We start from the raw sequence: 72089 nt of genomic DNA, 5'->3' as shown, positions 1-72089 counted from the left end.
TCAAGGAACGCAGACTTGAATGGATATGGCAAAAAACTGGTTTAGCCATTCACTGCCAGATCTGGGTGGACCACATAAAGCACTATCGGGTCCTGCTCTTGTCTGGCAACACTGCTCACTATTCCAGGATCATCCTGGAATACAAAGATAACCCCCGGCTTCTTTTCTCTACTGCAAACCATCATATTAAACCCCTCTCCCCGTCTCCACCACCCTCCCCTCCAACAACAAGTATGAGGAGTTCATGAACTTCTTTGTCTCTAAGATTGAGACCATCCGTTCAGCTGCCTCTGCCACTTCCCTCCCTTTCCCTAGCCCACTGGGCCAAATTTCCTCTAAGTTTCCCCACGCCCTAGCCCTGAACTCACATCTTTCTCTAGTTTCTCTCCTATCTCCCCTCATGCCCTCTCCGAGCTTATCTCGTCCATGAGACCCACTCCCTGCTCCCTCGACCTTAGCCCTACTAAACTGCTGACCACACAACTTCCCTTCCTGGCACCTATGTTAGCTGATATTGTTAACCGTTCTCTCTCCTCAGGTACTGTCCTCCTCTCCTTTAAATCTGCCGTCATCCCCCCTCTCCTCAAAATACCAACCCTTGACCCCTCCGTCCTTGTAAACTACCACCCCATCTCTAACCTCCCTTTCCTCTCTAATCCTTGAATGTGTTGTCACCTCCCAAATCCGTGCACATCCTTCCTGGAACTCCATATTTGAATTCCCTCCAATCAGCTTTCCGCCCCGCCACAGTACTGAAACGGCTCTTCGCAAAGTCACAAACGACATCTTATGTGACTATGGCAATGGTAAACTATCCCTCCTCGTCCTTTTCGACCTGTCTGCAGCCTTTGACATGTTTGACCACACCTTCCTCCTCCAACACCTCTCCACCATCATCCAGCTGGGTGGAACTGCACTCGCCTGGTTCCATTCTTATCTATCTAATCGTAACCAGAGAATTACCTGCAATGGTTTCTCTTCCCGCTCCTGTATCGTTACCTCTGGTGTCCCCCAAAGATCTATCCTTAGCCCCCTCCTATTTCTCATCTACATGCTGCTCCTCAGCGACATCATCCGAAAACACAGCGTCAGTTTTCACATGTACGCTGATGGCACTCAGCTCTACCTCACCACCACCTATTTCGACTCCTCCACTGTCACTAAATTGTCAGACTGCTCCAGTACTGGATGAGCAGAAATTTCCTCCAACTAAATATTGGCAAGACCAAAGCCATTGTCTTTGGTCCCCACCACAAACTCCGTTCCCTAGCCACCTACTCCATCCCTTTCCCTGGCAACTGTCTGAGGCTGAACCAGACTGTTCGCAACCTTGGTGTCATATTTGATCTTGAAATAAGCTTCTCACCACATATCCGCGCCATCACTAATACTACCTATTTCCACCTCCGGAACATCGTCTGACTGCCCCTGCCTCAGCTCATCTGCTGCTAAAACCCTCATCTGTGCCTTTATTATCTCTAGACTTGACTACTCCAACACACTCTTGGCCGGTCTCCCACGTTCTACCCTCCGTAAACTTGAGGTCATCCAAAACTCTGCTGCCCATGTCCTAACTCACACCAAGTCCCGTTCACCCATCACCCCTGTGCTCTCTGACCTACATTGGCTCCTGGTTAAGCAATGCCTCGATTTTAAAATTCTCATCCTTGTTTTCAAATCCCTCCATGGCCTCGCCCCTCCCTATCTCTGTAATCTCCTCCAGCCCCACAACCCCCCCCCCCGCCCCCCACGAGATATCTGCACTCCTCTAATTCTGGTCTCTTGAGCATCCCCATTTTTAATCGCTCCACCATTGGCAGCCGTGCCTTCAGCTGTCCAGGCCCTAAGCTCTGGAATTCCCTCCCTAAACCTCTCTGCCTCACTACTTCTCTTTCCTCCTTTAAGACGCTCCTTAAATCCTACCTATTAGGCCAAGCATTTGGTCATCTGCCCTAATATCTCCTTATGTGGCTCGGTGTCAAATTTTATTTTATTACGCTCCTGTGAAGTGCCTTGGGAACGTTTTACTATGTTAAAGGCGCTATATAAATACAAGTTGTTGTTGAAAGCTGTAAGAAATGAAGCCCCAGAACACAAGTGATGAACCTTGCAGCAAGGTTTACATGAAAAAAATACTCCCAGCAAGTATTCACAATCAAAGTTAGAACAATTACAGAAGCCTCTGAGGGTTTTCATTCAAACCACTTCCTCCTGTCAGGACCTGCCTAGCAACACTGAACATGTTATATCCCAGCACTCTTAGTGATGAGCAAGCCAGAGGTGGCACTCAAGGGAAAATGGATGTCTGACGTGACACCAGTATTTAATTATCTGAAGGGGCTGCTCCTCGATTTTTGTCTGCACTTCAGTCCTACGCTCCTGATCTTTGGTCACATGGTGCGGAGGCGAATGGGCAGGTCGGGGGAACTCCTCGTGGGGCTGCTCCTGGGCCTGGCCAAAGTGGCCATTAACTGGTCCAGACAGTGGGCGGTCGAGGGGGTCGTTCGGCCCAACTGTAACATGTGGGAAATCAGGGACGCTTCCTGTGTCCCTGACGACTATGTGTGCGGGAAGTGTGTCCAGCTGCAGCTCATGTGGGACCGCATGACGGCCCTTGAGCTGCAGATGGACTCACTTTGGAGCATCCACGATTCTGAGAGGGGTGTGGATAGCACATTTAGTGAGTTGGTCACACCGCAGGTTAAGGCCAGCGTAGACAGTACATGGGTGACCAAAAGGCAGAGCAAGGGCAGGAAGGTAGTGCAGAAATCCCCTGGGGTTGTCTCCCTTAGCAACAGGTTCACCGCCTTAGGTACTGTTGTCGGGGGGGGTGACACATCGGGGGAAGGCACCAGCAGCCAGGCTCATGGCACCATGACTGGCTCTGTTGCAAAGAAGGGAGGGAAAAAGAGTGGCAGGGCTATAGTAATAGGGGATTCGATTGTAAGGGGAATAGATAGGGGTTTCTGTGGTCGCGACCGAGACTCCAGGATGGTATGTTGCCTCCCTGGTGCAAGGGTCAAGGATGTCTCGGCGCGGGTGCAGAACATTCTGGAGGGGGAGGGGGAACAGCCAGTTGTCGTGATACATGTTGGTACCAACGACGTAGCTAAAAAAAGGGAAGAGGTCCTACAAGTAGAATTTAGGGAGTTAGGAGCCAAGCTAAAAAGTAGGACCTCGAAGGTAGTAATCTCTGGATTACTACCAGTGCCACGTGCTAGTAAGAGTACAGAGAACAGGATAGTTAGGCTAAATACGTGGCTTGAGCAGTGGTGTAAGAGGGAGGGTTTTAAATTTTTGAGGCATTGGAACCAGTTTTGTGGTAGGTGTGACCTATACAAAAGGGACGGTCTACACCTGTGCAGAGATGGAACTGATGTTCTCGGGGTAATTTTTGATAAAGCAGTTCGGGAGCATTTAAACTAGTATGGCAGGGGGCTAGAAACCTATGTAGTGAAATAGAGGAAAGTGAAAGGCAGACAGAAATAAATGGTAAAAGGGTGAGGAACAAAAAACAAAGGGCCAAACTAATTCATAAAAAATGTGAGCATAAAAAAAGCCTGAGGGTTTTATACCTTAATGCGAGAAGCATCAGGAACAAGGTAGATGAATTAGCTGTGGAAATAGAGGTTAATAATTATGATCTAATTGGGATTACGGAAACATGGTTGCAGGGTGAGCAGGGCTGGGAGCTTAACATACAGGGGTATTCAGTATTTAGGAAGGATCGACAAAAAAGAAAGGGAGGAGGGGTAGCATTGCTAGTAAAAAAGGGGATAAATGCAATTGAAAGGAAGGATATTAACTCAGTTAATACAGAATCTATATGGGTGGAGCTAAGAAATAGCGAGGGGCGAAAAACATTAATAGGAGTGGTATATAGGCCTCCAAATAGTAAAATAGAGGTTAGGGAGGGCATCACGAGGGAAATTAGAGAAGCGTGCAATAAGAGCACAGCTGTCATCATAGGTGACTTTAACTTACATATAGATTGGACTAGCCTAATCAGTAAAAATAATGAGGAGGAGGAATTCCTTGAGTGTTTAAGGGATGGTTATCTGGATCAATATGTCGAGGAACCAACTCGGGAACAGGCTATATTGGACTGGGTACTGTGCAATGAGAAGGGACTAATCAGTAATCTTGTTGTACGGGGACCCTTGGGTCAGAGCGATCATAACATGATCGATTTCTCACTCGAAATGGAGAGCGAAGAAATTGACTCAGAGACTAAGGTCCTGAATTTAAACAAGGGGAATTATGATGCCATGAGACGGGAACTGAGTAGGTCTGATTGGACAACGTTCCTGGGAGGACTGGAGGTAGATAAACAATGGCAAACATTTAAAGATAGAATGACAAAATTGCAAAAATTGTTTATACCAATCTGGCATAAAAGGAAATCTAAAAAGGTGACTCAACCGTGGATAACAGGGGAAATTAGAGACAGCATAAAATCCAAAGATAGGGCGTATAAAATAGCCAAAAAAAGCGCCAGAGCGGAAGATTGGGAACAGTTTAAGATAGAGCAAAGGAGGGCAAAGGGCATAATCAAGAGGGGCAAAATAGCTTACGAAAACAAGCTGGCGGAAAATATAAAAACTAACTCCAAAAGCTTTTATAAGTATATCAAAAGGAAAAGACTGGTGAAAACCAAAGTTGGTCCATTGCAGTCAGATACGGGGGAATATATAATGGGAAATAAGGAAATGGCAGATCAACTAAATGCATACTTTGGGTCAGTCTTTACGAAGGAAGACACAAAAAACCTCCCTGGGATATCGGGAAAAATAGGGACATTGGCAAAGGAGGAACTGACGCAAATCAATATCTCTAAGGATATGGTGTTAAGGAAGCTAAAGGGATTGAAGGTGGACAAATCCCCAGGGCCTGATAACATGCATCCTAGGGTACTGAAGGAGGTGGCCCTAGAGATAGCGGATGCACTAAGGATGATTTTTCAGAATTCATTAGACTCGGGAACAGTGCCCATGGATTGGAGGGTAGCTAACGTTACCCCACTATTCAAAAAGGGGGGTAGGGAAAAAGCAGGTAATTACAGACCTGTAAGCCTTACATCAGTTGTGGGCAAAATGCTGGAGTCCATCATTAAGGATGAAATAGCGGAGCACTTAGCAAATGGGGACAGGATAGGACAGAGTCAACATGGATTTACAAAGGGTAAATCGTGCTTGACTAATCTATTGGAATTTTTTGAGGGAGTAACTGGTAGAATAGATGGGGGAGAGCCAGTAGATGTGGTGTACCTGGACTTCCAAAAGGCCTTCGATAAGGTCCCACATAAAAGATTAGCATGGAAAATTGAGGCTCATGGGATAAAGGGGAAAGTATTGGCGTGGATAGGGAACTGGCTGTCAGATAGAAAACAGAGAGTTGGAATAAACGGCTCATTTTCTGAATGGCAGGCAGTAACAAGTGGGGTACCACAGGGATCTGTCCTGGGCCCCCAGCTGTTCACAATTTACATTAATGACCTGGATCAGGGAGTCGGATGCAGCATTTCCAAATTTGCAGACGACACTAAACTAGGAGGGGGGGTGGGCTCAGAGGAAGAGACCAGGAAGCTCCAGAGCAATTTGGACAGACTGGGCGATTGGGCGGATAAATGGCAGATGCACTATAATGTGGACAAGTGCGAAGTTATCCACCTTGGGTGCAGGAACGGGAGGGCAAATTATTATTTAAATGGCAATAGATTGGGAGAGGGGGAAGTACAGAGAGACCTGGGTGTTCTTGTACACCAGTCACTGAAGGCGAGCATGCAGGTGCAACAGGCGGTCAAGAAGGCAAACGGTATGCTGGCCTTCATAGCAAAAGGGTTAGAATACAGGAACAGGGATACCTTGCTGCAGCTGTACAGGGCACTGGTGAGACCACACCTCGAGTACTGTGTACAGTTTTGGTCGCCTCATCTGAGGAAGGATGTTCTTGCCATGGAGGGGGTGCAGCGGCGATTCACCAGGCTGATACCAGGAATGGCGGGAATGACCTATGAGGAGAGACTATGTAGTTTAGGGATGTACACACTGGAGTTTAGAAGATTGAGAGGGGACCTCATAGAAGTGTATAAAATTCTGACAGGTCTAGACAGACTGGATGCAGAAGGAATGTTTCCCTTGGCGGGTGAGAACAGAACTAGAGGACATAATTTAAGGATAAGGGCTAAACCATTTAGGACAGAGATGAGGGGGAATTTCTTCACTCAGAGAGTGGTGAACCTGTGGAACTCATTGCCACAGAGGGCAGTGTACGCCAGCTCATTAAATATATTTAAGAGGGAATTAGATATATTTCTACGGGCAAAAGGGGTTAAGGGTTACGGAGAGAAGGCGGGGACGGGATACTGAATTAAAGGATCAGCCATGATCTCATTGAATGGCGGAGCAGGCACGAAGGGCCGAATGGCCTACTCCTGCTCCTATCTTCTATGTATCTATGTATCTATGTAACTGCCTGCCTCTCTTCCGCGGTCACGTTCGAGGCCTTCTGCGGCCGGTGGGCACTGCAGGGACTGGAGTGCATTATCACGCCCGGGAATACAATTTTAATTTAAGTTGTTAAGGTTCTTTTAATGTTTTAAGTTAAGTTACAGTTTTATTGTTTTAACCAGAAGAGTACACTCATCTGAGACCTCATTCTCAGCATTGCCCGCTCCCTTCCGCACCATTTGACCGAAGATCAGGAGAGTGGGACTGAAGTGCACTCAAAAATCGTGGAGCAGCCTCTTCAGATAATTAAATACTGGTGTCATGTCCATTTTCCCTCGAGTGCCACCTGTGGCTTGCTCATCACTAAGCACTTCTCTGGGGAGAAGGAAGCGGAGGAGACTGAGACAACAACCACCACCACCACCACTATTGCTGCTACTGAGGTGCCTAGAGAGAGAGGAGAGAGGACACCAGTATTTAAATTTTATTTGCATATGATGGGCAGAATCTCTCTCTTGGGGGAAAATGTTCATTGGGCATTGGTAGGGAAAGCACTTTGGCAGAATACCTCACTGACCCAAATCCCTTTTCTGAATCTGCCCAAAAATGGGTAGTAAAACAAGAAAATCTAGGCTCAGGTGTCACATTTTTAAGAAGAAAAAAAAAAAAAAAAATTGCATTTATATATTGCCTTTCACAACATCCCAAAGTGCTTTGCAGTCAATTAAGTACTTTTTACAGTGTACTAACTATTGTAATTTAGGGAAATGCTGCAGCCAATTTGCAACAGCATAATCCGTCAAGCAACAATGTGATAATGACCAGATAATCAATTTTAGTGATGTTGGTTGAGGGATAAATATCAGCCAGGACACCAAGGAGAACTCCCCTGCTCTTCTTTGAAATAGTGCCATGGGATCGTTTATGTCCACCTGAGAGGGCAGATGGGGGCCTCAGTTTACTATCTCATCCAAAGGACGGCACCTCTGACAGTGCAGCATTCCCTCGGTATTGAGTGTTCGCTTAGATTTTGTGCTCAAGTCTCTGGAGAGGAACTTGAAACCAGAACCTCTAACTCAGAAGCCAGCGTGCTACCACTGAGCCACAGATAACACAAGAAAAAGAAAGCCAGTCTGACCTCGAATGACTTGATGATTTGCCTAAGTGCAATTAGCTTTCAATTGACCTGAGGAAGGCACCTCGTAACGTTAAAGAGACACACCAAGCTGCACGTCAGTAGCGGAATGATACGTAATAGTGCTACATGCTATAATATTCCTTTCTTTATAAAACAGCATAATCCTCTGATTTGCTGTAAGCAGCATCATGGGAAGCTCACTAGTATATTGTAGTATAATGTCAGTATAACATAATATATATTACATAACATACTCAGTATGTATGATAAGTAATAGCCTATAAATATATAATAGCACATTCAGTATCATAAATAATAAGCTCATTTTCTTTGGCATTCTTTGCAGTCAAAATTGTTTTTAAAAATTGTATTTCTCTTTTCCTATTCACTCAAAATTATATATATATTAGAAAATAAATGTATAACTTTCAAGGGCAAATCTATTCTACTTAAAATCAATCTTTTTTCAACATAGTTGAAGTGTAGCAATACTTTTCTAGCCCATGAATTATATTCTCAAAAGTTGATCAAAAAATAATGTATAAATAACTTGCTTAATTTCGAACTTCAAGTAACAAGATGGTATATTGTGTCATTTACTAACCTGTTGCACTGGATGTTTTTTAGTTGCAGAATATGTCCTGTTCTACCAAGTACAATGTTAACATACACACTGGAAGTCAAAACTTAACAATAGCACCTGTGCTGCCACACCGCCCCTCTGAATCTGCTACCATTTTCATTGGCTAACTGACGTGTGACATTTACATCCTTCTGTCCATTTTGGTCAGTTTCAAAAAAATATATATTTCTATTTAAAGTGAGTGCTTTTGACATAATTGAAAGTAGGCCTAACAACCTGCTTCATTTTGAGAGTGATGGTCGCGCTTTTGAATAATCGCATATTTTAATATACATACAATGTTCTTATTATTTATTACTTAGTTTTCTGGTATATTTTGTATGAAACAAAATGAGTGAAGGTTTTGTGAAACTGAAAGGATTGAAGGCCTCTAATGAAGTTCCAAAGTTCCCAGCGAATTTGAGTACACCTCGTACCTTTAGTACTTTCCTAAATCTTCATTATTATTGTTGTGTTTTTGAGTCTTTTCCATCCATTTTACTCTAGATTATTTTGGCTGCTATATCTTAGATCACTGTTACGGGTGAGTCCCAGTTCCTCACATCTTCGAGAGTGTTTATCCTTGCCTTGAGATGTAGGTGAACCTTTATTAACATGTCTGCAAAATGAATCGCAAGCCTTAGCTGATAATTGCTTTTAGAGACTGGACTTACCTGCCTATGTCTCCATAAGATCTCATTCCAGGCTTCCAAAGCCTTAGATCATTGTATCAGACCTCACATTAAATTAAAAAATATCACGTGAATTTATTTTACAAAAGATGAACAAGCTCAGAAAACATTGTATAATATATTTGAGTAATTGTGAATACATATATTTAACTCCTCATTTGGACAACATAATAAAAGATTGCAACTCTAAAAACTAAGCTAACCATTTGTAGATCGTTTTTAAACAATACAGTGTTTCTTTTCCTTGAATTTCTTACCAAATGGGAGCCTAATACAGTAATCAAAACTGCGGCATTGGCAGGGGCAGGAATCAGGCAGAAAGCCTTTCTTTCCCATTTCCCTTCACTTTCCACTATACAGCCCGATTTTAGGTGGTATTGTAGGGTAAAGTCCAGCTCGAAGATTCTTTTGATCTAAAACTGGACTGATCTTTGATTTGGCATAAGCAGCAATGAAGCTACTGGGCTATCTGTGAGCAGACATTTTGAGAAGAGTTTATGAAAATGGAAGCAAGCGCCCTTCAGAGGCTACTCCTTCTGCATTTGTCACACCATTGGTGACAATGCCTTCAGCCACCTTGGCCCCATTCTCTGGAACTCCTTCTCTAAATCCCTCTGCCTCTCTACTTCTTTCGCTGCCTTTAAAAGTCTCCTTACAATCTGTAAAGTCTGTAGGTATTATGGCGAATTAATACACAGACTACAAGAGTAACTTTAACAGGACTTTACTATTCGAAGGTCAGGGCGAATCTGCCCAATAAATCCTGACACAGCACTTATATACCGGTGTGGTCACCGTCGGTATTACAGTATACAGCAGCCAAGATAAAGTAGTGCCACACCTAAAATAGTTCTCTTAAAGGTGAACGGTTACATACAATAGTTCTCTTAAAGGTAGAACAGTTACATACACTACAATCCTCCCTTTTTAGCTTACAACATACTTATTCCCCATTAAACATAACATCATAACATATATCCAACTTCATGTTAAAACAGTTCACAGATGTAGTCTCTGCAGAAACAGTTCACAGATTCAGTCTCTGCGGGAAACAGTTCACAGATTCAATCTCGGTGGATGCGCCTTCCGTGCTTCTTGACTCGGTCCTGACAACACCTCAGTGGTGTAGCAGTTCCCTGTGGTGTAGTCGGTTCACGTTGCTGGAGTGACTCATCCAATAGTCCTTCACTGGACTTAACAGCTTGAACTTCCATCCTTCTGAACCAGCATTGTTGGCTTGTAAAAACTTGAGTACCTTGGGAAGTTTTTCTACTTCCAAACTGATTTGGCTCCGTTCGAAGGGACCCCGTGCGTGATCTAGTAGTGATGATGATGGTCCAGATGATCATCATCTTCTGCTTCGTCTTTTCCTTTTCTGCTTCTTGGAGACTCTCTGGGCTCCACTGTCAGCTGCCAGCTGCATGCACAGTTCCTCCTTCTCGTCCTCCTTTTTCCGTAGTAGCGCCACCATCTCCCGATGTTCCTTAGACTTTTTGTGATTCTTCATGGTTTCTGCACTTTGGGAGTTTTCATCACAAGCTGGGCAGAACAGGTCATCGTAATATTCGATGTCGTCCAACAGGTCATGGTAATATTCGGTGTCATTTTGAGCTAGGCCAGTGAAAGGGTCTTCTATTTCCTCCATACCCAGCTGGACATTAGCCAGCTTTTGTTCCAAATCCAGACATCTTTCCTGAAGAGACTTCTTCAGGCGTTCAGCTTCATCCAGCTTTTTCTGGGCTTCCTGCAAGTCTTTTACTAATGACGTCATTTGTGATTTCAATACTTCAACTTCATTCGGAGATTGGTTGATCGGACTATTCAATCCCTCTACTGCAGCAGCTGTTTCAACCTTCTGTTGTTCAACATTGACGTGAGTCAGCGTACTTTTGGCATCCAAGGGTTGCTCTGCTGCCATCTTCTCAGTCTGTGTTGCAACCTCAGCTATTTCAATAACTTTTGGGAGCTCCAAACCCCTCTCCTTTGAAGATTTAAACTCCTGTTCAATTTGTTCCCATTTCAGAGTCTTGTCCTTCAGCATATGAAGGAGTTGGCTGACCGTTAACTCCAAACCCCTCTCCTTTGGAGATTTAAACTCATGTTCAATTTGTTCCCATTTCAGAGTCTTGTCCTTCAGCATATGAAAGAGTTGGCTGACCGTTAACTCTTCTGACCTCATACGTTTCCCAGTAGCTGCAGGGCTGTTTATAACCTTGCCCTGGGGCTCCTTTGCTGTTTCTACTTCGCCATCCCCCGCAGCCTCCACCATTCGAATTTCCCCACTTGAATCGTCCGGTGATGCTGCACCCAACTTCAGTAGGAGCTCGGAGTTCATGGCGACCAAATCAGTCTTTTCTGCCTGCAATCCGCTAACAAGCGCTTTCAGTTGCTGAACCTCTTGCTCCACCAGATTAAAGCACGCACCTTCTGAAACCGAATCAGCTTTGATTCGTTTGGCCTCCTTGCCCCGACGGTTTGTGTGCTCCTGCTCCTTTTTCTCCATCAGCTGTTTCTGTTGTCTTTCCAGGTTCTCCCACTCTGTGTCACAGAACTTTTTCATTGCTTTCATCTCTTGTTCGAGACGGCAACTCAATTGTTTTAATTGCTGTTGTAATTTGAAATGGAGTTGAGTTCGAGCCCGGTGTTCCTCAGAATTGTGCATATCTGTAAACTGGACAGACTCAGAATTCTCTGTCAAACTATGTTGCTGTTGTTCAGTGGAATTCTGTTCTGAAACTTTGTTCTCCTCTGAAGCATAAGCATTTATGCACTCCTTCGTTTTTCCAACCTTAGTCAGCAAGTCCATTTTAAACTTGTCTTTCGCACCTGGGCTGGTCTTATCGTCATCCGTTTCAGAGTCTGAGCTGATTGTCTTCACCGAGTTCTCACTCATTATTGCTTTTAAATAGTGCCATTCCATGTTTATTTCCCAGATCCACTCCCGTCCCAGAAGTGGTGGACCTCCCTCAGGTAGTACATATAAATACATTCCTTGGTGTTCTTTGCCCCTGTCTCTCACCTTGACTTTTATCTTTCCCATGGGGTATACTTTCTGCCCCGTGTATGTCTGCAATACGATCTTGGTATCTCTCAAGGGTATGTGTGAGAATAGCCGGTTGTAATCCCTTCGATTTATGACTGATAGGGCTGATCCTGTGTCCAATTCCATTTTCACTTGGACTCCGGCTATTTTTGGCATGACCCAGATAGTTTGCAGGTCAGCTTCCTTACTCACATTGTGAATTCTCAGACTACCCAGTTCCTGAACGGTTGGGTCTGAATCCGAATTCTGTTCATCTGAACTCTTCTCAGCCACCTTGTGTACCTTATTGTACTTTTCCTGCGGTGACTTTTTTTTGTTGTTGTTGGTCTTCTTTCCTGGCCGGCATACCTTAGTTATGTGACCAAGTTTGCCACATTTTCTACATTCCTGGTTTTTAAACCAGCATTGGTTCTGGTCGTGTGTTGTCTTCCCACAACGATAACATTTCGATGTACCCGAAGTAATTTGATCCACACTGAGTACCGCTGCCTTCAGCTGCATTTCCGCTGTGCCTCTCGCTGTGGCTTCGTGCGATGCTGCAATAGGACAGCCTTATCAAGTGTGAGATCGTTCTCTTCTAGCAGACGCTTTTGTGTTCCTTCCTTCGACAACCCGCACACGAACTTGTCTCTCAATGCCTCTGTCAGATTTTCCCCAAACTGGCAGTATTTCGCTAGTCTACGCAGTTCGACCAAGTATTCCGCGTTGCTTTCCACTTTCCGTTGCGTTCTCGCATAGAATTTGAATCGTTCCGCCAACATCAGTGGTGTGGGGTTCAAATGATCCTTCAGGACAGCAACAATATTAGCGAAAGTCTGATCCGCCGGTTTAGCTGGTGATTGTGGTAAACCACTGTTTGTATTCCACTGTGTACATGCCTGGACATGCCTCGGCTGACTCCTCCCACAAGTCCTAGTTGTGGTAAACCACTGTTGTTAGTATTGTTGTTCACTGTTAGTACTGTTGTTCACTCTTGCATATTGTTGTACTTGTCTGTGCATGCCTCAGCTGACTCCGCCCCTGGCTCCACCCTCATGGCTGGGTATAAAGGTCGCTGCTCAGAAGCCTCCGGCCCTTTTGGATACCAGGCAACCACAAGAGGCATGCTCTGTTCTTTGGTAATAAAAGCCTGTTTATTACTTTCTCAATCTCCAGTCTTTTGTAGCAATTGATAGTGCATCAATTTTATTACCAAAGTTAAATGTTGGCTGCGGATGCTGATCAACCGATGGCGCAAAACGCTGAGCAGCAGGCGCTGCTGCGAGCCCTCAGACCAACATGCCTGGACCTAGACCCCCAAGAAGCGGGTTCGTCGACTAAATTCGCACAATGGCTGCGTTGCTTTGAGGCGTATCTGGAAGCCTCGACCGTGACTCTTGATGAAAATAAACTGAAAATCCTGGCCTCGAAGGTGAGCCACCAAGTCTATACTTTAATCCAAGATGCGACGACCTACGCGGCGGCTATCGACCTACTGAAAGGGCAGTATGCACGCCCGGTTAACACGGTCTATGCCAGGCACCTTTTAAGATCTCGCAGACAGCAGCCCGGGGAATCGGTGGAAGCCTTCCTACGGGCACTGCGGGTACTCGGACGCGGCTGCGACTGCAAGGAAGTATCGGCCGCGGCACATGCGGAGGGACTGATACGAGACGCTTTCGTTGCGGGTCTAAGGTCCGACTACTCCCGGCAGAGGCTGCTGGAGAAGGGTGAAATAGACCTGACAAAGGCAGTGTCCCTCGCGCTCTCGCTCGACGCGGCCCACAGAAATATGGACGCTTTCTCCCCTCATCGCCCCGCGCCGTGGACGCCGCAATCTTGGGCCATGGGACCGCCACCTCCGACTGCTGCAGCGATGTCCAAGGCACAAAAATGCTATTTTTGTGGCCAAGCTAAACACCCTAGAGCACGCTGCCCCGCGAAGAATGCTACCTGCTCCGGCTGCGGGAAGAAAGGTCACTACGTTAGCGCCTGCAAAGGGAAGACCGCTAACGCCAGCAGCGCTGCGTGCGAACCGTGGGCGCAGCCATCTTGTCCGCCATCTTGGGCTCCCCCAGCCGCGTGGGGATTGGGACCGTGGGCGCCGTCATTTTGTCCGCCATCTTGGACGCCTCCGACTTCAACCACGGGGGACCCGGACTCAACCACCGCCTCATCTGACGACCACATCGACTCGCTCGACCATACGCTGGCCTCCGTGACGCTGGACCAATCTCTCCCTCATCAACTGTCCAGGTCCATGATGGATATTACGGTAAACGGCCGCGCCACTACCTGCCTTTTTGACAGCGGGAGCACGGAGAGCTTTATCCACCCCGACACGGTGCGCAGTTACTCTCTCCCGGTCCTGCCGACGCGCCATCGGATCTCTTTGGCTTCCAAAGCCCAGTCAGCGGACGTCGGTGGCTACTGTGTAGTGACCCTTTCAGTAAGGGGCACAGAATACAAAAATTTTAAACTTCTGGTCCTGCCCCATCTCTGCGCTGCCGTTCTACTGGGGTTGGATTTTCAGTGCCACCTTAAGAGTGTCACATTAGCGTATGACGGACCCCTCCCCCCACTCACAGTCTGCAGCCAGCAGCTTTTAAATCGCCCGCCGTGCACCATTTGCAGCCTCTCCACCCTTAAAGTCCCCCCCCCTCCTTGTTCGCTAACCTCACCCGCGACTGTAAGCCCATCGCTACCAAAAGCAGGCGTTACAGTGTTGGGGATAGGAGCTTCATTAAATCCGAGGTAGCGAGACTCCTGAAGGAAGGGATTATTGAAAGTAGCACCAGCCCATGGCGAGCACAAGTGGTGGTAGTGAAGACTGGCGAAAAACAGCGCCTAGTTATTGACTACAGCCAGACGATCAATCGCTACACCCAACTAGATGCATACCCACTCCCCCGCATATCTGACATGGTCAATCAGATAGCACAATACCGGGTGTTCTCGACGATTGATCTGAAGTCGGCATACCACCAGCTCCCCATCAGGGCTGAGGACCGCCAGTACACAGCTTTTGAAGCTGACGGTCGGCTCTATCACTTTCTCAGAGTTCCCTTCGGCGTCACCAACGGAGTTTCTGTCTTCCAACGGGAGATGGACCGGATGGTTGACCAGAACGCGCTCCAGGCCACTTTCCCATATCTAGACAACGTCACCATCTGCGGCCACGACCAGCAGGACCACGACGTTAATCTAGAGAAATTCCTCCGGACGGCCCAGCGGCTGAATCTCACATACAACAAAGACAAATGTATGTTTCGTACTACACGCCTTGCTATTCTTGGCTGCGTAGTGGAGAACGGAGTCATCGGCCCAGACCCCGATAGAATGCGCCCCCTTATGGAGCTCCCCCTCCCCCACTGCCAGAAAGCACTGAAGAGATGCCTGGGGTTTTTCTCTTACTATGCTCAGTGGGTGCCCAACTATGCGGATAAAGCCCGACCCCTCATCAAGTCCGCCTCCTTCCCCCTGACAGCAGAGGCCTGTGCAGCCTTCACTCTCATAAAAGGAGACATTGCGAAGGCCACAATGCACGCTGTGGATGAGTCCCTTCCTTTTCAAGTGGAGAGCGACGCATCCGACTTTGCCCTAGCTGCAACCCTTAACCAGGCGGGGAGACCCGTGGCCTTTTTCTCAAGGACCCTCCAGGGCCCCGAGATTCGACACTCCTCTGTCGAAAAGGAGGCCCAGGCCATTGTGGAAGCCGTGCGACATTGGCGGCATTACCTGGCCGGAAAACGATTTACCCTGCTCACTGACCAGCGTTCAGTGGCTTTTATGTTTCATAATAAGCAGCGGGGCAAAATCAAGAATGACAAGATCTTAAGGTGGAGAATCGAACTCTCCACCTACAATTACGATATCTTGTACCGGCCCGGGAAACTCAATGAGCCCCCAGATGCCCTATCACGTGGTACGTGCGCCAACGCGCAGGTTGATAGGCTACAGACCCTCCACAATGACCTCTGCCACCCGGGGGTCACCAGGTTCTTCCATTTTATCAAATCCCGTAACCTGCCCTACTCCATCGAGGAGGTCAGGACCATGACCAGGAACTGCCAGATCTGTGCCGAGTGCAAGCCGCATTTTTATAGGCCAGACAGAGCGAGCCTGATCAAAGCCACGCGCCCCTTCGAGCGGCTGAGCATCGATTTTAAAGGGCCCCTCCCCTCGTCTGACCGCAATGTGTACTTCCTCAATATAATTGATGAGTACTCCCGTTTCCCGTTTGCCATCCCTTGCTCGGACATGACCAGTACCACGGTCATTAAATGTCTGAATGACCTCTTCGCCTTGTTCGGTTTCCCTAGCTATATCCATAGCGACAGGGGCTCATCTTTTATGAGCGACGAACTTCGGCAGTACCTGCTCGCGAGAGGCATTGCTACAAGCAGGACCACCAGCTACAACCCCCGGGGTAACGGCCAGGTGGAAAGGGAGAATGCGACAGTCTGGAAGGCAGTCCTTTTAAACTTAAAATCTAAGGGCCTTCCGACCTCCCGCTGGCAGGAGGTCCTCCCTGCGGCGCTCCATTCCATTCGGTCGCTGCTCTGTACACCCACCAATGCCACTCCTCACGAGAGAATGTTCTCCTTCCCCAGGAAGTCCACGTCGGGGATTTCGCTACCAACATGGCTGACTTCTCCAGGTCCCGTCCTACTGCGGAAGCACGTGAGGACCCATAAGGCGGACCCCCTGGTCGAGAGGGTGAGCCTCCTCCACGCCAACCCGCAGTATGCTTACGTGGTGTACCCGGACGGGCGGGAGGACACAGTCTCCATTCGAGACCTCGCACCTGCAGGTGCTCCTGAAACACCCTCTTCGCCACCCACCGCTACTCCTGCCTACCCCCAGGACACAGTCCCCGCACGAGACCTCGCACCTTCGGGTGCCTCTGAGAGACCACCATCGCTACCTCCCATTACCCATGCTCTGACCCCTGTAGACGGCATGCAGCAGCCCCAGGGTCCGCCACCTGCTACACCTCCTCTGAACGAGACACCGGGTTCACCGTTGGATGCTGCACCATCACCGCCGCTGCTGCGACGCTCAGGACGGCTTACAAGGCCTCCTGATAGACTTCAGTACACGAATTTTTAGTGCACTTCACCCCGCCGGACTCAATTCTAAACAAGGGGTGAATGTGGTAAACCACTGTTGTTAGTATTGTTGTTCACTGTTAGTACTGTTGTTCACTCTTGCATATTGTTGTACTTGTCTGTGCATGCCTCAGCTGACTCCGCCCCTGGCTCCACCCTCATGGCTGGGTATAAAGGTCGCTGCTCAGAAGCCTCCGGCCCTTTTGGATACCAGGCAACCACAAGAGGCATGCTCTGTTCTTTGGTAATAAAAGCCTGTTTATTACTTTCTCAATCTCCAGTCTTTTGTAGCAATTGATAGTGCATCACTAGTATAAAGGTGACTGCTCCCCAGCCCTTTGTATTTCTGGACCGGTCGACCACTCGAGGCAGACCTTCATTCTTTTGTTAATAAAAGCCTTTAGTTACTCTCTTAACTCTCAGTCTTTTATGAGTAATTGATAGCGCATCAATTTTATTAACAAAATTTTTATAATGGAGAAGGTCCTCACACCAGCATGCCTGGACTTAGATCATCGGGAGGCGGACTCATCCACCAAGTTTACTCACTGGCTTAAGTGTTTCGAAAAATTCCTGACCGCCTCCGCAGCAATCAAATCGGACGAGGACAAACTGGATGTCCTGACCTCCAAAGTGAACCACCGAGTGTACTCGGTCATCCAAGACGCGACCTCGTACGCGGACACTATCAAGCTCCTCAGGGACCAGTACACGCGCCCAGTGAACGAAGTGTACGCCAGGCACCTTCTGGGGAGTCGTAAACAACAACCTGGGGAATCGACCGTGGAATACCTTCAGGCACTGTCTGTGCTTGGCCGGGCCTGTGGTTGTAAGGATGTAAAGGCCGCCGTGTACACAGAGGAACTTATCCGGGATGCTTTTGTAGCGGGCCACAGATCCAATTACACCCGACAGCGACTGTTGGAGCAGAGTGACCTCGCCCTCAACAAGGCCTCTGAACTTGCACTATCATTGGATGCAGCCTACCGGGGCATGGATGCCTACTCCTCTGCACCGTGGACGCCGCGGGGAATGACAGCCTGGGACACGGTAGGACCGCCTCATAGCGCCGTGCCACCCCAGCCACACCCCAGCAACGGCCCAACTACCGCAGCAGTGTCCCAAGGCCAGACAGCAGTGCCCCAAGGCCAGAAATGCTACTTCTGTGGCCAGGCAAAACACCCCAGAGCGCGCTGCCCGGCGAAAAACGCGATCTGCTCGGGCTGCGGGAAGAAGGGACACTACGCTAACGTCTGCAGGGCCAAAGCCGCCCCGAACCCCAGCAGCGCCGCGTGTGGGCCATGCGGGCCGCCATCTTGGGCCTCCCCGGCCATGTGCGAACCACCGGTACAGCAGCCATTTTGGACGCCTCCAGCCACATGGGGATCATGGACGCTGCCATCTTGGACGACAGCCGGAACGCAGCAGGCCTCCAACACCGCCTCATCTGATACCCGCAGCGACACACCGACCCCTACGCTGGCATCCGTTACACTGGACCAAGCGAGACCGCACCAGCTGGCCAGTTCCACAATGGACATTAAGGTAAATGGCCATGATACAATCTGCCTTTTTGACTCTGGGAGCACGGAGAGCTTCATCCACCCCGACACGGTGCGGCGTTGCTCTCTCCCAGTCCTGCCTGCGCACCAGCGGATTTCTATGGCCTCCGAGTCCCAGTCGGCGGACATCAGCGGCTACTGTGTAGTGACACTCGTAGTAGACGGGACCGTGTACGATCATTTTAAACTTCTGGTCCTGCCCGACCTCTGCGCTGCCGTCCTGCTGGGGTTAAATTTTCAGTGCCACCTTAAAAGTGTTACTATGGCGTACGGTGGACCCCTACCCCCACTCACAGTCCGCAGCCAGCAGCTCCCAAATTGCCCGCCGCGCACCAGGTGCAACCTCTCCACACTCAGAGTCCCCCCCCCCCACTGTTTGCTAACCTCACCCCCGACTGTAAGCCCATCGCCACAAAGAGCAGGCGATACAATGCCGGGGACAGGGTTTTCATTAAAACCGAAGTGGAGCGGCTCCTGAAGGAAGGGATTATTGAGGGCAGCACCAGCCCCTGGCGAGCCCAGGTTGTGGTCGTTAAGACCGGCGAGAAGCAGCGCCTGGTCATCGACTACAGCCAGACAATAAATCGCTACACCCTGCTGGACGCCTACCCACTCCCCCGCATAGCTGATATGGTCAACCAGATCGCGCAGTACCGTGTCTTCTCGACCATTGACCTGAAATCAGCGTACCACCAGCTCCCTATCCGCCCTGAGGACCGCCAGTATACTGCCTTTGAGGCAAACGGCCGCCTCTACCACTTCCTTAGGGTTCCCTTTGGCGTCACCAACGGGGTCTCCGTCTTCCAAAGGGAGATGGACCGGATGGTAGATCAAAATGCGTTGCAGGCCACTTTCCCATACCTGGACAATGTGACCATCTGCGGCCGTGACTTGCAGGACCATGACGCAAACCTCGAAAAATTCCTCCGCACCGCCCAACTCCTGAACCTGACATATAACAAGGAGAAGTGCATATTCCGCACAAACCGCCTCGCCATCCTTGGCTGTGTTGTGGAACACGGAGTCATCGGCCCCGACCCCGACTGGATGCGTCCCCTTATGGAACTCCCACTGCCCCACTGCCTCAAGGCCCTGAAGAGGTGCCTAGGGTTTTTCTCCTATTACGCCCAGTGGGTCCCCTACTATGCGGACAAGGCCCATCCGTTGATCAAGTCCACCTCTTTTCCCTTGACGGCAGAGGCCCGCTTAGCCTTCCACCGTATCAAGGAAGACATTGCCAAAGCCACCATGCACGCAGTGGACGAATCCATCCCCTTCCAGGTGGAAAGCGACGCGTCCGACTTTGCCCTGGCCGCTACCCTCAATCAGGCGGGGAGACCCGTGGCCTTCTTTTCACGAACCCTCCAAGGCCCGGAGACCAGACACTCCGCTGTTGAGAAGGAGGCCCAGGCGATTGTGGAGGCTGTGCGTCATTGGAGGCACTACCTGGCCGGAAAACGATTTACCCTGCTCACTGACCAACGTTCAGTTGCTTTCATGTTTAACAACAAGCAGAGGGGCAAAATCAAAAATGACAAGATCTTGAGGTGGAGAATCGAACTTTCCACCTACAATTACAAGATCTTGTACCGGCCCGGGAAGCTAAATGAACCCCCGGATGCGCTATCGCGTGGCACCTGCGCCAGCGCGCAGATCGATAGACTGCGGGCCCTCCACAATGACCTCTGCCACCCGGGGGTCACCAGGTTCTTCTACTTCATCAAGGCCCGCAACCTGCCTTACTCTATTGAGGAGGTCAGGACCATGACCAGGAACTGCCAAGTCTGCGCTGAGTGCAAACCGCACTTTTATAGACCAGACAGGGCCCACCTGATAAAAGCCACTCGCCCCTTCGAGCGCCTGAGCGTTGATTTTAAAGGGCCTCTCCCCTCCTCCGACCGCAATGTGTACTTCCTCAATATTATTGATGAGTACTCCCGTTTCCCGTTCGCCATCCCCTGCCCGGACATGACCAGTGCCACGGTCATTAAATGTCTGAACGACCTCTTCACCCTGTTCGGTTTCCCCAGCTATATCCATAGCGACCGGGGTTCATCGCTTATGAGCGACGAACTCCGTCAGTACCTGCTAACTAGGGGTAGTGCCACAAGCAGGACCACCAGTTACAACCCCCGGGGGAACGGACAGGTGGAAAGAGAAAATGCGACAGTTTGGAAGGCCGCCCTGCTAGCCTTAAAGTCTAGGGGCCTTCCAACCTCCCGCTGGCAGGATGTGCTCCCTGATGCGCTCCACTCTATTCGGTCACTGCTCTGCACTGCCACTAACGCCACCCCTCATGAGAAAATGTTTGTCTTCCCAAGGAAGTCCACATCGGGGACATCGCTACCGCCATGGCTGACGTCCCCAGGGCCGGTCCTACTGAGAAGGCACGTGAGGACCCATAAAACAGATCCCCTGGTCGAGAGGGTCGACCTCCTCCACGCCAACCCCCAGTATGCTTACATTGCATACCCGGACGGGCGGGAGGACACAGTCTCCATAAGAGACCTTGCACCCTCGGGGGCCGCAGTAACCCACTACTCACTACCACCCCCCCCCCCACGATCCGATATCCAGCCCCAGCAGACGGCAGGCCTGGGCCCCGCGACCCGCTCGACATCTACGAGGACGACACGCCTGTGCCACAGCCCACGCAGGACTCGACGCCGGAAGCTCCACTACCCCTGCCGTCGCCACGCCGATCACAGCGGCAGACAAGACCCCCGGAGAGACTCCAATACACTAACTTTTAATACACTTCACCCCGCCGGACTCAATTTTAAACAAGGGGTGAATGTGGTAAACCACTGTTTGTATTCCACTGTGTACATGCCTGGACATGCCTCGGCTGACTCCTCCCACAAGTCCTAGTATAAAGGTGACTGCTCCCCAGCCCTTTGTATTTCTGGACCGGTCGACCACTCGAGGCAGACCTTCATTCTTTTGTTAATAAAAGCCTTTAGTTACTCTCTTAACTCTCAGTCTTTTATGAGTAATTGATAGTGCATCAGTGATAGAAGATGCTTCAATAGCCCGTATGTCTTTGCCCCCATTGCGTTTAATAAGGTGAGAGCTTTATCATCATCTGCTATCTTATTGGCCTCACAATATATCTCGATACGTTCTACGTACGTGGCCCAATCTTCCACCTCGGAATCGAAGTTGTTGATGTTACCATGCTTAGGCATCTTCACTATCTCTCAGTCTTTCTGCGAAACAAACACGAAATTTTTCTTTAACATTTTTTTTCAAAATGGTGGTTTCCCGCGCTTGTCTTCTTCCCCCGCCCACTTTCAAAATGGCTGTTTCCCGCTTCTGTCGTCTTCCCCGCCTACTGGCGGCTTCCCGCGTTTCTTCCCCTGGCGGGAGGGGTAAGCTTTTCCCTCGGGCGACGACCGCTGGCTTTTGGGGTTCGCAGCCTGCGCGTCAGCTTCAGTGCGTTCCTTGTTCCCTTTTCTCGGCAGGGCAACCGGCGCTGGGTACAACCCGTTGACGGCGAACAGTTTCAGCCGCTGGGCTGGATCTCGCTCAGTCTCCCTCGCTCGGGCTCTGTTGTTCCCTTTTCTCGGCAGGGCAACCGGCGCTGGGTACAACCCGTTGACGGCGAACAGTTTCAGCCGCTGGCTGGATCTCGCTCAGTCTCCCTCGCTCGGGCTCTGTCTCTCCTGCTCGCTCGGGCTCTGTCTCTCCCTCAGCGGCTTCCAATCGTGCCTCCCAGCCCTCTCGCAGTCCGGTGCTTTCCTCCCCGGCTGCGGCTGAGTTCTCCGTGATTTAGTTATTTTTATATCTTCCCGCGCCTTATGATCCCGGTCGCAGCGCTTCGTGGCCTCGGTCGCTGCCCGGCCTTTTTCACTCCAATCGCGCCTCCCAGCCCTCTCGCAGTCCGGTGCTTTCCTCCCCGGCTGCGGCTGAGTTCCCCACGGTTTATTTATTTTTATATCTTCCCGCGCCTTACGATCCCGGTCGCAGCGCCTCGTGGCCTCGTAGCTGCCTGGCCTTTTTCGCCGGTCGCGGTCTAGCTGTCTCACGACGCCGTTGCATCTCCCAGCCCGCTTGTACTGCGGCTTCCGTGCTCCACGCTGCCCCAGTCTCAGCGCCTCTGGGCCCGGCTTCTGTCCGGCTCCTTTCCCCCGACCGTGGTCGAGTTCACCGCCCTTATCCTCCGTTTATTTTTTTATTTTCCCTTTACTCACAGTCACCATGGCCGACTTGCTTCTCGTGCTGATCGGCTCACTCACCACCGTGGCAGAGGGGACAATCAGTGCCTGTTGCTGATGGAAGGCTTCGTGTCTGAATTCTTCCTTCTTCCTTGCTCTGCAGACTCGAGTTTTCTCTCAGCAGAACGACGAGGGCGGGTGCCTCTTCTCGACGCTCGTTAACTGCTTCGGAAGTATTGTTGCCGCAGGGTAAGATCGAACTCGTCGCCACTGTAAAGTCTGTAGGTATTATGGCGAATTAATACACAGACTACAAGAGTAACTTTAACAGGACTTTACTATTCGAAGGTCAGGGCGAATCTGCCCAATAAATCCTGACACAGCACTTATATACCGGTGTGGTCACCGTCGGTATTACAGTACACAGCAGCCAAGATAAAGTAGTGCCACACCTAAAATAGTTCTCTTAAAGGTGAACGGTTACATACAATAGTTCTCTTAAAGGTAGAACAGTTACATACACTACACAATCTATCATTTCAAGCGAGCTTTTGGTCACTTCTCCGAACTCTTCTACCAGTCTGTTCCTTTTTTTTTCTTTTTCCCTTTGAAAAGCACTTTGGATTATTTTTGTACATTATATAATTGGAAGTTGTTGTTATGGGAGCTGAAAATAGGTCCACCAAGAGGAGGGCATGTCAGTGTCATTCACAGTTGCATTCACAAAATGTATCATTATTACCATTGTTTGGTACTGCGAGAAGAATACCACCACACATCCAATTTAGCCACTAAGTAGTGGCTGAGTATATTGATTGAGCATTGCAACTAATTGGCCCAGAAATTCGGGTCCCAACGCGTGAGTACACACTGGGTACTCACGTGTAGGCCCAACGAAAGTGCCGGTTTTGTGCATGCAGTGCGCATGCGCGGGAAACCGGCACTTCTGTTCCCCTGAAAGAAGGGGTTGACAGGTGGAACGCGTGCACCGGAGAGGCAGCATTGGAGAGGCGCATCGAACTTACGTTTTTTTTCCAGGTTTTTCCGGGAGGGTAAGTCTCCAAGAGTTACACTTTTAAAAAGCAGGCGCAAGGCCTGCTTTTAACAAGGTAAGTGGTGAATTAATTAAAATTAAAACATTTTTTTTCCACAGATTTATTATTTTTAAATACTTTAAAGAAAGGTAAGTTTATTTTTCAGCCCCGTTAGAATATGTAATTCATTTTTTCAAAAAATTAAATTATTGTTTAAAATAGTTATTTCATGTAATTTATAGTTATTTTAAAAATGTGATTTAAAAAAAAAAATTATTTGAAGTTTTAGTGATGTTTTGGGGCTTATAGTATTGATAGGTTTGACAGCTCTTCCTGTCAAACTTATGAATGAAGCATTCCCTGCTACCATTGGCTCTCCATGGCCCATGTGATCCTAGGGGACGCATCAAACTAACTGCGCCCCTGGGATATGCAAGCATTGCGCGCCGGCAGTTGGAGGAGGCCCAGGATTGGAATCCTACGCGGGCCCACAGCACAACGGCCGACGCGCTAGGTAAGTGCAGGTCGGGGGCTTGCACCCGCGGGAAGCCCCCGACCTGAATTTCTGGGCCATTATGTTTTTAGTATTATTAAAAACAATAAATCATATGTTTTTAGTATTATTAAAAACAATAAATCATAGGTCAATAATTAAAGTAATTTTTTTTTTGCAGGATTCACATACACAACAAGTTCTCCAGCTCAGCTGTGCTCTTATGGAGAGGTATCAATCAAAAGTCATTTCCCCACAGGAAGGGATGGAGAATCAAAGGGACAGTCATTGCTGTTCCCACACATGCCCAGTTTCTGAGTGACATTGCTCGACCCCTGGGAGAAGAACCCCCCCTTACATCCTTTCAGCCAACGATTGCGCATGACACAGGAAGAAGTGAGAAAAGTCAAAGGGAATTTATTAACTGCTGTGGTTCATATTTAAATGCTTGGCTTCACACCATAACTAGCACTCCATAACCTACAGTAAATGCATTCCTCCTTCTTTATTGCTGGCTAGCTGACTCTTCAGCTGGATGGCTGGTTTACTGAGTTTTGTTACCAGTGTTGCATTTCTTTTAACCCCTTGCAAATGAAAAAAAAACTATCTGTTGTGTCTCCTTGTGTTCTTATATACTATATATATTACAGACACTTTTAGTTCATTTTTAGTTAGTGCTTTTACTAAGCTGTATTCTTGCTTTTGTTACAGTGCTGCCGCATGGTGCGGAGTGATACAAGATGTCCGACGCTGCACTGTGCACTGCTCGTGCACAGTGTGCCACATAGCAATATAACTACACCATACCAAAGTAGTTCCATACCAAAGTAGTTCCATTTAACGATGTGATACTATAACAATGTAACATCCCTCTTTCTCAAAAAAACTAAAACATGAAATTTAACAATTTAAATTAACAAATATTATATCTAAACTATTATTATCAACTACAAAGAATCGTGAGTTTTTTTAAATTCGTGATATTGCTCAGGTGGTTGGATGTTGTCCCTCCATCTTGTGGATTTGGTGGTGACCATTCCTCTCTGCGGTGTTTTGGTGTGTTCCGCTCTCGTTGTTGTTGTTGCTGTCGCCTTTGGAGTTGGAGTGTGCATGCTCGTGGTTGTTTGATTTGTAGTGCTTGTTTCTGGTGTTGTACTGCTTGTGGTAGCTGGTGTTGTCAATGTTGCTGATGTTGTCTGCTGCTTATCCAGTTCAGGTGAAGGTCTGATGTGGAGTCTGTTCCGTCTGTATTGGTTACCAGGTTCAGTCTCTACGAAGTAGGATCTTGGAGTATCAGCATTTCCAATGACCTTGGCTGGATTCCAGGTTTTCAACACCGGGTCTTGCACATGCACTGATTGTCCATTCAGCAATTCTGGTAGCGTCTTTGCATGTTTATCGTAATGTTTGCTTCCTACGATTTGTGCTTCTGCCAGCTTTTGTCTGAAGTCCTCTTGGTTCTGGGGAGGATGTATTTTTGCTGGTAGTGTAGTCTTAAACTTCCTCCCATTCAGCAATTCCGCAGGTGATTTCATGTCTGCTTTCAGTGGTGTTGATCTGAGTGATAGGAGGGCAAGGTCTTGGTCTTCCCCCATCTCACTACTTTTGATGAGAGTTCTCTTGACAGTCTGGATCTGTCTTTCGATGAACCCGTGTCCCCTTGGGAAATGTGGGGATGAGGTTACTATTTTGAACCCGTACTTTTCTGCCAGAGCTCTGAATTCACTCGATGTGAACTGGGTTCCATTGTCACAGATTACCTTTTCCGGGATTCCTTGTTCAGCAAACAAGCTCTTTGCAATCCTGGTGGTAGTTGTGGCTCTCAAGTCTTTCATCCTTCTCACAAAAGGAAACTTGGAATAGTAATCTGCCATTATGAGATACCATTCTTGATTGCACATGAAGAGATCTGCCCCAACATTGTGCCATGGTCTTGATGGTATTTCACTAGGTATCATCTCCTCTTTCTGTTGTGCATTTCTGTATTTCTGGCATATACCACATTCAGAGACCATCTGTTCGATATTTTTGTACATGCCTATCCAGTATACAGCTGATCTGGCTCTCAGCTTGCATTTCTCCATTCCCATGTGGCCTTCATGTATGAGATGGAGAAGTTGTGTCTGCATCGTCTTTGGCATGATGATCCTCGATCCAGCAAGGAGAATACCGTCTTCTACTGCAATATCGTCTTTAATTGTCCAGTATTGACGAATTGTCGCCTGTACCTGCTGGATTCTCTCCGGCCACCCCTGTATTACTTGTTGTGTGAGTAGTTGCAATTCCTCATCTTTGCTAGTCTCATCTCTGATTTGACTGAGCCTTGTAGGGGTAACATTCACTAGGTGGTGGATTTTTACTGTTAGGCCCTCTACCTCGTGTTTCTCATATGGTGACAATCGAGACAACACATCTGCTAGCAGCATTTCCTTTCCTGGCTTATATTTAAGCGTGAAGTCATAGCTTTGGATCCTTAGAAGTAGTCTTTGCAGTCTTGCAGGCGCTTTGCACAGATTCTTCTTATAGATCTGTTCTAGTGGACGATGGTCACTCTCTATTGTAAATTGCCTGCCATACAGGTATGTATGGAATTTCTCGCATCCGTACACTACTGCTAATAGTTCTCTTTCTATGTTAGCGTATCTCGTCTCGACTGACGTCAAGGCCTTTGATGCGAAAGCTATCGGCTTTCCTTCCTGCACCAGAGCTGCCCCTAGTCCTCTGGTAGAAGCATCTACTTGCAGAGTGACTGGTTTTCTTCTGTCATAATATGACAGGCTTGTTTCTTGGCACAATAGTTCTTTAAGTTGTTTGAAATTCCTTTCGTGTGATTCAGACCACTGGTATTCGGCATCTTCTTTCAATAGCTCTCTGAGATTTGTTGTATATTCCGACATGTGTGGGATGAAAGAACTCATGTATTGGACCAAGCCAAGGTAACTCCTCAGCTCTTTCTTATCTTTGGGTGGTTTCATTTCAGCAATCACCGCAATCTTCTCTGGACTTGGCTTGACTCCCTCTGGTGTATAAATCATACCGAAGAATTGGCATTCCTTGACTTTAACTATGCACTTATCTGCATTTAACTTGATGCCAGCCTTTCTGGTACGCTCCATGGCCTCATGTAGGTGCATGTCATGGTCTCTTTCATCTGCTCCATAGATCTGAATATCATCAGCTATTCCTATAGCTCCTTCACAGCCTCTGTATGTCTCGTCTACTTTCTGTTGAAACATGGGAGTACGATATTGTTGCTATCACGGAGACATGGTTGAGGGAGGGTCAGGACTGGCAGCTCAATATTCCGGGGTATAGAATCTTCAGGCAAGACAGAGGGGGGTGTAAAAGGGGAGGGGGTGTTGCAATATTAATTAAGGAGTCAATTACTGCTGTAAGGAGGGATGATATATTAGCGGGTTCCTCTAATGAGGCCATATGGGTAGAACTTAAAAACAAAAAGGGGGCAAGCACTTTGCTGGGAGTGTACTATAGGCCCCCAAACAGTCAGGGGGAGATAGAGGAACAGATATGTAGGCAAATCTCAGAAAAGTGCGAAAATAATAGGGTAATAATAGTGGGGGATTTCAACTTCCCCAATATAAATTGGGATAGTCAGAGTGTGAAAGGCTTAGAGGGTGCAGAATTCTTAAAGTGCATCCAGGAGAGCTTTTTGAGCCAACATGTAGAAAGTCCTACAAGAGAGGGGGCGGTACTGGACCTAATTCTGGGGAATGTAGCCGGGCAAGTGGTGGAAGTGTCAGTAGGAGAGCATTTTGGCGACAGTGACCACAATTCGGTGAGATTTAAGGTGGTCATGGAAAAAGACAAAGACGGCCCGGAAATAAGGGTTCTAAATTGGGGGAAGGCCGATTTTAATATGATAAGGCAGGATCTGGCCAAATTGGACTGGGAGCAGCTACTTATAGGAAAATCCGCATCAAAACAGTGGGAGACTTTCAGAAGGGAAATAGAGAGAGTACAACGCCAACGTGTTCCTGTAAAGGTCAAGGGTGGGACCAACAAGCAAAGGGAACCTTGGATGACAAGGGATATACAAAAATGCATTAGAAATAAAAGGGGGGCTTTTGGCAGTTACAAAAGACTAAAGACGGAAGAAGCCCTAGAGGAGTATAAAAAATGCAGGGGCATACTTAAAAAAGAAATTAGGAGGGCGAGGAGGGGCCATGAAATAACACTGGCGAGCAAAATAAAGGAAAATCCTAAGATGTTTTATAAGTATATTAAGGGCAAGAGGATAACCAGGGAAAGGGTAGGGCCCATTAGGGACCAAAGTGGCAATCTGTGTGTAGAGCCAGATGATGTAGGCGGGGTTTTAAATGAATTTTTTGCATCTGTGTTCACTATGGAGAAAGACGATGCAGACATAGAAATTGGGCAAGGGGGCTGTGACATACTTGAACATATTAGCATCGAGAGGGAGGAGGTGCTAGCGGTTTTAGCAGGCCAAAAAGTGGATAAATCCCCAGGCCCGGACGAGATGTATCCCAGGCTGCTGTGGGAGGCAAAGGAGGAGATTGCAGGGGCTCTGACACAAATTTTCAGAACCTCTCTGACCACAGGGGATGTACCAGAGGACTGGAGAACAGCTAACGTAGTACCATTATTCAAGAAGGGTAGCAGGGATAAACCAGGGAATTACAGGCCAGTGAGCCTAACATCTGTGGTAGGGAAATTATTGGAAAAAATTCTGAGGGACAAAATTAGTCTCCACTTGGAGAGGCAAGGATTAATCGGGGATAGTCAGCATGGCTTTGTCAAGGGTAAATCATGTCTGACAAATCTGATTGAATTTTTCGAGGGGGTGACTAGGGGGGTGGATGAGGGAAATGCTGTGGATGTGGTTTACATGGACTTCAGTAAAGCTTTTGACAAAGTCCCGCATAGGAGACTGGTCAAGAAGGTAAGAGCCCATGGGATCCAGGGTGCCTTGGCGCGTTGGATCCTAAACTGGCTGAGTGGCAGGAGGCAGAGGGTGATGGTCGAAGGTTGCTTTTGTGACTGGAAGCCTGTGTCCAGTGGGGTACCTCAGGGATCGGTGCTGGGTCCCTTGTTGTTTGTGATCTACATAAATGATTTGGATGAGAATGTAAAAGGTATGATCAGTAAGTTCGCAGATGACACGAAAATTGGTGGGGTGGTAAATTGTGAGCAGGAAAGCCTCAGGCTACAGGACGATATAAACGGGTTGGTCAGGTGGGCGGAAAAGTGGCAAATGGAATTTAACCCTGAAAAGTGCGAGGTGATGCATTTTGGACGGACAAATAAGGCAAGGGAATACACAATGAGTGGTAGGACCCTAGGAAGTACAGAGGGTCAGAGGGACCTTGGTGTACATGTACATAGATCCCTGAAGGCAGCGGAACAGGTAGGTAAGGTGGTTAAAAAGGCATATGGGATACTTGCCTTCATTAGCTGAGGCATAGAATATAAGAGCAGGGAGGTTATGATGGAGCTGTACAAAACGCTGGTGAGGCCACAGCTGGAGTACTGTGTGCAGTTCTGGTCACCTCACTATAGGAAGGATGTGATTGCTTTGGAGAGGGTGCAGAGAAGATTCACCAGGATGTTACCTGGGATGGAGCGCCTCAGCTATGAAGAGAGGCTGGACAGGCTGGGGTTGTTTTCCTTGGAGCAAAGAAGGCTGAGGGGGGACCTGATTGAGGTGTACAAAATGATGAGGGGCATAGATAGGGTAGATAAAGAGGAACTTTTCCCCTTAGTAGGGGGGTCAATAACAAGGGGGCATAGATTCAGGGTAAGGGGCAGGAGATTTAGAGGGGATTTGAGGAGGAACTTTTTCACCCAGAGGGTGGTTGGAATGTGGAACTCAATGCCTGAAAGGGTGGTAGAGGCAGGAACCCTCACAACATTCAAGAAGCATTTGGATGAGCACTTGAAATGCCATTGCATACAAGGCTATGGACCAAATGCTGGAAAATGGGATTAGACTGGACAGGGATGGATGGGCGGCGCAGACACGATGGGCCGAAGGGCCTCTTTCTGTGCTGTAAAACTCTATGACTCTATGATATCTTGACTGACCTTTAACCCGAATGGTAGCCTCAGGAATTTGTAATGCCCAAATGGTGTGTTGAATGTTGTCAGTGTTGTTGATTCCTCATCCAACTTCACGTTCCAATATCCATTTCTGGCATCTAGTTTTGAGAAAACATTGGCTCCTGCCAGTGATGGCGTAATCTCCTCTAGCGTTGGGGTGGGATAGTGGTCCCTTTTTATCACCTGGTTTAGATCTTTGGGGTCCAAACATATTCTGAGATGCCCATTTGGCTTTTCTCGTACCACAATTGAGTTTACCCAGTCTGTGGGTTCAGTGACCTTTACAATCACTCCCTTTTCTTCCATCTCCTTTAGCTCTCTTTCAAGCTTTGTCTTCAGCTCAATGGGTACTTTTCGTGGAGCATGGATAATGGGCTTTACCTCTGGGTCGATGGTGATGTGGTATTGGAAATCTCTGAAACATCCCACGGTATCATCGAAACATTCCAGATACATGTCTATCAAGTCTTTTTTACTCTTGATTTGTGGGCAGTGTAATGATCAGTAACATGTCATTCTAGAATGGTACACTAGGTGGAGCTGTATGTTTAGTAGTGGGCTACCCACAAGGCAGTAGTCAAGATGGATGCCTGTACACTAGTCCACATGGCTGAATAAATGACTAGCTCAAGCTAGCTGTTCATAATGAAAACGTCTATTTATTTATGAACATAACATGGTACCAGGATTGGTAATTTCTGCTGAATAATGTGTAACGCGACATGGAGAATTTGAAGCCACCGGAGGGTTTGAAACTCACGGGGAATGTCGACTGCAATTGGCGGACTTTCAAACAACAATTCGAACTCTACATTGCTGCCATCGGGTTCAGTATGAAGCCAGATGCAAGGAAAATAGCGTTGCTGCTTACGGTTGCAGGCCCGCAGGTGATAGAGGTATTTAATACGTTTGTATTTGATCACGAGGACAGAGAAAAGATGGACGATGTGCTAAAGAAGGTTGATACACATTGTTCTCCCAAAAAGAACGAGACCTATGAGAGGTACGTGTTCCGTTCACGGACACAGCAGCAAAATGAGACTTTTGATAGCTTTGTGACCGATCTGAAACTGAAAGCACAGACATGTAATTTCTCTGAACTGAAATCATCCATGATTCGTGACCAGATTGTGTTTGGTATTCATGATGAAAAGGTGAGGGAACGTTTGTTGAGAGAAACCAAACTAACATTGGAGAATGCTGTGAAAATATGCCATGCCAGTGAGCTAGCTCAACAGCACACAAAGACTTTCAGTGAAATCAATAATAATGCAACTGTAATGAGTGACTGTGCTGCTGTCGGTGCTGTGTCCTACAAAGGGAAGAAACATGGGCAGAACAGAAATGCAAAACAATCGGAGGATGGAATTTTTAATTGTAAACGCTGTGGTTACCAGCACCAGTCAAGACAATGCCCTACATTTGGGAAAATGTGCACAAAATGTAATGGAAAGAATCACTTTGCCAAACAATGCTTTTCAAAAGTAAAAACAAAGAAAGGGCAACAAGTCAATGTGATTGAGGACACTGATTTAAGTGAGACATTTTTTGTAGGAATGGTGTCATATAGAAAAGGATACAGAAAATGTGCAGCCCTCAGGAATGGACAATGCTGAACATAAAGTTAATGCAGTAAAAGAGGACAAATGGATGATGCCACTGCAGGTAAATGGAGCATTAGTTACATTGAAACTAGACACTGGGGCAAAAGCAAACTTAATCAGTATGAGTGACATTAAAAATATGAAAGAAAAGCCCAAAATACAGAAAAAGTCAGTACTACTGAAGAACTATAATGGACAGAAAATAGATAGCTTAGGTGTATGCAGACTTAAAGTGACAGTCAAAGACAAAGTGCATCATCTAATGTTTTCTGTTGTGGCTGAAGGACTTGATTCACTACTAGGTGACAAAGCATGTGAGGACTTAGAACTGGTCAAGAGAGTCTACTGTATAAACTGTGCCATAAGCAGACCAGATGACTCAGTGGATTCTGTAGTGAGTAATTTCCAGGATGTGTTCAAAGGATTTGGAGTTCTACCATTCACTTACAAGATCCAGCTAAAGGAGGATGCTCAGCCAGTGGTACATGCTCCACGGAGAGTTCCAGCACCCCTGCGTGACTGGCTCAAGAAAGAACTGGACAGAATGACCACACTAGGAGTCATCAGGAAAGCCGAAGAGCCAACAGACTGGGTTAACTCCATGGTATATGTAAAGAAAAAGAACAATGATCTAAGAGAATGCATGGATCCAAAGGACTTAAATGCAAACATAAAATGTGAACACTACCAGATTCCCAAGCGAGAAGAAATCACCAGTGAAATGTCAGGTGCCAGATACTTCACAAAGCTCGATGCCTCACAAGGATTTTGGCAACTAAAACTGGATGAAGAGAGCATCAAATACCGTACCTTCAACACACCATTTGGCAGGTATTGTTTCCTCAAAATGCCTTTCGGGATAATATCTGCATCTGAAATCTTTCATAGAGCGATGGAACACATAATTGAAGGTCTGGAAGGAGTTCGTGTCTATGTTGATGACATCATCATCTGGGGCTCCACACTGAAAGAACACAATGAGAGACTGACTAAAGTGCTACAGAGCATACGCCGGAATGGACTGAAGCTCAACAAAGCCAAGTGTCAGTTTGGCGTCCAGGAAGTCACTTTCCTAGGAGATAATCTATCTGGTAAAGGAATAGAGCCAGATATGGAAAAAGTAAACGCCATACTCAAAATGCCCCAACCCACTGACAAAAAAGGAGTGCTACGCATCATGGGGATGATAAACTTCATTGGAAAGTTCATTCCTAACTTGTCAGCCAAGACAGCCTGTCTGCGAGACCTGCTACCTAAAACAAATGAGTTCGCATGGACAGAAAGACATGAACAAGAGTGGATGAACCTCAAAACAGTGCTGACAACCACACCTGTACTCACCTTCTTTGACCCAACAAAGAGAATCAAAGTGTCAATGGATGCATCAAAAGATGGCCTAGGCGCAGTCTTGCTACAAGCAGAGGGTGAAGATTGGAAGCCTGTTGCCTATGCCTCCAGGTCTATGACTGATTCTGAGTGTCGATATGCCCAGATTGAAAAGGAATGTCTAGACTTGGTAGTTGGACTAGAAAAGTTCCATGGCTACATATATGGACATCCCACCTGCACAGTTGAGACAGACCACTGCCCACTGGTTGCCAGCATAAAAAAAAATCTGAATGAGATGTCTCCAACGATTCAACGACTCATGATGAAGCTGCAAATATATGACTTTGAACTGATCTACACACCAGGCAAACACATAGTGTTAGCGGATGCACTATCCCGAGCACCCACAATGAGTCATGTGAGCTCTACTGAGGAAGACGTGGATGTTCATGTGAGTATGGTCACTGCTGCGCTGCCCGTGTCAGACACAAAATCAAAGCAAATAGCAGAAGAAACAGTAAAAGATACAGTGTTACAAACAGTAATAGAGAACATTCATCATGGTTGGACAAAAGGTTCCTGTCCAAAGTACTATCACATCAGGTCAGAGTTAAGTGTCACAAGTGGACTATTACTAAAACAGAACAGAATAGTCATTCCACAGGCTCTACGTCAAGACATGCTCAAAAGGAGTCATGAGGGACACCTCGGAATTGAAAAATGCAAAAGGAGAGCAAGAGACACTGTTCATTGGCCTGGCATAAATAAGGACATTGAGAACATGATAGGCATATGTGAGACATGTCAGAAACACCAAAACAAACAAGCAAAGGAACAAATGATAGTAGCTGACTTACCAACAGCACCATGGCAAAAGGTTGGTATGGACCTCTTTCATTTGAATGGTAAAGACTATCTAATAGTGATTGACTACTATTCTAACTATCCTGAGATGGTGCTGCTCTCAAGCACATCAGCAAGCAGTGTCATAATGCATGTTAAATCCATCTTCGCCAGACATGGAATTCCCAGGATTGCTGTTAGCGACAATGGTCCGTGCTTCAACTGTAAGGAGTGGCAACAGTTTGCAGCACATTATGACTTTCAACACATCACATCCAGTCCTCTGTATGCTCAGTCAAATGGTAAGGCAGAGAAAGGTGTTCAAGTTCTCAAACAGCTACTGAAGAAAGCAACAGAAAGCAAGTCTGATCCTTATCTCGCCCTGCTGAGCTACCGAGCCTCCCCTTTAGACTGTGGTTCTTCACCTGCTGAACTCCTAATGGGTCGCAAGTTGCGCACCACGCTACCCTGCTGTGTAAAAGAAAAGCAGAGTAAGGAACTGAGACAGAGACTTCAACTGTTAAAGCTGAAACAGAAATCACACTATGACAAGTCATCCAAAATTCTGAAACCATTGACAAGGGATGATGTTGTTAGGATTGAGGATCCAGATGCATGGAACAGGAAAGCTACAGTTCTTGAGGAAGTAGGACCAAGGTCATACACTGTTAGAACTGAGGAAGGACAGATTCTCAGGAGGAACCGCCGTGCCCTCCTGAAAACACAAGAAACTATCCAAGAGCAAATCGATGACAGTGCCGCAACTGAATCTTGTCACTCACCACCAGAATAATCTAACACAAACACACATACAGGCTCTCATGCAAACACATCAGACTTACCTGTGCTGAGAAGATCCACACGTGAAGTAAAAAAGCCTGATAGACTTAATCTTTGAGTACAAAGAAAACCATAATAAAAGAATGAAAAGCTCAGAGTTCATAAAGTAAAGCTTTGAAAATGTGTTGACTGTTGTGAAGATGTTTATGTCGTTATGATTGATATTGATTTTGTTTAACCTCAAAGAAAGGGGGATGTAATGATCAGTGACATGTCATTCTAGAATGGTACACTAGGTGGAACTGTATGTTTAGTAGTGGGCTACCCACAAGGCTGTAGTCAAGATGGATGCCTGTACACTAGTCCACATGGCTGAATAAATGACTAGCTCAAGCTAGCTGTTCATAATGAAAACGCCTATTTATTTATGAACATAACAGGCAGTTCTCCAGTGGGGTGTTGCTGTCTATCTTCAGTGATGTTTCTGTCAGCTCGTGATGCACTGAGGTCAATCTCAACTTCTCGCAGCTGTTTAATCCCAGGATCGCTGGCCCCTCAGTGTCGGTGACATAGAACATGCAGTTGATGTTCTTTCTTTTATGTGTCCCTTTGATAAAGGTTATTCCAAGTTGTTTAACCTCACTCCCCCCGTATGCTGTCAGCGTGACATTACTTGCCTTTATACAACCGCTTTTCGGGTAGCCATCTTCTCTCAGGTTTTCGGGAAAGATCTGCTGGTACAGTCTCAATGGGAGAATGTTGCTCTGAGCCCCTGTGTCCAGCTTCAACTTTAAGTTGATGGTTGTGGGCCGACCTTTGACCTTTTTTTTGATTTGGATGATGGTGTGCAATTCTCTCCTTGGAGTATTTTCTGCTCTGGACATCTCGTGAAGCTGTATCTTTATGGTTTCGATGTTTAGTGCAATGTCGTGATCATCATCATCATCCTGCTCATCCATGGCATGTGTGGAAATATAAAATATCCTGTATAGTTTTGTGTCAGTCTTGCAAAGTATGATGGGATAGTTGACATGGGTTAAAAGTTTAAGTATTGAAATAGTTGATGCAAGACTGTTGGAACACGGCAAGAACAGAATGTGCTAAGTACCAAAACCGCTCCCGAGGTGCAGCCTGCAGATGAGAGAAACTGAAGAATGCAAGAGAAGCGGGAGTGTTAGCTTGTGGTAACAGATGTCTTTGTGTATGTGGCGATAATTAACTTATGAACGTACAGGAATGTGACAAGACATTCTATTCATTGTTCTTGTGCATGAAACGGTTTGGTGTATGATGATGATGTGTCAATCAGGAGTTGTTTACTTCACTGTATAAATATAGAGTCCGAAAGAGTGCTCGTTGGAGTTGTTGCCTCAGCCATTGACTGAGACATGCTCCCCTTGCTGCAAGTAAATCATTAAAGTGTTGCTTTTCTGACGGAACCCGGTGTCTAGAGTCTTACTCGGAGTCGAGATTTCGACAATGGATATTGTGTTTCTTTCTCTGGTTCTGCTGTCCGCCTTTGTTTTTGATGTATGTGCCTCCTTTCTTCGTTCTACACCTCTTTTCCCAGTGGTTTAGTTTGCCACATGCATTGCAGCTTGTTCCATATGCTGGACATTTCCTCTTGTCTGTGTAATCGTGCAGTCTTCCACAATTTCTGCACGTTTCCCCCGTTGTCATGTGCATGTCTTTGTGTGTTGTACTTTTCTCTCACTGCATCCACTCTGTTGTCCGTCTCAGAAGCCGTCCGCATGTCAGCCGTTTGAGAAATCAGCGTTTTCATTTGCTGCTTCATGGCTTCATGAGTTCTCGCAGTATTTATAGCCTCTGTTATTCCGAGCTTTTCTTTTCCTATCAGGGCTTTTTGTACCTCTACATGCGCTGACCCCCATATTAGCTGGTCCACAAGCCTTTCCTCCATTCCCTTAAATTTACACTTGCTGGCTTCATTTCTCAGCCTTGTCAGGAAATTGTCAGCTGTTTCACCGGGCTTCTGTCTTAGACTCTGGAATTTGTATCTGTGTATACGGTGATTGGATTTAGGCTCTAGATGGTTGCTGAATTTATCAAAAATTGTCGCAGGGTTTTCCTTTTCCTCTTCAGTCAAACTCCAGCTATTATACAAATCTAGACCTTTTTCTCCTGTCCACAACAGAATGTAACTAACCTTTTCCTCGTTGGTAGTACCCGTCAGGAAACTTTTGAATGTAAGCTCACATTTCTGTTTGAACTTGTGGAATGCTTCTACTATATCGTCGGCTTCCCAGTTCATGAGCGGTTGCATTTGCACAGTCATTTTAGTTTCCTGTACGATTCACTCTCAATTTGGGTAGAGGCTGAGTTTATTTTTATGGTTTGTATTTCAGTGAATATTTGAAAAAGATTGAAGAGACGAAAATAATTCTGGGTGTGATCAATCTGTGATTGATGCCACTGATAACGAGATGATGTGTACCAGGAAGTTCCTCTTGGATTCATCATCCCAGCCCATAGGATCCAGTGATTATTTAAAAAATGGAGGATACAGAGAGAGAGAGTGCAGCCCTTTAAATACAAAAAAATTGGTCTGGATTTCATGAAGTGCCTTAGAATTAGGAGCAGATATGCTGCCAATGTAAAATGTTTATTTCTGTTGGCAAATTAAATTTAGCCAGTATAACCATTCATTCATATAAATATAGCTTAATGCTCAGCAAGACTGATTATTACTTTGGTGTTTTACAGTCAATTAAGTCAATGATTAAAGGAAAAAGTGTCATTCAAGGTACTGAATTACAATGTGCCGTTACTTTGTTTACTGTTAAACATTGGGGAGTGAAAATAGTCTTCAGCAATAGTACAAAATAGGCAATAACGAATCAGCAGCCTTTTTTACATCGCACCTGATTTTTTTTCCCATTGAATTCAAAGGAAAAGAAAATCGAACAGGGTGTAAAACGGGCTGCCGAGTCGCTACTTCCCATATTTCACAGCGCTTTGCAAACAGTTACCGGCAATCCAGCTGGGTACCCGTTTCTATCCAACCCACCTGTGTGCCAAAACCAGCTCATGGAATAGTTTCACCTAGCTTGTAATCTTTTTAAATAATCAGAAAACCAACCCATCAGTGATGCCCAAGCACTATTAAAGTATGTATTATTAAATTATGCAACATCAAGAATCTCTCTTCCTTTATCAATTTTTAATTTGCATAATTAGAGTAATTACATTAAAAGCATAACCTTTTAAAAGAGTGAAATTATCCTTGTTCCATGATAAAATCAGTAAAGTGAGGTTAACTTTAATGCTGCATTGGGTACATTATCTGTAATCGATATAAATATTTAAATAGCCTACTCTGAGTGTCTTGACTCTTGCTTTTCAACAGTCGGCGTCTTTTGAACATTGTTTCGGCTGTCACCGAAAAACCTCATCTGTTATTGATCCCTTGTAACCACATGACTGTAACAAGGCATGATATGGCAATGATAAAATAACATAACGGAGCAGCTTTAAATCATTTTTCTTGAGCTGCAAAAATCTGTCCATGCCACGTGCATGAAGTTGAGACTCAGGCTTTTCTCATAAGCCAAGGCTTCCAATGAAAAAGATTGTTACAGGCAATTCAAACGCAGAAAATGCTATTGTATAGGTAAGTTTAATTATTTTCTTCTGACGTTTTTTAAATGTTTTATTATGTTACAACCCATATTTTCTCAGCCTAATGGAGAAACCAAGATGGTGGATGAAAGGATTTTCTAAAAATATTTGAAACGATTTGATTCATCCCCCTCCTTTCTTTTGTTCATAGATTTTGGTGACTCCTAATACATTATGGGGGAGAAATTCATTATAGCCCCGCTTGGGGCGCTAAATTTTAAAAGTTTGGAAAATTAGCGCCAGGCGCTAATGTTTCTAAACTTTAAAAAAATTCGGTTTTGCGCTACAAGAAGGAAGTGGCACGCCAAATCAAGCAGGCGGTGCAGAGACTTCAGCAGCGCTGCACACTGAGCCGTGCAGCACTGCCACGTTCAAAGGCTCCTTCACTCCCTTAAGGGGAAGGTCCATCGCCGCAGGCTCTGCAATAGAAAAATTACCTACCTGGACCACCAAGGCAGTCGCAATCCCGTGCGATCAGCCCGGCACTCAAGCAGAGTGCCAGGCTGATCAATCGTGCGCAGGAACCCACGAAAAAAACTGGAACAAGAAAGGTAAGTTTTTTTTGACATACCTCGGCTACCTCACCTTTAATCATCGCCCCCGAAGTGGCCGGCTGCCCGATGAACGCCTCCTGCAGCTATCGGTGTTATCGACCAGCGCTGCTACAGGGGGCGGAAGTCAATTTCGGGTCCGGGGCGCTACCGGGGCGATGCGCACGGCGATGACGTCATGATCTCCAGGTGAAGGAGATCGGGACATAACGCCATAGCGCCGCCGCAAAACTCCGCTGAATATGGCAGGAGTCAATGCCAGCGCTGCGCCTGGTCGCAAAGCCATTTGCGACCCGTTAGTGCCCTCCCAGGGGCGCTAACGGGAGATGCAAAGGCACCCAATTTCGCCCCCATTGTTTCTTATGGGGGAAAAATTTGGTATCGCCCCATATGGGGCGCCATTACTGGCGGTGCGCAAAGTTTAGCACCTGGCGCTAATTATCGCCTCCGACAGCAAACTTGGCTTTTATCGCCCCTGGAGGTGATTGTAGCGCTAAATCAGGCGCTACACACCTCTCTTAAGGTGCTAAGGCCGAGGAGCGAGGCGCTACCTCAGAGGGCGGGCACAGCGCAGGTGCTGTCAGTTAGCGATTGAACACAGACACACTGGCGCCAGTCAGTTCTTAAAGGGGAGGATCGGTCTTGCTCTCCAGCCACACCCTGCTCATTGGAGCCTTGAATCTCGGCTTGGGCAGACCTGTGGCTAAATCTAGCAGCCAAACACTATGGAGAGGGCCAGGGAGCGAGCACAGCACTTTTCGAGCGGGCTTTGGAGGCTCTGGTTCGCGGGGTGGAGCGCAGAAGATCCATTCTATACCCAGTGGCAGGAGGCCTTTGCCACGCGAGTACAGAAGAGTGTGGAGGGAGGTGGCTCAGAGAGTGTCCTCAAGCAGCATGGTGCCTAGGACCCATCTCCAATGTAGGAAAAAGTTCAACGACCTCACTCGGGTCATCAGGGTGAGTGCCTTTTTTTCAAAATCTCTTCAGCCCTCCATCTCAACCTCACTTTATGGCCAGAAGGTTTTGAAAGCCCCAATGCCCAACACTCATCCAACACCTATGGCCCTTTCATCAAACACACACGCACATTCCACACTTTGCATATAGTAAGGGCTATTCAACCATGGGAGGCATTTCAGGCAAGACCATGGCTGCATATTTACTCAGACGCCATCCTTTTTCTTGCAGGCCAAGCTGTCTCATAATAGAAGACAGCAGCAACGGACCGGTGGTGGGCGGCCTCAGCTGCAACCCCTCAGCGATCTTGAGGAGCGCGTCCACAGGATTGTAGCAAGCCGGGTGATTGGTCCCGTCACCACTGGAGATGTCGACCCCATTCTGGACAGCAATGGTAAGGTCATCACCTTTTTGTCCTCTCTCCTTCCACTTGTTCCTCACAACAGCAGCCTTTGACACATTCAATCCAAATCACTAAATCGCTGCACTCATGCCTCCCTTGCTGCCACCCTGTCCTCACGCTAAAGCCACTCTTGTACCTCCCTGCTTTCAGATGGTGATTCACCAGGTGAGGAGACGGGCCCTCAAGCTGCCAGCGGGAGTGAAGCTAAAGGCGAGGAGGAAGAGGAAGCCGGAGCATCAGTGCCACCCTCTACCGAGGCAGCCCATGCCCACACTGGGAACACGCCTTCCCTGGAGGGGAGCAGGGGGGAATGGTCTGATGAGGGTGAAGCTCCAGGACCCAGCAGGCTGCAGCAACGCGATGGGGGTAGGGAAGCTCGGGGCCTCCTCCCCGGAGGGAGAGTATGGCTTCGAGTCCTTCTGCACTGGACGCAGAGGAGGAGCGGGTCCTCGCTGAAATGAGCGCCCAGGCGGAGCACAGGCACACTGAGCTCATGGCTGCAGTGGCAAGGTTACCCGAATCCATTGAATCACTGGCAAGGAGTGTGGAGCACTTCGCTGTAGCACAGGCGGCTGCCACGCAAATGCTTAGTGCTGCAATGCAGTCAGTGGCTGGTCTCATGCAGACGCAGATTGAGGCCACGCGAGCACTGACTGCTACCACCCTTGCTGGATCGGGCACATTTCCTCGGGGCTCTCACCGCGCCGCAGCAGGACAGCAATCTGTGCTCCATCAGATTGCTCCTGATGCTGAAGTGCAGCCCCGTGGGAGTGCCAGTGTGTCGGTCGAGCAGGGAGTTGCTGTCCTCTCTCAAGATGACAGCATTCCTGCTGCCACCACTGGCACTTCTCCACTGCAGTTACCACCACCTGTAGGACAGACTGCTGCCGTCCATGCAGAGTTGGTGCAGTCAGCAGCCGGGCCCTCCAGGCCCAGAGCTGGTCTAGGCTGTCCTTCAAGGGCATCTGCAGTCTCAGTTTCTGACAATCAGCAGCCTTCCCCCAGCCTTGCTCCAGCCACTGGGGTCCCATTACGGAGGAGCTGCAGGGTGGGAAGGGGGGAATTTTGCAAGGGAAGCAGCTCACCCTCGAAGGGCAAAAAGTAGGAGGTGTGACAAAATGTTTTTCATTGTTTTATTGAAGGCTGAGGTTCGTGGTCAAATTTTTGTTACTGTTTTGGACATTGTCTCCAGGTTGAGAGAGCCAGTTATGTGAATGACTGCTTTTTTTTGTGTTTCTTTCTATTACTTTGTCATGCGGAAATGAGACACACAGAGTTTGTGAAATAAAGAAGGGTCTGTTTTCAAAATGTACATGTTTGGTCTTTGCAATCATTGTTGCCTTGACCAGCTTAGGGGTTGCGGGATGGTTTCATTCAGGTTGTTTGAATGGCAGTAGCCATTTCCTCAGAGGGGGCCTAGAAGCGACTTGCTATGAGCCTTTGACGGACGGCCCTTCCACTTTGTGCCTCCCTCCCGCCTTGGTGCTGCTGATGATCATCCTCCTCATCTTCCTCCTCCTCTTCCTCCTCCTCCTCTACTGGTGCTCCAATGCCTGGTGGCATTGGCTAGGTCCTGAGGGTTGCAAGGTTATGCAGCAAAGTGGGAGACTCGCTCAGGCGAGTACTGCAGGGCTCCTCCAGAATGGTCCAGACAGCGGAACTGTTGCTTGAGCACGCCGATTGTGTGCTCAACGATATTCCTGGTAGCTTGATGGCTCTCGTTGTATCGTAGCTCAGCAGGGGTGCTGGGCGAACGGAGTGGTGTCATCAGCCAGGTGCACAGAGGATATCCCTTGTTCCCGAGAAGGCAACCTCCTGGGTGATGCGGTGCCTGGAAAAGGTCTGCCACAGAAGTCTGGCGCAGGATGAAGGCATCGTGGCTGCTGCCAGGAAAGTGGGCATTGATAGCGAGTATCAGCTGTCTGTGGTCACAGACCAACTGGACGTTTAAGGAATGGAAGCCCTTTCGGTTGCGGAAATCCTTGGCATTCTCTTGCGGCGCCCGCAAAGCCACATGCGTGCAGTCAATGGCGCCCTGCACCATGGGGAAGCCCGCTATCATCGCAAAGCCCATTGTGCGTTCTTGCTGCTTGTCCGGGGTCATAGGGAAAGAAATGTACTCTCGTCTCCTTTTAAAGAGGGTATTTGTTACCTGGCGGATGCAGCAATGCACCGTGAACTGGGAGATATTGACGATGTCGCCAGTAGCTGATTGAAATGAGCCGGTGGCATAAAAGTTGAGAGCCACTGTTATCTTCACTGCCACTGACAGAGATGTCCAGCTCCTCAGTTGAGGCTGCAGATCTGGCTGAAGCAGGTGGCAGAGCTCAGTGACCACCTCCTTGCTGAAGCGCAGCCTTCGCAAACACTGCTCCTCAGACATATTAATGCAGGAGAACGGTTGGCGAAAAACCCTGGGAGGGTAAGGTCTCCTGTACTGAGGCCTGTTGGCCCTCCTCCGTCTGGCCATGATTGCCACTCTCTCTCTGCGTCTCTGTGCCCTCCGAATGTGATGGAGAAGGATGACATTCCCATCCATTGCAGCCCCCATAGTATCTAGGCAATCAAAGTTATGAAGGTCAAAAAGCAAAGTACCTGCAAAGTTATGGTCAGAAGCCAAAACTACCTCAGACAGCGTTGACTCAATGCAGAATTCTCTCTTTCTCTCTTTGTCTCTCTCAAAATCTCTCTCTCTCTCTCAGAACGAGTGGTGCAAAAATGGCTACCACACAGAAGCCAGGAAGAGGCCACCTTTAAATAGCGTCCCCCCAGCCCCACAGCGACTGGGAAGCGTTCCAGTCAACCTGTCTTCGTTGCGCCAGGCGGAAAGGAGGGGGGCGCCTCTCAATTTCCGGTCCGGGGCGCCCCAAGGGCGTTGCACTCTCGAATGACGTCAAGATCTGCGTATGGGAGGCGCTACCAACTGAATTTTTCCCCCTATATCTTTAGTATTTTCTTATCGGGTTTACCTACCTATTTCCTTGTGTTTGATTCATATGTTCCCATGTTATTTAGCTGTGATGTGTATCTGTTTTACGAATATGAAGTTTCAGTCAAACGATTGCAATTGTAAAACTTGTATATAGAAAAGTGTGATGCCCGTGGTAAGTCAGAAGATAAGCTGTAATGACAGGAGCATTATACCATGAAACATTAATTTCAATCAGCAGAATGTCTTAAAGTGCTGGTGTTCTGCCTCTCTCAACATCGGTTTACTGTCTCATCTGAAAAACCACACTTCTAAAAATGCAGCAATTCTTCAGTACTGCACTGAAGTGTCAGCCTGGCTGATGTGTTCCAGTTCTGGAGAAAGACTCACCGGTGCCATCTGCCCACTTGCCCCTTCAACCACCGTCTGCCCCACCTGTGACAGAGACTGTAGGTCCCGCATTGGACTCATCAGTCACCTGAGAACTCATTTTTAATGTGGAAGCACGTCATCCTCGGTTCCGAGGGACTGCCTAAGAAGAAGGGGGGAAGAGGATAATGGAAAGAGTGGGAAGATGAGCCAGGTACAGTGATCAGACTAGAGGGGTATGACAATGATGGGTTGGAAGGAGGAGAATTCGTCCCATTCCATCCATCCTCCACAGCACCTGCCATTTTTCTCCCCATCACCGTACACCCTTTTGGCTCAGTGGTGTGTGCTACCACTCAGCAAGGCTGACGGATAAGTTTAATTATTTTCTTGGAAATTTTCATAGAATCATAGAATGATACAGCACAGAAGGAGGCCATTCTGCTCTGTGCCGGCTCTTTGAAACAGCTATCCCATTAGCCCTATTCCCCTGCCCTTTCCCCATAGCCCTGCAAATTTTTTCCCCTTCAAGTATTTATCCAGTTCCCTTTTGAAAGTTATTATTGAATCTGCTTCCACCACCCTTTCAGGCAGTACATTCCAGGTCATAACAATTTGCTTCATAAATAAATTCTCCTCATGTCGCCTCTGGTTCTTTTGCCAATTACTGTGCCTTAAATCTATGACCTCTGGTTACCAACACTTCTGCCACTGGAAACGGATTCGCTTTATTCACTCTATCAAAACCCTTTATAATTATGAACACATCTATTAAATCTCTCCTTACACTTCTCTGCTCTAAGGAGAGCAACCTCAGCTTCTCTAGTCTCTCAACATAACTGAAGTCTCACCTCATTGTAATTCTTTTATGTCTTTATTTTGTTACAAACTTTTAGCATCATTGAGCGAGTGGTTCTGAGGTCTGGTAGCAGTGGGGAGGGTCTTATGGCCTGCAACAGCGTCCTATTACATGGCAGTACATAAGAACATAGGAAATAGGAGCAGGAGTAGGCCATACGACCCCTCGAGCCTGCTCCGCCATTCAATAAGATCATGGCTGAACTTCTACATCAATCCCACTTTCCCGCCCTATCCCCATAACCCTGGATTACCTCAGTGCCCAAACATCTATCGATCTCAGTCTTGAATATACTCATCGACTGAGCATCCACAGTCCTCTGGGGTAGAGAATTCCAAAGATTCACAACCCTCTGAGTGAAGAAATTCCTCCTCATCTCAGTCCTAAATGGCCGACCCCTTATCCTGAGTCTATGCCCCCTCGTTCTAGACTCTCCAGCCAGGGAAACAACCTCTCAGCATCTACTCTGTCAAGCCCTCTAAGAATTTTATACGTTTCAATGAGATCACCTCTCATTCTTCTAAACTCCAGAGAGTATAGATCCATTCTACTCAATCTCACCTCATAGGACAGCCTCTCATCCCAGGGATCAGTATTGAGCTAAGGGTCCTAAGACCTGACAACATGAGGGGATCTAGAGGACAAATCAGCAATCCCGCTGTCTCATCCCGATCCAGCCCCAGTCACATCCTAGCAATTCACTGTCCTGGAATATCTGGTCTCCTTCCAAATCCATGCCCATGCGTCCCACATCTGCATGTTTGAACCTCTCTAATAAGGTTTCCGCCCTTCCACAGCACTGAAATGGTCCTAATCAAAGTTACAAATGAAGTCCTCTGTGACTGTGGTGCACTGTCACTTCTCAACCTGTCTGCAGCCTTTGACACGGTTGACCACAACACCTTTCTCCAATGCCTCTCCTCCGTTGTCCAGCTGAGTGGTTCCACTCTTACCTATCCAGTCATAGTCAAGGCAATCTCCTGCAATGGCTTCTCTTCCCTCCCCCACTCCATTACTTCTAGTGTCCCCCAAAGGTCTATCCTTGGCCCCCTCCTATTTCTCATCTACATGCTGCCCCTCATCCAATTAGATTATGTCAGGTTCCACATGGACACTGACGATACCAAACTCTACATCACCTCCACTGCATTTATGCTCTGGGGGTCATTTTCATCTTTGGCATGGGTGGAAAACTGATGAAAAAGAAGTCAGTTAAAAGTCACCCACGTTGATGTGGAACTGGAGTCCAGTCCGGGATAGGACGGCAGGTTTCCTTCCCTAAAGTACATTAGTTTTTACGATAATCCAACAGCTTCCTGGTCACTTTTATTTTACTGATACCAGCTTTTTACTTCCAGATTTTTTTAACTGATTTCATAATTTGCAAATTGGCATGGTGGGACTTGAACTCATGTTTACTAGATTATTAATCTGGGGGGAAAAATTCAGTTGGTTAGCGCCTCCGGGGGGCGCCAACTGGGCGCTAGAAACTTAGCGCCCGAGCGCGGCGATTTTAGCGCTGCTCGCGAAATTGACCTGTCGTTTTGCGGCGGCGCTAAACACTATTGCCACGATCTCCTGCGCCCGCAGATCGTGACGTCAGTCAAGCGTGCAACGCCCCAGTAGCACCCCAGACTGGATATTGATTCACGCCCCCAGCCTTAGCGCCTGCCACTAGGAACGACAGGTAGAGGGGAACGTTGTTAAGTCGGGAAGGGGCTGGGGGAGCGCTATTTAAAGGTGGGCGCTTCCTGCCTTTTCTTGTCGGCAACATTTTTGGTTTTATCGCTGTCCTAAGGAGTTTTGGCCCTCAGCACCACTTTTGAGGTTCCTAAGCGCCGAGCTCTTTCCCATGGCCTATCCATTAGTGCTTCCAACACAATTGCTTTTGGGGTCTCTCCAGGCCGAGATTCAAGGCTGCAATGAGCAGGGAGTGGCTGGCCAGCAAGATGGCCCCTTCACTTTAAGAACTGGAAGGCGCCAGTCTGTCTTGCTTCCATGGTAACTGACATCGGTAGCGTTCTGAGGTAGCGCCTCGCTCCATGACGTTTGTGCCTTAAGCGAGGTGCATAGTGCCTGATTTAGCATTCAAATCACCTCCAGGGGCGATAGAGGCGAATTATGCAGTCGGAGGTGAAAATTAGCGCCGGGCGCTAAACTTTGCACCCGGCCGATATTAGCACCCCAAAATGGGCGATACCGACCTTTTCCCCTTAAGTGCTTTTGTGACTTTCACAGCCACAGTTAAGGTAGTGTCCTGGTGAAAAGAGGCTGAAAGTCATGTTCCAATAGCTGGCATATCTCTGTCACATTGTTGGGGTGGGAGGAAATGCAGCCTTCTCAGACACTGCCAACAGGAAAAATCCAGATGGGTCCTCCATAGTCAGTAGACCTGTGGGTTGAGTGTTGTCTGCGTGCATGCTGCCACTGTCTCTTGGCTTTCATTCTTCCCTCCTCCATGCCCACTATATCCTCTTCGTAAACTTAGGAACACGGAATTTCACTATGCAAAGGTCCCTTTAAATTCCGAGCAAATTTCACAAAGTACCTTTAAATGCTCAGAAGCTGCAGCTTCAAGGTAGTGGAAGTCTCTCCCAGCCAAAATAGCATTGCAGAATCACACTCATGGGTGACTTTCACTCTCTCTCTCTCTCTCCCGAGCACTTCCCAACTGTGAGGCACCATACAGGCTCAGCACAGCCACCTTTACAGCAGCAGTGATTTTCAGAGGTGGGAACTGGACGGAAACCTTGTGGGGGATGGGCACTTGGCCATGCTCCTCTGCTTCATTTAAATGCAGTGTGGCAGACTTCCAGAGGGTGGATCAAGGTCACAGCAGAATCATGCGAGGGAAATCGTGGCAGCAATTTTTAGGGACTGTGTTTTGGAGGAGTGCCTCTCCGCCCCATTTTACTTGCCACGCTGCTTCCACATGGCCTGAAAATGGGCATGTTTTTTAAGCAAAATCCAGGCCAGAGTCATAGGTCTAGCCAAAAATATCGTCCAAGCCCAGCCTTTTTAAAGTAGCTGAGGCCTCCCCGTAAAAACTTCATAATGGAGATATTAAAAGACACAAATTACAATTCCGTGGATAAATGTAATCATTTTATTGGCCCAGAACTTGGTGTCGGGGGCTTGCCGCGCGTGCAAGCCCCCGATGTGCACTTACCCGGCGCGCCGACATCTGAAACCTGGCCCGCAGTGGATTTCCTGTCAGTGGCCCGGTTCTGATGTCGGCGCGCTGTGCTAACCTGACCCAGCGGCGCAGTTAGTGCGATGTGCCGGCTGGGATCAGGTGAGCACTGTTCAGCCAATCAGGGGAGGGGAAACTTCATTCATAAGTTTGAGAGTAAGAACTGTCAAACTCATGAAAAGTACTGCACCCCAAAACACTACTTAAACTTGAAATAAAATTTAAAAAAAAATCCCAATCATTAAATTAAGTATAAAGTTAAAAAAATAATTTAAACAATAATTTTTTTTTTGAAAAAAATAAATTTTTAATAAAAAGGGTCTAAAACTAAACTTACCTTATTGTAGATTCTTTAAAATAATAAACCTGTGGAATTTTTTTTTCTAAATTGCACTAAAACACCACTTACCTGTAAAAATAAATACTTACGTGTGCTTTTTATAAGCGTAAAGACCGGAGGCCTTTACACATGCGCAAATCCCCCAAAACAGAGGAAATCCAAGACACACACGCTGCCCCCTACAGCGCACGCACTAGCCTCTTCACCTCTTGGGTTAGAGGAGAGGAAATGCCGGTTTTCAGCGCATGCGCTGTGCATGCTGAAAACCGGCATTTCCTCCGGCCAGACGCGTGAGTACCCCTTCCGTACTCACGCGTTTGGGGAGGAATTACTGCCCCAATGTGAAATAAGATTTTTGTTGTTAATTTTTTCACTTTTGTTTAAAACCTTATTTTAGACATTAGAAATGTAAGTTGCTGAGGGGAAAATAACAATGACAAAATTTCAGAAAGCAGTTTGAGCAATTTGTGGGAACGTGGTGGCGAGATTGTGCAATCACAGGGTGATATAAGCCCTGAGTTTAACTCAGGACGAGAATTGGGCGAGCAGGAAGCCTCCATGATGTCGCTGCTGCAAGGAGAGGAATCTCTGAAATGAGTTGCAGGCTGCCCCATGGTTTTCAGATGAGTCCTGGAGATCCTGGTGGGAAAAGGCAGGAAAAGGAGGGAGGTACTGTTGCCCAGCATCCTCAAGAGTATCCCCAAGGTGACTATCCAGCAGGCCTGGACAGAGATGGCTGACAGGATTAGTGCCAGTAGCACTACCCCTAGGACCTGAGTTCAGTGTAGGAAGTGGTTCAATGACCTTACAAGAGCAGCAAGTTTGAGTACAGCTCTTCATCTCTCCATCTTTCCCAACAACTCCTGCTAACAGTTGTTTCAATCCTTTCACCATCACTATCAATAGCTCCCCCCCCTCAATCTCATCCTTCAACATCCAATCACAAGGGCACACTGCAACACCTCTCTTTCTCATTCTAAACGAACTCACTTCTTCCTTTGTACTCTTCACACCACACACTAACACCATTCTTTTCTCACACCCTAGCACTTGCAGAACCCGCAACTATTCCCAGCATCCTTTCCTTGTCATATTTCACACATTTGGCTTTACATTCATCACCTCCCCGTCCTCATTCTGTCTTGCTTCTTCTCCAGCTTGCAGCACGTGTACAAAGCCTACACGTCTCCGTTTATCATTTTAACAGCCACTCACTAAATCTTACCCTCTCTTTCTGAAGACAAAATAGCACATAATGCCATGGAGAGAAGCAAGACCGAAGGAGGAGTAACTAATATTATAGCCCTCACCCAAGTGCAGCACAAGCCCTCGAGATTAGTGGCCCCGACAAGCCACGATCATTGGAGAAGGCGAGGCTGGAGGCTTATCTGAGCAGTGTGTCTGCATATTACTTGTAACTCTTCATTCACCTTGGCAACTATGCAGCAACATTCAAAACATCAAGCTGCATTCTGAAGACTGTCACCTACTTCTCAGTGCCATCCTAACTATTGTCTCTTTTCTCTTTCCTCTAGGCCCTTCTCAGCAGCAAGAGCTTTGGGCAAAAAAAAGACACATCAGAGATGGACAATACTCTTGAGCATGCACCGAAACATGCTCCATCCATCCCAAGCACCAGCACAGACAATGGCCCTCGGCCTGGGTTAGGTAGTGAGCCAGAGCGGTCTGCATGTGGTGCAACATCCAGCGTGAGTGAGTAGCAGCAGATACTGGTGGCAGAGACAGCCCAAGGCACAGTGCAATGGAGGGAGAGGTGCTCTCCCACCTCTGCTGAGCAGGACAGAGATGATAACTTCAGGGGGCCAGTCATGAAAAGAAAACTGCTAGCCTCTCGCAGGCAGTTATACCAGGTATTGGATGGCTTGCTAAGGAGTTTCACAACTATGGCTAAAAGTATGGGGGAGTCCGCTTCCAGCCTGGGTGGTGTCATCTCGCAAGAAACCAGCACGCTACAGTCTACCCTGGGGAGTGTGGCCACATCCAGGGATGCTGCAGCCGAGCCCTCACAAACAAAGCCTGTGACACCAGCCTTTGCATCTTTAGTGGAAGCTCAAACGGCAACCAACGCAGACTCTGGGCTCTGCTTTGCAGCGACAGATGTTCACCTTGGTGAGATTGGTGGATCAAATGGATAAGGGCTTTCAATGAATCATAGTATGTACTATCCACGGGGTGTGGTGCAGCAACTTGCCAAGTCTTCTTTGGCAGCACTTCCCAAATCTGCGATCTTCACCACCTAGAAGGACAAGGGCACTATCGTCTCCAGGTTCCCCTCCAAGTCACACATAAGCTCGACTTGGAGATATATCGCCATTCCTTCATTGTTGCTGGGTCAAAATCCTGGAACTCTGTCCCTAACATCATTGCGGGAGCACCTTCCTCACACGGACTGCAACGGCTCAAGAAGAAGGCCACCCACCAACTTTTCAGGGCAACTAGAGATAGACAATAAATGGCGGCCTTGCCAGCGACACCCACATTCCGAGATGAATTATGAGCACTAGCCTCCCTCACCTTGGCGAGCGCAAAAATTCATCAATAAAGAAAAGAACAAATGCAAATATGCATATAAATTAAAACATCCTTTGGCAGGAAAAGTAAAACTAATACAAAAGCAAAATACTGTGGATGCTGGAAATCTGAAATAAAAACAGAAAATGCTGGAAATACTCAGCAGGTCAGGCAGCATCTGTGGAGAGAAACAGAGTTAACATTTCAGGTCGATGACCCTTCGTCAGAACTGGAAAAAGTTGGAGATGGAACAGATTTTTAAGCAAGTGTGGGGCAGGGAAAGGGGGGAGGGGAGGAAAGAACAAAAGGGAAGGTCTGTGATAGGATGGAAGGCAGGAGAGATTAAGAGACAAAATGGATGATGGTGCAAGGCAAAAGGAGATGGTAATGGAACAAGTTAAGATACAAAAGATGACTCTAGATGAAATGTAAATGGCAATGGCAGAATGGTCGACAACTGCCATGTGAGAGAGAGAAAAAAAATGGAAAAGAAAGATAGGGACAGAGGTTATGGTCTGAAATTGTTGAACTCGATGTTGAGTCCAGAAGGCTGTAAAGTGTCTAATCGAAAGATGAGGTGCTGTTCCTCGAGCTTATGTTGAGCTTCATTGGAACAATGTAAGAGGCCGAGGGCGGAAAGGTCAGAGTGGAGTGGAGCGGAGAATTAAAGTGACAGGACACCGGAAGCTGGGGTCACCCTTACGGACTGAACGGAGGTGTTCCGGAAAGTGGTCACTCAATCGCTGTTTCACCTGGAAGGAGTGTTTGGGGCCCCTGGACAGTGGGAAGGGAGGAGGTAAAAGGGCAGATGTTGCATCTCCTGTGCTTGCACGTGAAGGTGCCGGGCAAAGAGGAAGGGGTGTTGGGGGTGATAGAGGAGTGGACCAGGGTGTCACGGAGGGAGCGGTCCCTTCAGAATGCTGAAAGGGGAGCGATTTACTTGTACTTCTTGCAATTTAGTATACTGCATTCGCTGCTCACAATGCGGTTTCCTCTACATTGGGGAGACCAAACGCAGATTGGGTGACTGCTTTGCAGAACACCTCCATTCAGTCTGTAAGAGTGATCCCGAGCTTTCAGTCGCCTGTCACGTTAATTCTCCGCTCCACTCCCACTCTGACCTCTCCGTTCTCGGCCTCTTACACTGTTTCAATGAAGCTCAACGTAAACTTGAGGAACAGCATCTTTCGATTAGGCACTTTACAGCCTTCTGGACTCAACATCGAGTTCAACAACTTCAGACCATAACCTCTGCCCCTATCTTTCTTTCCCATTTTTTTCTCTCTCTCACATGGTAGCTGTCGATCATTCTGCCATCGCAATTTACACATCATCGAGAGTCATCTTTTGTATCTTAACTTGTCCCATTACCATCTCCTTTTGCCTTGCACCATCATCCCTTTTGTCTCTGAATCTCTCCTGCCTTCCATCCTATCACAGACCTTCCCTTTTGTTCTTTCCTCCCCTCTGTTGGATCCGTGTATCTTGATGTTGTGTGTCCTTCAATAATTTGACAAGAGACTGCAGGGAACAATCAACAGGTGTTTACTGGATGAGGGTTACTCTAAAACTAACTGTACAGATCCCTACTCAGGGTTATATACAGGTGTGGTCACTGCCGGTACTACAGTATACAGGAGCTGTAAAAAGTAGTTCTCCCCTTACAAGTACATACACTACAATTCCTCCCCTTTTAGATTAACAGTACCATAACATTCATTTAACAATTGAATATCAACTAATTACAATTAACACTTTTAACATGCAACATTAACTGAAAATAGTCTATTTATAAATTCAGTCTTTGGGGAGGCTTCCTGATCCTTTCTGGATAGCGCCTTTCCTGAGTGTCTTGCTCTTGGTGCGGAGGCGATTCTGGCCCCCTGTCGTCGGTTGGTTCATCAGCTTCCGATGCTACTGTTTCTGGGGTAGATGCTACCTGTATGTCGGGTTCATCACCAGGTACGCGAGACATGGGGTTGACTCGTTCCTGTGACTCTAGGATCTGGTCAACATGGCGTCTCACAATGTTCTCCCCAACATCCACTGTGTACATTAGTGGCCCCTGCCGTGTGCATATCGTTCCTGGTTGCCATTTCTCTGTTCAGTAGTCGCGGGCCAAGACTGGCTGCCCTACATTGAAGCTCCTTGTCGGCTTCTCATTGATGTGCTGGAATTGCTTATTCTCAACATCTCTTCGTACATTTGGTCTGAGCAAATCCAGACGAGATCTCAACCTTCGGTTAAAGAACATCATGGCCGGGGTCTGGTTGGTGACTGCATGTGTCGCATTTCTGTAGGCTAACAGGAAATTGTCCACCTTATGCTGCAGTGGAATGTCGTCATCACACATGGCCCTTACTGCTTTTTTAAAGGTTTGTACGGACCTCTCAGCCAATCCATTTGTGGCTGGATGATACGGGGCGGATGTGTAATGCCTTACCCCATTCCTTTTCATAAATCTTCGAAACTCTTCGGACACAAACTGTGGTCCGTTATCAGAGCAAATCTGCTCTGGCAAGCCGTTCCTGGCAAATATGGTCCGTAGGACTGCAATAGTTTTCTCCGTGGTGGTGGAGGACATTTTGATCACCTCAGGCCATTTCGAGTGCGCATCCACGGCTATTAAAAACATTGAGTCCATGAATGGACCAGCAAAATCAATATGCACCCATTGCCATGGAGATGAGGGCCACTCCCATGGGTGTAGAGGGGCATGTGGTGGTGCATTTTGGACCTTCTGGCATCCTGAGCAGCTCTTTGTCAGGTCCTCGATTTGCTAATCGATCCCCGGCCACCACACATAAGCCCTAGCAAGGCTTTTCATTTTCACCCCTCCCAGATGGCCTTCGTGAAGCTCATTGAGCACTCTCTCCCTTAACTTGGGTGGAATTACCACTCGGGATCCACACATCAAGGTCCCCTGGCATACTGACAGCTGTCTCTTCTGGATGAGAATGCTGGCAACAGTGAGTCGCCATGTGTTGGCCATCCCTTCACCGTCAAGTCATATACCCAAGACAGTGTCGGGTCATTTCGGGTCTCCTTCTCTATATCAGCGTTAGTTACTGGCAAGCGTTCAATTATAATCGAATAAAATATTTCAACAGGGTCCACTGCTGGTGCTTCCTCCGCAGTAGGCAGTGGCAGGCATGATAGCCCATCAGCGTTTCCATGCTGTTTCGTGCCCTTATACTCGATTTCATATTGGTTTGCCCCTAGAAAAAGGGACCATCTTTGTAGCCATTGCGCAGTCATCACCGGAACGCCCTTCTTTGGATTAAAGATGGAGACAAGTGGTTGGTGGTCAGTCAGCAAGGTGAACTTCTGCCCGTGCAGATAGTGGTTGAGCTTTTTCACTCCCCACACTAGGCTGAGGGCCTCCCTGTCAATCTGGGCGTAGTTACGCTCGGCTGAGGTTAGTGACCGAGACGCAAAGGCTACTGGCCTCTCCGAGCCGTCCGGGAATTTGTGCGACAGCACCGCTCCAATGCCATAGGGTGATGCATCGCACGCCAACCGAATTGGTAGTGCTGGGTTGAAATGAGCCAACACCTCTTTTGATGTGATCAATTCTTTGCACTTCTGGAAAGCTCGTTTACATTCGTCATTCCACTTCCATGGTACCCCCGTTTGCAGTAGGGTGTTCAGTGGGTGTAGTACTGTAGACAAATTCGGCAAGAACTTATGGTAGTAGTTCACCAGCCCAAGGAAGGACCTCAGTTGTGACACATTTTCCGGTGCTGGAGCCTTGGCTACTGCCTCAATCTTTTCAGGGGACTTATGTAACCCCTCTTCATCAATAACGTGGCCACAATACGAGATCTGCTTCTGGAAAAACTCGCATTTGTGGCGATTAGCTCGGAGCCCATATTCCTTCAATCTAGTGAGCACCTGCTCCAGGTTGGCGAGGTGATCACTGTCATTTTCGCCCGTGACCAGGATGTCGTCCAAATAACACTGGGTCCCTGGAATCCCTTGCAGGACTTGATCCATTGCTCTTTGCCAAATAGCCGGAGCTGATGCTACCCCGAACACCAGCCGGTTGTATTGGTAGAGACCTTTATGAGTGTTGATCGTGAGGTACTGTTTCGAGGCTTCTTCTACCTCCATTTGCAGGTACGCCTGGGCCAGATCAATCTTAGTGGAGCATTTCCCTCCAGATAGCGAGACGAAAATATCTTCAATCCGTGGAAGCGGATATTGTACAGTGTGAAGGACTGGGTTCACTGTCACCTTAAAGTCCCCACAGATGCGAACCTTCTTTGGTTCCCCAGGCGTATTACTCAACGACCTCTTCATTACAGGAACGATGGGTGTAGCCCACTCGCTCCAGTCCACTTTGGACAGTACTCCTGAACGTTCCAAACCTTCCAGCTCTGCTTCGACGGCTGGGCGGATCGCATAAGGTACCGGTCTGGCCTTAAAAAACTTTGGGCTTGCATTTTCCTCTATTTTGATCGTCACTGTTATGCCTTTTAGTGTTCCGAGTCCCTCCTGGAACACTTAATGTGCGTCAGTTAGCATTTTTGACAGTTGTCCAGGTGTGACGTCGTCATCCTTTTTGGCATCTACAGTCAGTGCTTGTATGGAATGCCAATCTAGCTGTATCTTCCGGATCCATTCACATCCTAGTAGTGGTGGTCCTCCATCTGGCAATATATATAGGTCCATTTTTGGTGTTTCCTTGCCGTTATATATAACGTTCACCCTTATTTTTCCTTTGGGGTAGACTTTTTGCCCCGTGTACATCTTCAAGACAATCTCTGTATCTCTCAAGGGTATATGTGAGAATAGCAGTTTGTAGTCCCTTCGGTTTATGACTGTTAGGGCTGATCCTGTGTCCAATTCCATTTTCACTTGGACTCCGGCTATCTTGAATGTGACCCAGATAGTTTGGTGATCCTCCGTTTTGATCACATTATGTAGTTTCAGACAACCCAGCTCCTTGCTTCCAGAGTCTGTATCACTTTTCTGTTCGTCTGCACTACTCTCCGTCACCTTATGTACCTTCTTGTACTTCTCCTGTGGGGATTTCTTGCTGCTGGTTTTCTTTTCTGACCTGCAGACTCTGGCTATGTGTCCTACTTTTCCACAGTGTCTGCACACTTGGTCCTTGAACCAGCAATCCTTATGGTCGTGTGTTGTTCTGCCGCAGCGATAGCACTTCACTGTTCCGTATGACATTTCATTTGTGCCATATTCTTGCGGTCTCCGTTGTATCTCTGCTGCGCCCCGTGCTGCTGCTTCGTGTGATACTGCCATGCTGAACGCCTTGTCCAGCGTGAGATCTTTTTCTGACCGAAGCCGTTTCTGGGTTCCTTCACTTTGAAGCCCACACACAAACTTGTCCCTTAAAGTATCTGCTAGTCCCGTTCCAAACTGGCAGTGTTTCGATAGCTTGCACAGTTCCGTTAAAAACTCAGCATTACTTTCATCTTTATGCTGGTTCCTTTTGTGAAACTTAAATCTTTCCGCTATCAGCAGTGGTGTGGGGTCTAAGTGGTCCTGTAGGATTGACAATGTGTTTTCAAAATCCTTTTCCACTGGCTTCTCTGGGATCACTAGGCTTCGCAGTAAGCCATACGTTTTTGCACCCATTGAATTCAACAATACCAGCGCTTTCCTGCCATCTGGCACTTCATTCGCCTTGCAGTACACTTCTATGCGTTCGACATATGTCGCCCAATCTTCGACTTCATTATCGAACGCTGTGACACTGCCACTCTTCGGCATCCCTGGGTGTGGTTAGACTGGCTCAAAATGGCGTCTCCCACGCTCTCCCTTCTTCCCCGCTGACGTTGCTCGGCCCTTGAACACCGGCTGCGCTCTGCGCATTTTCCTGCACGCCTCTCTCTCTTCTCGCGTCGACGCCGTTCGGTCCTGAACACTGGCTGCGCCCTGTGCGCTCTACCCTCTCTCTTCTCCCGTCGACGCCGCTCGGTCCTGAACACCGGCTGCGCCCTGTGCGCTCTACCCTCTCTCTTCTCCCGTCGACGCCGCTCGGTCCCGAACACCGGCTGCGCCCTGTGCGCTCTACCCTCTCTCTTCTCCCGTCGACACTGCTCGGCCTTTTTCTGTGCCGTCGGTCGGCTCTAGCCGCCGCTGTCCGGGAAGGGTCTGCGCCATACCTGTTGCCAGCCCATTTCGCTGGAGTCTCCGCTGGATGGTCGACGCCCGTGCTTCTGGACTCGGCCTTCTTCTGCAGAGTTGCAGGTAGGTTTGAATCTTCTCGTCGCCAATGTTGGATCCGTGTATGTTGATGTTGTGTGTCCTTCAATAATTTGACAAGAGACTGCAGGGAACAATCAACAGGTGCTTACTGGATGAGGGTTACTCTAAAACTAACTGTACAGATCCCTACTCAGGGTTATATACAGGTGTGGTCACTGCCGGTACTACAGTATACAGGAGCTGTAAAAAGTAGTTCTCCCCTTAAAGGTACATACACTACACCCTCCCCCCTTTCCCTGACCCTCCCCCCTTTCCCTGCCCCATCCCTTGCTTAAAAACCTGCTCCATCTCCAACTTTTTCCAGTTCTAACGAAGGGTCATCAACCTGAAACGTTAACTCTGTTTCTCTCTCCACAGATGCTGCCTGACCTGCTGAGTATTTCCAGCATTTTCTGTTTTTATTGAAGTAAAACTAATGTTATCCAGCCCCAGTCATCTGTATTTTTCAAGTACACAAACATAACAAAACCAATGAAATGTGTGATTATGGGTTTAACACCAGCTAAGAAAAAATATATACAAAAGACCAATGGCTGCTATTTGGTACATATAATGGGTCAGAAGTAGATTGTGAATTATCTTCCTATCAGAAGTAACAAGGAGAATTCTCTTCCATTCAGATCCATGTACAAGAACTGCTCAAAGCATTTTGCCCCCCTTCTCCTGCAGAAAAACCTGTTTCCCTTTAATCTTTTCAACTGAATGTGCATTCCCTGCACTCAGTGATACTACATTTAATAAGTTTACATCTTATGTTGTGTAAAGTGAGGCTGATGTAGTTATTCTTCAAGTTACTGTATTTTGTGTCTTTCATTAATTAAAATGACCTCCCCCAGTTCTCTGGCTCATGGAAAGGTCCCTTCAAGGCCATTTATAGAACCGTTGAAACAGAAAGGGTTAGAGTTAACAGGTATTGCTTGGATTGGAGAAGGTTTGGTATACCTCAGGGTTGAGTACTGGGTCCCCTTAAGTTCTCAATATCTATTTGATGAGGACTTGTTCATACTGAGCAAAGTGACATTTGCTAATGACACAAAAGTAGGGAAGTTTTCAAGCATAAGGATATAGTGTACAGCAGCAAGGAGGTTCTGATAAATTTGTACAAGGCAATGGTTAGGCCACAGATAGAGTACTCCTTTGTTTTGGATGCCCCATTATAGAGATTACATTAAAGTACAACGAGACTGTATAGAGCAAATTCACCAGGATAATACCAGGATAAGACTATTTCCTCTTGAGCAGAAAAGGCTAGGAAGAGATTTAATAGAGGTTTATAAAATTATGAAGGATTTAGATAGTGTGAATAGGGAAAGACTATTTTATCTGGTTGGGAGTCAGTAATAAGGGGTTAAAACTTTTAAAATTTATTGGCAATGCATTAAATGGAAATGTCGGCATAGATTTCAGGTCAAAATTTGCACAAAACAGTATAAAAATTGGAAGTGCGGTATATTTTAGTCACTTTAACCATTTTATCACACATCAAAAATGAGCAGTCAAATATTGGTTTCATCTGCAAATATCCTGACACTGAAAGGTGCAAACTGTTCAATCTTCTCATAGAGATAACAGATGAAGTGCTAAACCACGCTTCCACACAGATAAAGATGGTAGATAAGGTATACTGAAAACTAAAGAAGCCCGTAGAAATATAAAGCAAGAAACTTAAATTCCCACGTCTATGTGCTTTTTCTCCCTTTCTGATTGTAATGCTCTGTGAATACAATACTGAGATCAAAACATTCAATAGTGATTACTCCCTCAGTAGGTAATAATCCATACATTACTCTTACTTTCCAGTATCATGAAATAGGCTAGGCCCTTGATGTTTGGCTGTCTTCAGGGATTGATGGAAATCATTAACATTTTCAGAATTATCAAGGATAAGGACTATTTCTTGAGCAAAACTTCCCTTCCCACAAGACTGAAAGGAAATGGTTACATGAATTTAAATTAGTACAGCAGGTATTAGGCTATAAACTAAAGTGGAACAGACTGCCAGCAGGTATGATGATTGGACACTTGCCTGGGTTAGACTGCCAACAAGTTCATTAGAAATAGGAGCAGGAGTAGGCCATTTGGCCCTTCGAGCCTGCTCCGCCATTCAATAAGATCATGGCTGATCTTCTACCTCATCACCACTTTCCTGCACTATCCCCATATCCCTTGATTCCCTTAATATTCAAAAATCTATCCATCTCTGTCTTGAATATACTCAACGACTGAGCCTCCACAGCCCTCTGGGGTAGAGAATTCCAAAGATTCACCATCCTCTGAGTGAAGAAATTTCTCCTCATCTCAGTCCTAAATGGTTGACCCCTTATTCTGAGACTGTGATCCCTGGTTCTAGACTTGCCAGCCAGGGGAAACATCCTCCCTGCATCTACCCTGTCAAGCCTTGTAAGAATTTTGTATGTTTCAATTCATTCATCTAAACTCTAGAGAATATAGGCCTAGTCTACTCAATCTCTCCTCATAGGACAATCCCCCCATCCCAGGAACCAGTCTGGTGAACCTTCGTTGCACTCCCTCTATGGCAAGTATATCCTTCCTTAGGTAAGGAGACCAAAATTGTACACAATACTCCAGGTGTGGTCTCACCAGGGCTCTATATAATTGCAGTAAGACGTCTTTACTCTTATACTCAAATCCTCTTGTAATAAAAGCCAATATACCATTTACTTTCCTAATTGCTTGCTGTACCTGCATGTTAACTTTCAGTGATTCATGTATGAAGACACCCAGGTCCCTCTGAACACCAACATTTCCCAATCTCTCACCATATGCAATCTTGGTTGGATTAGACTGCCAACTAAAATAATGACTACGAGATCAGTTGGGACAGACTACCAATTAGTCCGATAACTATAAGCTAAATTATTGGTGTGACGAGTACAAGCTGATTTGAGACAGACTACCAAATGCTGCGATAATAAAAGACTTAGTTAGGAACTACCAACTAGTGAGTGACTATAGACATAGTTGGGACAGACTACCCTGATAGGATTGTCACAGCATACATGGCAACTGTCTGGCCACAAAATGCGGCTTCATAGTGCCCGTTGTTTGGATGCTATGAGTGCAGTTTTGGTAGCAAAATGGCGCCCGCGGCATGCGCACACTTCTGGTGCAGGCCACGTCAAATGCCATCTTGGGTAGGGCGTTAGCGCGGGCACATAGAGCGTGCACCAGAAGTATGCAGAGTAGGCAGATTGTGACGTCAATCACCATGTAACGCTGATTTGATACCTACATTGCCATTTTGAATCTCTACACTTCAGCTAATGCCCTCCCTTAAGCTTGCACAGCTGAACACACATTCAGCAGCAGGAAGGACCCCACCAGTGCTATTTAAAGGGATCATCAATTACTTACAGGTTAGCAGCTGATTAAAAAAAAAATTTGTTCCGGGATGTGGGTGTCGCTGGCAAGGCCAGCATTTATTGCCCATCCCTAATTGCCCTTGAGAAGGTGGTGGTGAGCCGTCTTCTTGAACCATTGCAGTCCGTGTGGTGAAGGTGCTCCCACAGTGCTGTTAGGGAGGGAGTTCCAGGATTTTGACCCAGCGACAATAAGGATTGGCGATAGACTTCTAAGTCAGGATGGTGTGTGACTTGGAGGGGAACTTGGAGGCGATGGTGTTCCCATGCGCCTGCTGCCCTTGTCCTTCTAGGTGGAAGAGATCGCGGGTTTGGGAGGTGCTGCCGAGGAAGCCTTGGCGAGTTGCTGCAGTGCATCTTGTAGATGGTACACACTGCAACCACGGTATGCCGGTGGTGGATGTGGTGCCAATCAAGCGGGCTGCTTTGTCCTGGATGGTGTCAAGCTTCCTGAGTGTTGTTGGAGCTGCACTCATCCAGGCAAGTGGAGAGTATTCCATCACACTTCTTACTTGTGCCTTGTAGATGGTGGAAAGGTTTTGGGGAGTTAGGAGGTGAGACACTCGCCACAGAATTCCTAGCCTCTGGCCTGCTCTTGTTGCCACAGTATTTATGTGGCTGGTCCAGTTAAGTTTCTGGTCAATAGTGACCCCCAGGATGTTGATGTTGGGGGATACGGCAATGGTACTGCCGTTGAATGTCAAGGGGCGGTGGTTAGACTCTCGTTTGTTGGATATAGTAATTGCCTGGCACTTCTGTGGCGCGAATGTTACCTGCCACTTATCAGCCCAAGCTTGAACGTCGTCCAGGTCTTGTTGCATGCGGGCATGGACTGCTTCATTATCTGAGGAGTTGTGAATGGCACTGAACACTGTGCAGTCATCAGCGAACAGCCCCATTTCTGACCTTATGTTGGAGGGAAGGTCATTGATGAAGTAGCTGAAGATGGTTGGGCCTAGGACACTGCCCTGAGGAACTCCTGCAGCAATGTCCTGTGGCTGTGATGATTGATGAAACCACCTTTGATTTCTATTGGCTCTTGCTGCGTTTGTAGAAGTGTTTGGTGGTTTCTTGAGTTATTTACAGTTGCTAAAATCTACAGGGAGAGGTGTGGCAGGTGCTGAAAGATTTTCTCATGAGTTCAAGCATTCTGTAGACCACTTGCTCCCAGACATGGCTGCAGTAGTAGGCATTCCACTTGGCCTACAGCATGACAGGGAGAATGAGCAGAGGTGACACAGAGCAGGACAGGCTGCTGGAGGAGAGAGGAAGAGGAGGGGGAGAAGGGCTCTCAGCAGGAGGTCATATCCACCCAGGGTGTTCAAGGAGCAATACTCCTCCCTGAAGCTCAGTGTGGAACAGAGTGTCAGACGTTTGCGCTTCACTGAGGACGTCCTTACCTAAACCTGCCATCTGCTGCAGCCACAACTGCAACTTCAGAGCAGGGCGAGGACCACATTGCCAGTGGCTGTGACGGTCACGGTGGCCATGAACTTTCATACGTCGAGCCCCTTCCAGGCTAGAGCTGCAGATATTAGCAACATCTCCAAGTTTGCCGTGCATTGTTGCGTAAGGTAGGTCACTGAGGCTCTGTATTCCAAGAGAGCTGAATACATTTCATTCTCTCTTGCCAGAGAGCAGCAGGTGGAGGGAGCACATGGCTTTGCAAGGATTGCAGGCTTCCCCATGGTGCAGGGTGCCATTGACCGTATGCACATCGCTTTGCGGGCGCCGCACGTAAAGTCTGAGCAATACTGCAACCGAAAGGGATTCCACTCCCTCAATGTCCAGCTGGTGTGCGACCATAAATAGTGAATCATGCAGGTGAATGTCTGGTATCCTGGCAGCAGTCATGATGCCTGCATTCAGCGGCAGTCCACCATCCCATCTGCATTTGACCCATCACGATAAACCAGAGGATGGCTACTGGGGGACAAGGGCTATCTGTCAACAACATGGCTCATGACACCGGTGCACAACTCACGCACATGTGGGCAGCATTCATACAATGAAAGCCGTGCTGCCACACAAAATAGCATCAAGCAGACCATTTGCATGTTGAAGCAACACTTCTGCTGCCTGGGCCGCTCTTGACAGCCCTGCAGTACTCGGCAGAGCGGGTGTCAAGATTCGTGGTGGTCTGCTGCATGCTGCACAACCTCACCATCATGAGGGCACAGCCCTTGACACCAGCTATATGGCAACCAGCTCAGGAAGAAGAGGAGCAGGAAGATGAGGAGCAGGAGGAGGAGGAGGAGGAAGAGTAAGGGAGGAGGCAACCCAGACAGTCCCTTTCTGGCCGGGCTGTCCGCGACCGATTCATTCAGCTGCAATACCAGTAAACGCAAACTCAATTCCACATTCACCAACAGTCCACACCTTACCTTTCCTCTGTTATTGACCATCACAGCGTCCGCTTGGCCACAATGCAAAAATAAAAGCCACCACAAAATAAACATTCCAAACCAAATACAAATGTCAAATAATCACCCTTGTGCATTCCCTTAGTGTTTGTCTTCCATGTGCCTTTGCCTGTCTTAGTGCTCCCAGTGGCTGCAGCATGGCTGGTGGAAGGCTGCTGACTTTCAGTGGAGGAGACTGCAAATGGCCTTGTAGGACAACCTCGAGCAGCTCTTGGCCTAGAAGGCCGGGCAGCGGTCTGCACCACCTTGACATGGGCTGACAGGCAACAGCAAGGGCACTGGCGGAGCGGTGGTGGTGAGAGGGTACAGCAGCTTCTGTACTTCCTGGGGCGGTGCCTCAGAAATCCTAGTCATCCATTGGAGGACAGATTGCTGGACTGCTGTGACACCCTGCAAGCCCCTTTGAACACTGGTAAGTGCAGCCACAATGGCAACAGTCAGAGCTTGACAGATGTCTGAGCTTCCACTGCAGTGCCCAGACATTGGGTGGCTTCTGCTTCTGCTGCAATGGAAGCAGAGACATTGGTCATCAGATGCTGCATCATGTGTTCCGATAGTGTGCTAAGGGAGCTGGCCACCACTTCCGTGCTGGAAGTGATGAGCTTCAAGCTCTGCACAAAGCCGTGTGTTAAGCTGGTGCCGGACTCCTCCATGCTCCTTGACCTTGCACGAAGGCTTTCTGGCATGCCTGCCAATGCACCAAGCATTTCATTGTGCAAACCCTTCAGCCTTATTCTGTAGCCAGCCGCATCGAAGTGCGCATCTGAGTTCTCTGCAGCAGAACTCATGTGCGACCTTGCCCTCCAGCGAGCTGGCACCTGTGCTACCTTTGTCCCTTGCCCTGGCTGCAGGCCACTCATGCCTGGCGTCACACCATGTGCATGTCCCGCTTCTAAGCTATCCTCTAAATTACTTGGAATGTCAGTATCTGAGCTGGTGGCTGCGAGTGTGAAATTGAGTGATGGTGCTGTATCTTCATCATCACTGCCATCTTCCTCGTCCACCTATTGCTGTTCCACCACTGCCTGGCGAGGTTGCAATTCTTGGGTATCTGAAAGGAGAAAGGCACAAGGGTAGTGTTGCGGTGTGGGGAGGCAGGAAAGCAAGAAGTGAATGCTTACACCATCTCCAGCTTTTAAATCAAAAGACATTGAGAGGTGAGGGGGAAGTGAGATATCCAAAGGGGGATTAGGTATGAGGATACCATTATCTTCGATGGTTTCAGCCCTGCCGCTGGCCACAGGCTCAGCGGTAGCCACTCCAATGATGGTGACCATGGTCTCCTCCATCGGGGTAAGGTCATGCAGGTGCACCTGTCCCCCATCGGTTAGCTCCTGCTGTCTCCGGTTGTGCGCCAATTTGTCCTGCAAGAGAGAGGGAAGTTGTAGTGTATGTAACTGTTCTACCTTTAAGAGAACTATTGTATGTAACCGTCCACCTTTAAGAGAACTATTTTAGGTGTGGCACTACTTTATCTTGGCTGCTGTGTACTGTAATACCGACGGTGACCACACCGGTATAGTGCTGTGTCAGGATTTATTGGGCAGATTCGCCCTGACCTTCGAATAGTAAAGTCCTGTTAAAGTTACTCTTGTAGTCTGTGTATTAATTCGCCATAATACCTACAGACTTTACAGTGGCGACGAGTTCGATCTTACCCTGCGGCAACAATACTTCCGAAACAGTTAACGAGCGTCGAGAAGAGGCACCCGCCCTCGTCGTTCTGCTGAGAGAAAACTCGAGTCTGCAGAGCAAGGAAGAAGGAAGAATTCAGACACGAAGCCTTCCATCAGCAACAGGCACTGATTGTCCCTTCTGCCACGGTGGTGAGTGAGCCGATCAGCACGAGAAGCAAGTCGGCCACGGTGACTGTGAGTAAAGGGAAAATAAAAAAAAAATAAACGGAGGATAAGGGCGGTGAACTCGACCACGGTCGGGGGAAAGGAGCCGGACAGAAGTCGGGCCCAGAGGCGCTGAGACTGGGGCAGCGTGGAGCACGGAAGCCGCGGTACAAGCGGGCTGGGAGACACAACGGCGTCGTGAGACAGCTAGACCGCGACCGGCGAAAAAGGCCGGGCAGCTACCGAGGCCACGAGGCGCTGCGGCCGGGATCGTAAGGCGCGGGAAGATATAAAAATAAATAAACCGCGGTGAACTCAGCCGCAGCCGGGGAGGAAAGCACCGGACTACGAGAGGGCTGGGAGGCGCGATTGGAGTGAAAAAGGCCGGGCAGCGACCGAGGCCACGAAGCGCTGCGACCGGGATCGTAAGGCGCGGGAAGATATAAAAATAAATAAATCGCGGAGAACTCAGCCGCAGCCGGGGAGGAAAGCACCAGACTGTGAGAGGGCTGGGAGGCGCGATTGTAAGCCGCTGAGGGAGAGACAGAGCCCGAGCGAGCGGGAGAGACAGAGCCCGAGCGAGGGAGACTGAGCGAGATCCAGCCCAGCGGCTGAAACTGTTCACCGTCAACGGGTTGTACCCAGCGCCGGTTGCCCTGCCGAGAAAAGGGAACAAGGAACGCACTGAAGCCGACACGCAGGCTGCGAACCCCGAAAGCCAGCGGTCGTCGCCCGAGGGAAAAGCTTACCCCTCCCGCCAGGGGAAGAAACGCGGGAAGCCGCCAGTAGGCGGGGAAGAAGACAGAAGCGGGAAACCGCCATTTTGAAAGTGGGCGGGGAAAGAAGACAAGCGCGGGAAACCGCCATTTTGAAAAAAAAAAGTTAAAGAAATATTTCGTTGTTGTTTCTCAGGAAGAGTGTGAAGATGCCTAAGCGTAGTAACTTCAACGGTTTCGATTCCGATGTGGAAGATTGGGCCACGTATGTAGAACGCATCGAGATATATTGTAAGGTCAATAAAATAGCAAATTATGACAAAGCTCTAACCTTACTAAACTCAATGGGTGCGAAGACATACGGGTTATTGAAGCATCTTCTATCACCAGCTAAACTGGCGGATCAGTCTTTCGCTAATATTGTTGCTGTCCTGAAGGATCATTTTAACCCCGCACCGCTGATGTTAGCGGAACGATCAAAATTTTACGTGAGAACGCAACGAAAAGAGGAAAGCAACGCGGAGTACCTGGTTGAACTGCGTAGGCTAGCAAAATACTGTCAGTTTGGGGTAAATCTGACAGAGGCACTGAGAGACAAGTTCGTGTGCAGGATGTTGAAGGAAGGAACACAAAAACGACTGCTCGAAGAGAACGATCTTACACTTGATAAGGCTGTCCTTATTGCAGCATCGCACGAAGCCGCAGCGAGAGGCACGGCGGAAATGCAGTGGAAGACAGCGGTACTCAGTGTGGATCAAATGACTTCGGGTACAACGAAATGTTATCGTTGTGGGAAGACAACACACGACCAGAACCAATGCTGGTTTAAAAACCAGGAATGTAGAAAATGTGGCAAGCTTGGTCACATAGCTAAGGTATGCCGGTCAGGAAAGAAGACCAGCAATAATAAGTCACCGCAGAAGAAGTACAGAAAGGTACATAAGGCGACTGGGAAGAGTCCAGATGAACAGAATTCGGACTCAGACTCCAACAGCAAGGAACTGGGTAGTCTGAGGATTCACAATGTGAGTAAAGAAGCTGACCGACAAACTATCTGGGTCACACTACAGATTGCAAAAGTCCAAGTGAAGATGGAAGTGGACACCGGATCGGCGTTGACGGTCATGAATAAGCAAGATTACAAAAAGTTATTCAAACATATTCCCCTACAGGATACGGAGATAGTATTGCAGACATACACGGGGCACAAAGTATACCCCATCGGAAAGATAAAAGTCAAGGTGAGATACAAGGACAAAGATCACCAAGGGATGGACATGTATGTGCTGCCCAAGGGAGGTCCACCACTTCTGGGACGGGAGTGGATCAGGAAAATAAAGATAGACTGGCATTCACTAAACACAATGACGGTAGATTCCGGAAAGGAAGATGTCAAACCTGAACGGTTGTCCAGAATATTGGACGAAGCTAAAGAGGTATTCCAGCAAGGACTGGGAACACTGAGAGGAATTAAAGCAAGAATCAAGATTGCAGAACATGCAAGCCCAAAATTTTTCAAAGCCAGATCGGTACCTTACGCGATACGACCTGCTGTGGAGGCAGAACTGGAAGAGCTTGAACGTTCAGGGGTACTGTCTAAGGTGGACTGGAGTGAGTGGGCCACGCCCATTGTTCCCGTCATGAAGTCTTCATCAAGTAACAAGCCAGGGGGACCGGGAAAGGTCCGCATCTGCGGAGACTTCAAGATCACAGTTAATCCGGTGCTTCACACGGTACAATACCCGCTCCCGCGGATTGAGGATATCTTTGCTTCATTGTCTGGCGGGAAACACTTCACCAAGATAGACCTGGCACAAGCATACTTACAAATGGAAGTCGAGGAAGAGTCGCGCCAGTATCTCACAATCAACACGCACAGAGGCTTGTATCGTTATAATAGACTGGTTTTTGGAGTAGCTTCGGCTCCAGCAATTTGGCAGAGGGCCATGGAGCAGGTCTTACAGGGTATTCCAAGCACGCAGTGTTACTTGGACGATATCCTGATTACGGGAGAAGACGAGGAGGAACACCTCACAAATTTGAAACTGGTGCTCACCAGGTTGAAGGAATATGGCCTTTGAGTTAATCGCCAGAAATGCGAGTTCTTCCAGAAACGGATCTCGTACTGCGGTCATGTCATTGACCAAGAGGGGCTGCACAAGTCACCTGACAAGATAGAAGCTGTCGTGAAGGCCCCCGCTCCGGAAAATGTATCACAGTTGAGATCGTTTCTGGGGTTGATTAATTATTACCACAAGTTTCTGCCAAATCTATCCACGGTGCTGCATCCGCTGAATGCTCTGTTACGGAAAGAAGTACCATGGAAGTGGAGCGAGGACTGTAAGAAGGCCTTTCGCAGAAGCAAGGCGTTGATTACCTCTGAGGAAGTGTTGGCTCATTTCAACCCAACGTTACCTCTTCGTCTAGCTTGTGATGCTTCCCCTTATGGAATTGGAGCAGTACTTTCACACAAGTTACCAAATGGCTCGGAAAGGCCAGTCGCATTTGCGTCCCGATCATTGACCTCCGCTGAGCGAAATTATGCTCAGATAGATAGGGAGGCCCTCAGCCTTGTGTGGGGAGTAAAGAAATTCAATCATTACCTGCAGGGCAAGAAGTTCACATTACTGACAGACCACCAGCCGTTGGTGTCCATATTGAACCCTAACAAGGCCGTTTCCACTATGACAGCGCAAAGGCTACAGAGGTGGTCCGTGTTACTTGGGGCACACCAATATGACATCGAATACAAAAGGTCCAAACAGCATGGAAATGCTGATGGGTTATCGCGCCTACCGTTGCCAGTAGTAGAAGAGGCGGCTACAGTGGACCCGGTAGAGATGTTCCACTCATCCATAGTGGAATGTCTACCAGTAACAAATTCGATGATCGAAAATGAAACAAGAAATGACCCGACTCTCTCACGAGTCTACGATTTAACAGTGGAGGGATGGCCAGCACATGGCGAACCAACGCTGCCCGCATTTTTGCAAAGAAAAGAACAGCTGTCAGTGTGCCGAGGAACCTTGATGTGTGGATCTAGAGTGGTGATTCCACCCAAACTTCAGCATAAGGTGCTAAAGGAGCTTCACGAGGGGCATCTGGGTGGAGTGAAAATGAAGAACCTAGCAAGAGCGTTTGTGTGGTGGCCAGGTATTGATGGAGACATCGAAGAAATAACCAAGAGCTGTCTAGGATGCCAGAAGGTCCAAAACGCGCCACCACAAGCTCCTCTGCATCCATGGGAGTGGCCCTCATCTCCTTGGCAAAGGGTACACGTCGACTTTGCTGGTCCATTTATGGACTCAATGTTTCTAATCGCGGTGGATGCACACTCCAAGTGGCCGGAGGTAATAAAGATGTCCTCCACCACCACGGAAAAAACCATCACAGTATTAAGGACCATATTTGCCAGGAATGGGCTGCCGGAACAGATCTGTTCTGATAATGGACCGCAATTTGTGTCCGAGGAATTCAGGAAGTTCTTAAAAAGGAATGGGGTCAAGCACTACACGTCAGCCCCATACCATCCCGCCACCAATGGATTAGCTGAAAGGTTTGTCCAGACCTTCAAGAAGGCCATCAACCTACAACATAAGGTAGATAACTTCTTGTTGGCGTACAGGAATGCAACACATGCGGTCACAAACCAAACTCCCGCCATGATGTTTTTCAATAGAAGACTAAGATGCCGGCTGGATTTGATTAAGCCAAACGTCAGAAGGGACGTAGAGAACCGGCAATTTCAGGGCATGAATGAAAGGCCAACTAGATCCTTTCAGATAGGTCAACAAGTTTTGGCCCGGGACTACCGTACCGAGAAATGGCAGCCTGGAACTATTGGGAAAAGGCTAGGGCCGCTGATGTATACCGTGGACATTGGTGACAGCATAATAAGGCGCCATGTTGACCAGATCATAGGGTCATCCACAAAGGACCAACCTACTCCACAACCTTACACGGCTAATGTTGAAGCAGAGATACCCAGAGCACCTACCTCCGATCTGGTAATACTGGAATCAGATGAACCTGACACTGTCCTTCAAGCCGAATCGACCTTGCCAGAAGAACCTACTACCCCGCCGAAAACTACTACACCACCGAGGCGTTATCCGGACAGAGTCAGGAAGCCTCCAGAGAGACTGAATCTGTGAACTGTTTTGCATAAGTTGTATATATGTTATGATGTTATGTTAATGGGGAATAAGTATATTGTAAGCTAAAAAGGGAGGATTGTAGTGTATGTAACTGTTCTACCTTTAAGAGAACTATTGTATGTAACCGTCCACCTTTAAGAGAACTATTTTAGGTGTGGCACTACTTTATCTTGGCTGCTGTATACTGTAATACCGACGGTGACCACACCGGTATATAAGTGCTGTGTCAGGATTTATTGGGCAGATTCGCCCTGACCTTCGAATAGTAAAGTCCTGTTAAAGTTACTCTTGTAGTCTGTGTATTAATTCGCCATAATACCTACAGACTTTACAGAAGTGTGACAGTGAGAGGAGTGCAATGTGTTTGGGTGATGTGCCTATCATGGTTGAATAGCTGACAGTGTGCGCAAGCTGTGAGATGCGGGTGTGAGGCTTGCAGCAGTGTGTGAGGGTGAGGTGAAGCTATGAATGCAAGGTATGAGTCGTGATTGATAGTTTGTTGATAGGTGAGTGAAGGGGGTGTGGTGCATTGAGCAGTGTGTGAGGCTAGTGGTGCAGTTGGTGACCTATGGTATTTGAAGATGAATTCACTGACCTTGACCACTCGTGTGAGGTCACTGAACTTTTTGCAGGACTGCAGCCAGGTCCTCGGAGCTTGACTTCTGGCATTGACCGCCACGACTACCTGCTCCCACTGCATTTGCAGAGTTTGTCGGGAGGGCCTCCTGGCCCCCTGTGGATAGAGCACCTCTCTTCTCCTGTTCACCTCCTCCACCAAGGCCTCCAATGCAGCATCTGAGAACCTTGGAGCACGCTCTCTCCCCTGTTGCGCCCCTTAGTCACTTTTAGTCACTGATTTTGCGAATGTTTCTGCGAACTGGATTAGAGTCATAGGTCTAAAAATTTGGATGCTTTGCGCCTCCCATTAGCGCCCTAAGAGGGCGCTAACAGGGCGCAAAGCAACCAGCGCCTGGGCGCGGCACCGCCAACGCCTCCCGCGAAATTCAGCGGGAGGTTAGCGGCGGCGGTAACCATTAGCGCCCCGCGGCACTGCGCCGCTGCCAATAATGTCATTGCCGTGTGCAGCGCCCCGCCCGCAATCTTCGGTAGCACCCCCTGACTTACCTCCGGACGCTATGTCCAATGGGCATCGCAAATTAAAGGGGAGGTGCCGGGTGGCCATTTTTGTTGCTGGCTGCCTGGCAGCACCTGCCCCCTCTGCCGTCCCCGGCCTCCTCTGAAGCCCCCCCCACGGAGTGCCGGCTGTGCTCCATGAGCCCGGCACTTCTCGAGGGCTGGGCTCTTTTGCCAGCACTCCGATCCCTGGTGGCCCAGCTGGGCCCCGGTTCGCGCTACGCTAGGCCTCTCGCCTTTAAGTAGGGGAGGAAGGCTTGCAGTACCGCAGCACATAGCGTAGCGATATTCACTCGCAGTGCCCCAAGCTGGAGGCGGGGCGCTTCCAGTAACACCCCGATTCCCTCTTGGGGCGCTACCGGGGAATTTCGGCCATGGGGGCGCTAATTTTTTTGGGGCACAGAAGGAGGCCAATTGGAACATCGAGTCCGTGCCAGCTCTCTGTACAGCAATCCAGTCAGTCCCATTCCCCAGCTCTATCCCCGTAGCCCAGCAAGTTTATTTCCCTCAAGTGCCTATCCAGTCTCCCCTTGAAAACATTGAGTTTGTCCACTTCTACCACTTCTGTCGGAAGCTAGTTCCAGGTCCTCACCACTCGCTGCGTGAAAAAGTTTTTCCTCACATTCCCCCTGTATCTCTTGCCCAAACCTTAAATCTGTGTCCCCTAGTCCTTGTACCATCAACTAGTGGGAACAGCTTTCCCTATCTCGCCTATCCAAACCCGTCATAATCTTGTACACCTCTATCAAATCACCCCTCAACTTCCTTTGCTCTAATGAAAATAAATCCAGCTTCTCCAACCTGTCCTTGTAGCCAAGATCCCCCATCCCTGGAACCATTCTGGTCATAGAGTCATAGAGTCATAGAGTTATACAGCACAGAAAGAGGCCCTTCGGCCCATCGTGTCTGCGCCGGCCATCAAGCCCTGTCTAATCTAATCCCATTTTCCAGCATTTGGTCCATAGCCTTGTATGCAATGGCATTTCAAGTGCTCATCCAAATGCTTCTTGAATGTTGTGAGGGTTCCTTCCTCTACCACCCTTTTAGGCAGTGAGTTCCAGACTCCAACCACCCTCTGGGTGAAAAAGTTCCTCCTCAAACCCCCTCTAAACCTCCTGCCCCTTACCTTGAATCTATGCCCCCTTGTTATTGACCCCCCTACTAAGGGGAAAAGTTCCTCTTTATCTACCCTATCTATGCCCCTCATCATTTTGTACACCTTAATCAGGTCCCCCCTCAGCCTTCTTTGCTCCAAGGAAAACAACCCCAGCCTGTTCAGTCTTTCTTCATAGCTGAGGCGCTCCATCCCAGGTAACATCCTGGTGAATCTTCTCTGCACCCCCTCCAAAGCAATCACATCCTTCCTATAGTGAGGCGACCAGAACTGCACACAGTACTCCAGCTGTGGCCTTACCAGCATTTTGTACAGCTCCATCATAACCTCCCTGCTCTTATACTCTATGCCTCAGCTAATGAAGGCAAGTATCCCATATGCCTTTTTAACCACCTTATCTACCT

Source organism: Somniosus microcephalus, chromosome 8 (genome assembly GCF_052327205.1).
Source record: "Somniosus microcephalus isolate GS21.2 chromosome 8, FLI_Smic_1.0, whole genome shotgun sequence".
In the NCBI taxonomy this organism is placed as follows: Eukaryota; Metazoa; Chordata; class Chondrichthyes; order Squaliformes; family Somniosidae; genus Somniosus; species Somniosus microcephalus.
Note: the sequence above shows the minus strand (reverse complement) of the source record.